Genomic DNA, 72089 nt, shown 5'->3' with positions numbered 1-72089 from the left:
AGACAGAGCACTGGAAAGATTAGTCAAGTGATATATATCAAATAACTGCAAACGCTTGTACCATTCTCCTTATTTGCATTTAACTCCATAAATGTTGTTTAAATCTGTCACATACAAGGTATTAATCTTAATGTAGCATTAGTCAATGAAAATTACTTTATCATAAAGCATTAGTCAGAGCAGAAAAAAAGTACTTGATGTTATGGAGGAACAAAAAAGAGTAGCTATGCAAATATGACATTTAAATGTGCATAAATCATTGGCAGGTCCTCATTTGTATGCAAAAATGATAAAACAGCATTTTACAGTGAAACATGTATTTTATAAACAAAATCCTTTTTCTTACTTATAAACTTCTTAGGAGCAAGTAGAACAATAATCATATTATTACAATGCTTATTAAATTAAATAAACGTGCAGATTAATCTTGGTTGGAATAACTTCCTCCCAGCATTAATGTTTCACTTTGAAGATTCATTCTAATTTGGTATTGGAACCTCGATTGAAGATTCCACTTCATCTGGAGAATATTCATCCATACTGGTTTCTAAGCTGTTTATGTAACCCTAGGTGCATGACTCCTGGCTGCTATTTACACAGCCTATGTACACACTTCCTGTAAAGATAGATCTAATTTTTATACTTCCTTTCTTGCACAATTAATTTAATTTAGAATATATATATAAATATATTATATCCTGCCCTGTTAATTGCCTACTAGAGTCTGTAAGAGCCTTGTGTGTGATTTAAGGTCAACTAAGGGAACAGGAGATTAGACAAACTTCAAAAACAAATATACTGTTTGAGATACTATTGAAAATGAAACAGATTTACTGTATAAGTCACAGCCAGAGGAGTTGTGGTTAGAGCTGCAGAAACAGAAATAAGGCATTATTAGAGGGCAATGGATGCATGGAATAGCATTCCAGCTCAAGTGGTAGAGGCTAACACAGTAAAGGAGTTTAAGCATGCGTGGGATAGGCATAAGGCTATCCTAACTGTAAGATAAGGCCAGGGACTAATAAAAGTATTTAGAAAATTTGGCAGACTAGATGGGCCGCATGGTTCTTATCTGCCGTCACATTCTATGTTTCTATGTTTCTATATTTGTTTCACTATCTCACTATCAAAAATATTACACTATGAGTTCTCGTCTTTTTTTTTCTTTTTGTTGTTACATAAAATTCTAAGGGCTTACCTGCCTGTTTTACCTGTCTTTTATTCAACCGGAGAAGAGAGACACCGGACTTGGTTGTTGAGCTGTCAAATTGGACTATATCAGTAATCACTCAAGAGCTGAATTCGTCTTTTATTTCCACATTGCAATTTATTTGATTATTGATTGTATTTTCCCTATTACTTCTTAGTTCAGATATAAACATATGATCCATTAATTTGAATTTTAATTGATTATGTACATATTTTTATTCAAGAATATAGCAATATACACTGTATATCAAACTGTAATTAATGACTTCTATGATATTAAATCCAAATGACCAAATTTAGGCCAAAATAGCTAAGTTGTGACCATAGTGCAACTGGGTACTTTTTCCAAATCTGCTATTGTTGCCGACATTATTCAGATATTAGTTTACTCCATTTCAGTGAAAAAAAAATTCCGGAGTTGTTTTTGATAAAAAACAATAAATAAAATAGGTGTAGTATTTATTTACATCATGATGCAAATGATTAATTTTGGATCTGGACTGTCGTTTTGGTTGTGATCAGTCTGATTTGCAAATAGTTTAGATTATCTTTGTAATAGTGTGATTCAACCTAAAATTAGCCACCAATCATCTTTTTCCCATCAATTATCTTATTTATTTTTTTTTGTCAAAAGGAAACAAATTTCCAAGTCAATAGTCCATTAACTCCTACAAATATGTTTCTAGCTGGGTGTCCTCTGTACGTATGTATTCTGACTTTATTTCAGCTAGTTTGAATGTTTTTCATGAGCTTAAAGCGGCATTGTCATGCCGAACTTACCTTTCTTTAATCGATTCCTCTTCTCTCCCTCTGTCAGGATCTGTTCTTCATATCTTCCTGTCTGCTCTAGTTTTCTTTAAAACATAAGACAAAGTAGGGACTATTTGTCTTATGGAGGTTTCCTACGCCTGACCAGTGAAGGAGCAAAGTGTGCTTCATTTCCGGCGGTCAGAGAAATTTTCCCACAATTCTAAGCTTTCCTACCTGTTTCTGTGATGCTTCCTCTCACTTTTCCCGAACGTCCTGTCACTTAGACAGAACACCGGCGAAACTGCCGAATTGTGTCCTAACAGAATGAGAATAGTTTGTTCATTCATGTTAGGACGCAATTCGGGACTTTGTTCGGATCGGAATTTCATTAGAATGAATAAAACGCTGATCCTATTCGTGCCGCGCTTGCATTTTTTTAGCCACTTAGTAGATAACTCCCTAATTACCACGGTATTAGGGAACTATCTACCAAAAGGTTGAAAGACATAAATTGGTCTTTCAGACAAATTTATTAATACTAAGTAAAGATTACTTAGTATTAGTAAATGCTGCCCCTACTTGCTATATTGCGAGTAGGGACATGTCTATTAAACAGTGAGCAGCATGTGACAATAGGTCCCCTCCTTCTTGTTATTTATGGCCCCCACCCACCACTCAGGGGTGGGGGCCGGGCAGAGGACAATAAGTCTCCTATTATTATTATTTAGGGCCCCCTCCCGCCGCTCAGGGGTGGGGGCCTGGGGGAGGACAATAGGTTCCCCCCCTCATTATCCTTTAGGGCCCCCACCTGCTGCTCAGGGGTGGGGTCAGGGGTGGAGGACAATAGATCCTCCCCTCTTTATCCTTTAGGGCCCCCACCCACCGCTCAGATACTAGGGTTTTTTTTTTCTTTTTAACAGTGAGCAGCCACAGGCATAGTGAGTAGGGACATTTGGGAGATTTCAATCTCCCTTATGCTATTATGGGGGTCCCCATAGAGTGAGTGAAATATGGGGGGCTTATTTTTGCATTTTACAGGGAGGGAGCAGTGCGCCGGTAGCTCCCTCCTTGTAATAAACTGACCGAACAAACGAACACTGATATTCAGTGTTTGTTTGTTTGTCTGACATATCTATTCATTTATTCGTCTTTCTGATGAATGAATGAATAAATAGATGAAATTCCTGTTCGCATGCCCAAGTGTTTAACTGGGCAAATGCGATAATTTCACAGCACTATCTAGTGTGGGCAGATGACGTGTCCCACAGGGACATCCTCTACCCACACAAAGATGGCGGCGCCCAGGACCTAGGTCCAGGCAGAAAATAAAGATTAAAAAACAGGTAATATGGGGACTTAGGGGCATTTGGGGGTGACTAGGGGGTCAATTAGATGTAGTGGAGTCGGGAGGGGGGTTTAAAAAAAAAACAGTGCCGCTTAAAATAGTATCCCATGCAAATCATATTGTAGATAGAAAATAGTAGAAACGCAAGTCAAAGGCAAGAGACTATGTATTAAGTAACACATAGTTTGTCTCTGATTTGAATAAGGTTGCTCAGAAACCCATGATTCATATTTGCACAGCCACTGGGATATGTATGTCAAAATAGTGAAGGTCCCCTCTTACTACATTATTTGAGATAGAAATGTGTTATATTATTAACATGGAAAAAAAAATGACATTATACTTTGTCTCCTTTCCTAAAACAAGCATCCTTTTACTAGAGAAACGCCAAACCCGCTACCGCGCAGCTAAAATGTTATTTCATCGTCCATGCTTCCCTTCTTTCTACTATTTTGTTTACCTCTTTTCTTTCTCTCTTTTCTCTCTGGTTTTCTTTTCTATATGGATATATTAGAACATATGATACAATATTACATTGTAATATTTTACGAAATAATACAGTAAAAGTCTTCTTATTTCACTTAAGATACAGGCCATTCTTATTTAGTTTTTAGTTTACTGGGCCTTACTACAATGACTTCTTTGGGAACATTCAATGGAAAATATGCTATTATCTGTTCTCTGTTCTTCAGTGTTATTGTTATTCAGATTTTAATATTATACTGTTAATAACTGCCTGCCAGGTGTGTTTTTGTATCCATATGGCCCCCATTGTTACTCTTTTTGCTCTAATAATACAGGTAAAGGGAAACTCCCAACACCTAAAATACTCCAGTTTGCTAAACTGCTTTATTTGTGTCCTCTTTTTTTCATTTAAGAAAAAGAACACATTTCAATAGATATTGTCACTTTTATAAATTAACCTTTTTATACACCCTGGCTGTCAATCAAATAACTGGTCCTGTTACTTCCTGGTTTGGTTAGCTCAATGAAGCTAAACTCAAGAGGCAGGCATTTGCTCAGAGCATCTGCCTTGCTTCTTCTCATTTCACTGCCCTAATCACTTTGATTGCTTCTATGGCTCAGCTTACTCTCTCGCTTACCATTGTTCGGTTCTACCACACATAACGTTTACTAGCTTGTTAGACACAGGCATCTTATCCATCAATCCACCATCCCCACGGACAAGTTGTTATTGCTCTTATGTGTCTTGACCCCTTCCTCATAGATTCTAAGCTCAATTGAGCAGGACCTTCTTCAATTCTTGTCTCTGTTACACCCCATATGTAAATTACTTGTCAAATTTCCCCATTTGACAATTGTAAAGCACAGTGAGATATGTCGGCCTATATAAATGCTAATAAAAAAAAAAGGATTGAGCTGATTCGAGAAGTCTGTGATTGGGCAGCAACGGAAAGTCTGGGCAGGGTTAGAAGAGGAGGGCTTGTAAAAGCTTCAGACAAAGGATATGTAAAAAGTAAAAAGCTGACAATTCAACTTCCAGAACCTCCTGCTATGCTATAAAGCACTGCTGTGCAAAGAGATATGGATGAAACCCAGCACTGCCATTGAAAGATAAGGGGCACAAATGATTAACTGTGCTACTTCCTAGCAGAGTGTCAGGATCGGGACAGGGATCCAACACGCAGAGTACAAACAGTAGCCAGATACGTATACCGGACCTTAGAATGGCCGGACTAACGTAAGTAGTACAGTATAGAATGGTCAAAGACAAGCCGTGGTCGAGGGTAACAGAAGACAGGTAAGCGAGAGACAAGCCGAATCAAGGGTAACAGAGATAAGCAGAGTAAGGTAAACAAGCCGGGTCAAAACCAAAAGGGATAATAGAATACACAAGCACTGAGTGACTAGAACAAGCTAGAACCACGACAGGGCAATGAGCTAATGAAAGAAGCTCTGTTAAATACCCTGTTCAGAGCAGTAACCATGCCTCCGAGTCGTCCTGATTGGTCCTGCAGCAATTGAGTGACAGGTCGTTCCGGAGGAGTGTCCTGATGACAACTTCCTGCCTAGATGCTGTAAAAGGCAGTCACTCCCTCGCGGCCGGCCTTGCATGACCGGATAGACCTTGGGGAAGGGAGCCATCAGGCCATCTGGATGGAGGAACAGCTAAGTCTCTACCTCTTTCGGAGGTAGAGACCACAGGTACCCTGACAGTACCCCCCCTCTCAGATATGCCCACCGGGCGGAATACACCAGGGCGAGAAGGGAATCGAGAGTGAAACGCCCTGCGGAGACGGGGAGCATGCACCTCCTCCTGAGGTACCCAACTTCTCTCCTCAGGACCATAACCCTTCCAATCGACCAGATATTGCAGTTTCCCCCGGGAGATTCGAGAATCAACGATGGAATTGACCTCATACTCCTCCTGACCCTCCACCTAAACTGAGCGGGGAGGGGCGATCGTGGAGGAGAACCTGTTACATATTAATGTTTTAAGCAAGGAAACATGAAATGAATTAGGAATGCGTAAGGCATTAGGCAACGCTAAACGATACGCAACTGGGTTAATTTGAGACAGTACCCTGTAAGGTCCAATATATCGAGGAGCAAACTTCATGGACGGCACTTTTAACCGAATGTTTCTAGTACTTAACCATACTCTATCGCCTGGAACAAACACCGGTGCTGCCCTTCTACGTTTGTCAGCGTGTTTTTTAACCAGCGTAGAATTGTGCAGAAGGATTTGTTGAGTTTGATCCCACAACTTTCTTAAATTGGCAACATGAACATCCACCGACGGTATCCCTTGAGAAGAAGACTCCGAAGGAAGGATGGAAGGATGAAAGCCATAATTCAAGAAAAAAGGGCTAGAATGCGTAGAATCACAAATGAGATTGTTATGTGCAAACTCCGCCCAAGGAATCAAACCGACCCAATCGTCCTGGTGTTCTGAAACGAAACAACGTAAATATTGTTCAACTTTTTGGTTAGTGCGTTCAGCAGCTCCATTGGACTGAGGATGATAGGCAGAGGAGAAATTCAATTTGATGCCTAGTTGGGAGCAGAATGATCTCCAAAAATGGGAAACAAATTGGGAGCCTCTGTCAGAGACAATTTGGGAAGGTATCCCATGCAAACGGAAAATCTCCCTGGCGAATATCTCCGCTAATTCGGGCGAAGATGGGAGTTTAGGTAAGGGAATGAAGTGAGCCATTTTAGTAAATCTGTCTACCACAGTGAGGATGACAGTCTGCTTTTTAGAGATAGGCAAATCAACAATGAAGTCCATTGCCAGGCAGGACCAAGGCTTCTCAGGAACCTCTAAAGGGTGCAGAAATCCGCATGGAAGCGAATGGGGTAGCTTGGTCTTGGTACAAACTTCACATGCCCCGATGAATTCTTTAATATCCTTGCGTAAGTCAGGCCACCAAAAATCTTTAGAGACCAGCGCATAAGTCTTGCGGATGCCAGGATGCCCAGCCACCTTGCTGTTATGGAGACAGCGTAGCACCTCCAGTTGGAGAGCGGCGGGAACGAAGTGTCGATCCCCAGGAGTCTGTTTGGGTGCCAAATGCTGAAACTTCATGATCTCAGAAAGCAATGGAGAGTGAATCCTGAGATTCGTGTTCGCGATGATATTCCCCTTAGGAACTATGGAGGACAGAAGTGGTTCAGTTATAGTGGATGGTTCATATTGACGAGACAAAGCATCGGCTTTAGAGTTCTTAGAACCAGGTCTAAACGTAAGTACATAATTAAAGTGAGTGAGGAACAAGGCCCAGCGAGCCTGCCTGGCGGACAAGCGCTTAGCCTCCCCAATATAAGACAAGTTCTTATGATCCGTCAGAATAGTAACAGGGTGTAGTGTCCCTTCCAGTAAATGTCTCCACTCCTTTAAAGCCTTAATGACCGCTAACAGTTCCCTCTCCCCGATGTCATATCTGCTCTCAGGCCCAGAAATTTTTTTAGAGAAGAAACCACAAGGGTGTAACGGTTTATCCACCCCTAACCTTTGAGACAGAACAGCCCCAACACCTGTCTCAGAAGCATCGACCTCGAGCAAGAAAGGCAGAGTCGTATCAGGATGAACTAGAATGGGAGCTGAGGCAAAAAATTCCTTGAGAGTCTTAAAAGCACCAAGAGCTTCCTCAGACCAGAACTTAGTATCAGCCCCTTGTTTGGTCATATTGGTAATAGGCGCAATGATAGAGGAGTAACCATTAATGAAGCGCCTATAGTAGTTGGAAAAACCAATAAACCTTTGGATAGCCTTGAGTCCTTTGGGCAAAGGCCAGTCTAAAATAGATTGGAGTTTACCAGGATCCATTTTAAAACCTTCCCCAGAAATCACGTACCCAAGAAAGTCTACCTGAGACTGATCAAAACTGCACTTCTCCAATTTGCAGTATAGACCATGTTGCAGAAGTTTGTGTAACACCTTTCTGACCTGTCTATGGTGAGTCTCAATCTCCTTAGAGTGTATTAGTATGTCGTCCAGGTAAACAATAACACAATCATGCTGAAACTCCCTAAGTACCTCATTAATCAAATCTTGAAATACTGCAGGAGCATTGCATAGTCCAAATGGCATAACAGTGTATTCGTAATGGCCATACCGGGTATTGAATGCCGTCATCCACTCGTGACCTTGCTGGATTCTCACCAAATTGTAAGCCCCTCTGAGATCTAACTTGGTGAAGATTTTGGAGCCCTTAAGACGATCAAATAACTCGGTAATCAGTGGGATAGGATAGGCATTTCTGACAGTTATTTTATTCAAGCCTCGGTAATCGATACAAGGTCTCAGCGTGCCATCCTTCTTTTTAATGAAAAAGAACCCCGCCCCGGCCGGAGAAGAAGACCTCCTGATGAATCCCTTTTCTAAGTTCTCCTGAATATACTCCTCTAGAACCGAGTTTTCCTGAACAGACAAAGGATATACATGGCCCCTCGGAGGCATAGGTAGAAGCTTAATTTTACAGTCAAATGACCTGTGTGGCGGCAAAGAATCGGCATTCTTCTTGTCAAACACTGCCCTTAAGTCTAGGTAAAGGTCTGGTATTTGTCTTTCTGTGGACTGAGTAGGATTCTCCTGTATGTTAATATTAGCTAATGGAGAAACCTTGCACAAACATCGATCCTGACAGCCCTGGCCCCACGAGAGTATCTCCCCTAACTCCCAATCGATAATAGGGTTATGTTCTCTCAACCATGGGTACCCCAGAACTATGGGAACGGAAGGAGACGAAATGAGCAGAAGAGATAAATTCTCCACGTGTATGATACCAACATTTAAATCAATGGGTATGGTCTCACGAAAGATAACAGGGTCTAGTAGTGGTCTACCATCTATGGCCTCAACGGCCAAGGGTGTCTCCCTTAGCTGGGATGGGAAATTGTTTTTACTAGCAAAGGCTTACTTACTACTTCCCTCCCGCAAGTTAAGGAAACTGGTAGCAGAAGCCTGTGATCTTTATAATTAGGAGTAGAGGACAAAATAGAAACACCCAAGGCCTGTCCTCTAGAGAGACTTAGGTGCGAGCGTTTCCCGGGCGGTTAGAACAGTTCGAGAGTAAATGACCCCTAGCTCCACAATACATACACAAACCCTCTCTTCTCCTGTACTGTCTTTCCTCCTCAGAGAGGCGGGTATACCCTATCTGCATAGGTTCAGGAAGCAAAGATACCGTGGAGTCAGGACTTGGAAAAGCGGGGGCTAACCTAAAAGAAGGTCTCCGGTTCCTCTCTCGAGTGTTCTGTCTTTCTCTTAAACGTTCATCTATACGAGAGATGAACAAAATTAAATCCTCTAAATTCTCAGGGAGTTCTCTGGTAGCAACCTCATCAAGAATTACTTCAGATAAGCCATTCAAAAATACATCCATATACGCCTGCTCATTCCACTTGACCTCTGACGCCAGAGACCTGAACTCTAGTGCATAATCCACCAGTGTTCGGTTCTCCTGTTTCAGACGCAACAGTAATCTGGCTGCATTAACCTTTCTACCTGGAGGGTCAAATGTTCTTCTAAAAGCAGCTACAAAGGCGTTATAGTTATAAACTAATGGGTTATCGTTCTCCCATAATGGGTTGGCCCATCTCAGAGCCTTCTCAATAAGTAGGGTGATAATAAATCCTACCTTTGCCCTATCTGTAGGATAAGAGCGAGGTTGCAATTCAAAGTGGATACTAATTTGGTTTAAGAAACCACGACACTTCTCAGGAGCCCCACCATAGCGTACTGGGGGGGTAATGCGAGAAGAAGCACCCACTGTGGCTACCTCTAGATCTGAACCGACAGGAGAAACAGGGGTATTACGTATCTCCTCTGGTGGGTTATTGGCACGAGATAATAGAGCCTGTAGCGCAAGCGCCATCTGATCCATTCTGTGATCCATGGCTTCAAACCTAGGATCAGGAGAAGCCAGCTGACTGTTTGTACTTGCAGGATCCATTGGCCCTGTCGTAATGTCAGGATCGGGACAGGGATCCAACACGCAGAGTACAAACAGTAGCCAGATACGTGTACCGGACCTTAGAATGGCCGGACTAACGTAAGTAGTACAGTATAGAATGGTCAAAGACAAGCCGTGGTCGAGGGTAACAGAAGACAGGTAAGCGAGAGACAAGCCGAATCAAGGGTAACAGAGATAAGCAGAGTAAGGTAAACAAGCCGGGTCAAAACAAAAAGGGATAATAGAATACACAAGCACTGAGTGACTAGAACAAGCTAGAACCACGACAGGGCAATGAGCTAATGAAAGAAGCTCTGTTAAATACCCTGTTCAGAGCAGTAACCACGCCTCCGAGGCGTCCTGATTGGTCCTGCAGCAATTGAGTGACAGGTCGTTCCGGAGGAGTGTCCTGATGACAACTTCCTGCCTAGATGCTGTAAAAGGCAGTCACTCCCTCGCGGCCGGCCTTGCATGACCGGATAGACCTTGGGGAAGGGAGCCATCAGGCCGTCTGGATGGAGGAACAGCTAAGTCTCTACCTCTTTCGGAGGTAGAGACCACAGGTACCCTGACACAGAGGTGGGGATATATGGCACCTGTAGTGAAAATGTCTGTTGGCATGTCTTGGAATGTGACAATTTTTTGTGTATGAATTAATTCCCACATTTCCCTCTGCACCCCACTCATCCCTTATGCATCTATGTGTAAAAGAAGAAAAACCACAACAAGAGGACATAGTCTTAGAATTGCAAAGTTTTAAACATAATATCAGGAAATATTACTTTACTGAGAGGGTAGTGGATGCATGGTATTACCTTCCAGCTGAAGTGGTAGAGGTTAACACAGTAAAGGAGTTTAAGCATGCGTGGGATAGGCATAAGGCTATCCTAACTATAAGATAAGGCCGGGGACTAATCAAAGTATTTAGAAAATTGGACAGACTAGATGGACCGAATGGTTCTTATCTGCCATCACATTCTATGTTTCTATGTTTCTATCTCTTCCGAAACCCCCTCAAACTCATGTGTTTGTTCCCTTGTGAATCTCTTTTGACCCCCCTCCCCCTTGTGTGTCTTTTCTGTGTGTCTCTCCTTATGCCCTCATCTTGACATCGCATATCTCCTCGGATGTCTCTCACCCCATCTGTGCCTTACTACCCACCCTATATCATCCATGCCTTCTTAACATGTTAACATTCTGGCTTGTAGCCTTACCAAGAAAGGCCCTGCAGAGTCTGATCGTCTGTCTGGTTTGTCAATGGAGATAAGGATGAGCAGTGTTCCCCTACTCAACACTATGCTCCTTGCACTGTGAGGTCCATGACAGACTTGGATTTAATTTAAACAGTAATCTTTCCAGTAGTCACAAGGCTTCTCATTCAGTTAAGATAAATGTCAAACATACTAATAGTTTGATTTTAAACTGTATATTTGTATTTTTGTTTGTCTGCTGTTCTCTTAATGTGTATATTGTTAAAATAAAGAACGCCACTAAAGGTTTTTTTTTTTTTTTACTTGCATCACTTATTACAAACACAGCTTGGGACTCTCTTTCAAGCAGATATTAACAGCCAAAAATAAAGTTACAATTTAGAAGAGCTATGACACACATCATAAGTGTCTTACAAGAACTATGTATCCACATACTATTTACTCATGAAAGCGACCTGCGAGTCGCCCAGACACGTACGTCATGACATGCCTTACAATGTATAAGCTTCTGTGAATGACCAGAGGGACCTGCGAGTCCACGTTTCTCTCTTCCATGTTGCAAGTCCAACAAAAATGAAAAGTTTAATAAAAAGATATTTACAAAAAAAAAAAAAAAAAGAACTATGTATCAATTTTAGATGAAGGTCCCGTCATGGATATGTTAACTCCTCCTAAATACCAGATCGGAAACATCTCTCCAAGTACCTGCTCATCAAAATTAAGGTTTAGGAATATCTACTTGAAAGCTTCATGCCAAATATATATTTATTCATGTGATCAATAATTTCAAAAGCTTTATGTATAATTTGAAAACCTGTAACCACGAAATGTACAGTACAATGGCTATTTTCTAAGGCCCATAATTTACATTTTCGACTAACATTACTGAAAATATTGGCAATACAAAAGAAGGTACATTATAATAATGTACTTTACTGGAGGACTACATACCCTGCAATAAATGACAAAAACATACTTTATTTAAATAGCTAAACCTTCTTTTCTGCAAAATGTGATTAGACATAATTTATACTGTTCAGTAGCCAAAGTAATCTATAGGTTTCTTTGAATTGCTTTTGTCTACTAAAACTCAATTTGCTCTTGAGCATGAAACATACATTTACAGTAATATTTCATAAATCTCTGCCACAGAAGATTAAATTAATCTTTAATTTACAAATGCTGCAATCAGCCTCTAATGCTTACACTGCAGTGTTCGGAGAGTTTAGCTAGACAATGCAAGACTTACAATGGTTGCTTTAACAAGAATTTTATCTTTCTAAACAGAAGTATTCTATGGAAAAAAAAAATATTCAATGACCTACATGCCACCAAGACCATACTACACTAAGTAACAATACATTGTAGAAAATAATATGATGTTAGCTCTAACTGGAAGTAATTATGTTTTTAAAATAACAGCAATAATTGAACTCGGAAGAATGGTCTTGGTGTGAAAATGTGTTTAGTTCATATGATTATTGCAAAAACTTTTAAATTAACATAATTAGATTGCAGAATACAGTGCACTTGTGAAGTTGATTAAAAGTAAAGTATGCAGAGTGGATTTTATTGTAACATGGTATTTTACGATTAAATATTATATAATAGTCATAGCATCACAACTTTCGAATGCAAGGTACACCAGATAAAAATGTTTGTAATGACCTATCCAGTAAAATAGGGATTTGCTGTTAAGCTGTTAAGATAAACTCAGATGGTTAAGGGAACACTTCAAGTACCATAACCATTCCAGCACTATGTAGTGATTATGCTACCTTGAGTGGCCTACTGCCCCATCTCTTTATTATAAGGAGCCAAGACAATTTAGGATGATTTGATTTCTTACCTGGGGTCCGCCAAGCACTGTTCCCAGCCTCCACTACAGATCAATGAGAGCCAGAATCTCTCTTTACTGAGCTAAGTTTGGCAGAGCAGGGCTTAGCCCATTTGCTGAGATCAATCAGCTGTCACTCTAAGTCAAAGAGCTAGCACTGCCCTGCAAGACTTAATTCAGGAGGGCTATTGGAAACTCCTGAGAAGTAGATTCAAGCTCTTACAGAGCTGTAGTAGATAAAAAGTCTGGTTTGACTCCTTACAATATTTGAGTGTCAAGGCACTCTAGACACAATGCTGTAGTGGTTGTGGTGTTTATGGTGTTCCATTAATTTACTAGTTATATAACGTTCAATTTAGGGGGCTGAGTGTTTTCCAATGGGAACAGATCAGCCTTTTATACTTCTGTGGTTGATAAACTGATTAAAATGGAGTTTGATGATAACATCTACACTCAAGGAGAAAAAAAATACAAATTTGTTTTAGGCAGCATGAATAGTGGTAGAGACTCTACAGAATATGACTTAAAAACTAATTAATAGATTTGGGCAGAGAGAGAATTTATACAACATATTGTATAACTTTAACATCCATCAGAAACAAAATCAACATTATATAAAAAGTATTGGATACAAATAACTAGTATGTAGTCAGTCTAACTGCAACACGATCAGCTCAGTGTTGGAATTCAATCTGAACGTTAAGTTAATAAATAATAATAATGGACTGTAGAAATCTTTAGAACAATGTTCCATTTAGGATGATTATCTTCAATAATCCAGGTTTCATTCTATATGTATAAAAGCAGGTATGCACTGTGGATGTTTCTGTAATTCTGGATCCTAGACTTCTGACTCATCAATATCAATAAAGCAATAGTAACATGGAGGAATATGACCAACCGAACAGCTAAAAGCAACACAACAATCATAACAATCTGAACTTATCTGAGAATAGCCAATGGGATAATTTACCCACCTAACAATTCTCAGCTATAGTCACTGCTTGGCTATTTTATGCTCAGCTTAGGCGTTTAGATTTTTATTCACAACAATTCTGACTTTAGTGAATTAAGACTAGACATGAAATAAATAGTTCCGGCCAAAACCACTTTATTCGAAAATAAAACATTTCAGGACAGCCGAATTTCCAGTAACAAATAAAGAATCTGAAAAATGAATCAGACAAACCAAAAGGGTACAAAAATGGGCCAATCAGTGTACTGCAAAATACATACAAAATTTATATATGATGCATATATTTGGTTCACAGTTCAAAAGTAAAAAGTAACCAATAGAGAGAAAAAGGAGGAGGAGGAGCTTAAAACAATCAATATTTATAGATTTATATATTTATTAAATGTATAAAATATAAATATAGTTGTTTGTTTGTTTTTTTACTTCTCCTTTTCCTCCTCTATTCTGCGATTTTGAAACTGTTAGTTCCTGCTGCACTTGGAGTAAATTGTGGTGCTCAATGATGGAACCCACCAGAAACAGAGGGAAAGGTAAGTGCTTTATAACATTCTTTAAAAGGTAGATGCAGTAGAAGGGTCAAAAAAGTACCAGATGAGTAGATGCTTTATGTATTTTGAGCTTTGCCACCCTTAAACTATGCTTGAGCTGTAACTGAGAACCATTTAAAAACATAACTTCCACATATTCACAATGCTATATTAAAAAATAGGTTTACCGATACAAACAGATCTGATTAAATAGTATTGATAAAAAATATATAGTTCAAAGTTATTAAATGGACACTACATCATGTAGTTAACCCATTATTAAATATTCTTTGTAAAGATAATACATTAAATAACAGGCAAATTTTAATAAAAAAAATATTAAAATAAAATTCTCATATTTTTAGTGCTCACATTTGCTGTAAAATCCAGGCTATGGATATCTGCCAGGAACTCTACTTAAGCCGGAAGTGAATCATCTAATCATGATGCTTCCTTTATATGGCAGTGCTGAGCTTACAGCACCGATGTGAATTATACTTGAGTTAATTAATGTATGTATTTGTATGTGTTGCTCTTACTGTGTTATTCATTGTGAACTGAGGAAGCCTCATTGACTTATTTTTATATTTTTTTACTCTGTATGAATTTTTTTGTTTAAATAACTCTTTGGAGCTTATGATCTGTGTCGGACCCTTTATATCCAGGAGGCTTTTTGAGGTTGTGCCACCTACTTACAACCTCTCGACACTTTCCGGCTGAGCCACTTCACCGGCTCAGAATCATGTCAGATCAACTCTTTGTCTCACTAGATTTATTCCATATACACACTGCACTATTGTGTTTGGCTTTCTTTTTTGCAATGTTTCAGATTGGAATTTCCTGGAGGAAAGCTAACTATCATTGATGAATCCTTGGAGTCGCTGGGTGACCTTACTTGTGAGTGTAAATGCATGATACTCTCATATTTTACGCATTGAACTTAGCAATATTACACTATGTTGTTTTTCTTTCTTATTTTTTTATGAACTACCAGTTTCAGTTTAGAAACTAATTTTAATACGAGCGCTGCCACCTATTTTAGGTATATTTTATATTATTCTTGGTGTTTTTTTGGTAGAGGAAAACATATTTTTGGTGTCTAGCGATTGTACATTATTTTATGTATTTGTACACACTTTGTATTTTCTTTTTGCACTGATATTTATGTTCTTTCTATATAAAATTAGAAACCTTACCCTCATTCCAACACTAATGCTAACTGTAACTGCACCCAAACACACTGACTCTGTCCTACATTTGTAAATTAATATTAAATGATACATCTTTGATCTCGGGATCTATACAAGCTGTTGCTTTTTGAGTGTTGATGAATGAGAGTGATTTTTTTTTATTATAGTTTGCGTTTGGTTTTTAGGACATTTTGCACCATTACCTTTATTTTTTATTTTATCTTTAACTTGTAGTAATGTTTTGTATATAGAATATTCTCACTAACTGCTTTGAAAGTGTTGAAAATGAATGATAATTGAGCATTCATTAACATATGAAGGGTTAAAGAAACCTGTAGATCAGTTCCAGAACATTGCAAAGCTGCTCATGAGATAATGGCTGCAGCAGAGAAAAATGTATCTTAAATGTATTTTATTATAACAATAATGCTCTACAAAACATGTATTTATAATTACACAGCAGTCAATGAATAATTTTTTGGTCTACTTCACCCTCTTGTAGCTATTTGTGAATGCAAGATTAGCTGTAATACATGGAGACAAAGAGGTTTGATGAAGCACAAAAACATATCCGGGAAATAAAATGTTGCATAATTTGTTTTCTAATCCATGTGAAGTAGAGGCTTTATAAGACAAGATTGCAGGATGTTTCATTATAATATATTAGCAGTTGTACTGATGTTTTTGAAAATGTGTGGTGGGTGTTAGTATGAACACATTATATCGGTGAAGGTTGATGATTAAGTTATTGAGCTACATTCCACTAAACTGGCCATGTTAGGTTTCTGTAGAGGTCAATGATAGATATCTCAATTTAAAATGTTATGTAGGGGAAGATATCAGCTATGCACTTTCAGATATGTTAAATAGTCATGTGACAGCTTGCCATCAATCCAGAGCCAGGATTTAGGCTCTAACATGAGTTAAATAACTTTGAACAAGAAAAGACAAGAGAAACATGTGGAAATCTCAATGTGCAATGAATTCAATGTCCAAAACAGCTAAAAAATAAATAAATCCAATAAATGTTAATTTTAATGTGATGTTGAATTGGTGACCATCCTTTATTATTTTGTATTTGAGTTGGATGACTGGTTTAGACATTTGCATGTTTATTTATTGCTATTGATCTAATGTTATTTCTGTTTGTAATGTACATGGCTTTGTGAATGCTGGATATTAAGGAGAACCTATTATCTCGAAAAATAACAATCGGAATTTCTGAACTATGTGTTCCCTTATAGTTATATAAGTACTGCTGATCCGCCCTTTCCTTGGTAAAAATTTACATTTAAAAAAGATTATTCAACTCATTCCCAGCTGAGCCTTTAGCTCCACCTTCGGTAATGTCAGCATCCAAGTTGACATCACCAGCGATCTGCTCCAATACATTACTTGCAACTAACATATGCAGCCAAATGCTGTGCTCCACTAATCAAATTTGATTCCTGGATCTAGTTTCACTCTGTTCTAGAGGATGAAGCACCTCTAGTGGCTGGCAGGAATGAAGGTAGGCTCATCCTTACATGGAAGCCCCTCTCAAGTATTTCAACTAAACAATACTGATAAGCATGCACCACTATAGTTTACTGATGTAGCCTGGGTCAGCAGTCCCAACCATAGCTGGTGAGATAGCTCACTTGGTAAGTTCCCTGACTACAGAGTATGTTTAAAAATGTCATGTCACATGTCCAAATCGTGGTAGGGTCAACTCAGTTGATTAAATGAGTACCGTCAATTGGGTAATAATAATATCAATTGTTATTATTCAGTTGATTCTATGAATATGCTTTGAGTCTCACTGGGAGAAAGGCAGTATATAAATACCAGTTGTTATTATTTTCAGAGCTTCATTGGTAATAACAGAATAGTTTATGGTGACAGACCCTGACCCCCTTCATGACATGGATGAGAAGTAAAAGGGAAAAAAATGGGTTTATATGCGTATTTTATAAGACATTACAGTAGGTCTCTGGTTGGACTATGACAACTTTAGAGATGAATAGAATTAAAAAATTAAATGGTAATTTGTGCATTAACCCCTTATGGGTTATGCTTATGGGGTTAATTTGAGTATTGCGTATTTCCAGAACCTTTTTTAAGCTGAAAAAAGATTCGATAGTTACATGCGCAATTAGAGTATTTTCCGCAGCTATAAATAAATACAACTAAACAATGCTCTGAAATCAAGTATATACTTGTCCACCTGTCACAAGGCCACTTAGAACATGTTTCACTCACTCGTGTCATGCTGTCAAAATTATAATGCTGTTTTCAGTTTGAGTGACACCATAAATTAAATTCCACTGTCTGATTGTGAAGCAAGGTCTGAAAAAGATGTACTGCTTGCGGAATAAATGAATACATTACTCTCCCTGATCACTTAAACAGGTTATAATTATAGATTTGCAAAAAAAAAAGAAAGAAAGTGCTATGCAACAAATTTTTTCAAAGATGCTGTGAAATGTGTACTTTGAAAATACATCTTAACTACACAGTTAGACAACATTTTAGCTGATTTAAGTTCTGCTAGAAAAATAGTATTATAGCAGACATACAGCTCTAGGTTTCGAGAATATTTTGACGTTTTATTAGTAGGCTGAAAGATTTTTTTTTTTAATGTACAATGTAAGGGTACTTATTATCATGTGTGGTTGGAGTGTGAGAGAATAGCTAAATTAAATAGCTATTGTAAAAAGTTGTAAAAAAAATGTAACCTAACAGTTTTAAGAGCTAACTGTGACCTTGATTTAATTTTTGAATAAGCTTCTCAAATGATTGAATATTTTTTGTTAAGGTTTTTAAAAAAAAAAATGGCAAAATATTAAAATATCTAAATATATCTGTCATGAATGGCCTATTTGCCCTATTTCCCTTTTTTCCATTTGAGAACTCACTGTGCCATTTTGCTACCTTCGCTAGCGATGTAAAGTGCACAAGCAAAAAACTGGAGTAGGGGTGCCCAAAAGGTAGATGCCCAGATGTTTTAAAACCACAGCTTCCATCATGTTTTGTCTTTCTAAAGGCATTCTAAAATGACTCAAGGCATGGGTCCTAGCACTCAGGGAAGAAGTTCGTCAGGTGAGCTAGCGGAAGTTCCCGCAGGCGATACAAGGTCTGAACTGCTACACCTTCGTTAACAGAGATTGCCAGGACAGTATTGCTTCCAACTTAATTGCCAGTGAGGAGAGATGCTGCGTTCATTAGCTGAAAAAGTATAGACTAAGTCAAAGAATCCCATAGGCAACACAAGGCCTGAACTGGTGCACCTTCAGGGCCAGAGATAGGAGGGCCCACAATATAATTTATGAAAAAATATATCATATAAAAAAAAACAAAATGTAAAATATTTTTCAAAATATTAAATCATTTTCAAAGTTTATCAAAAAATATTAAATCATTTGAAAAACTTGTAAAAAAAAAAAATCAAATTGAAGCCTGTGTTAGTAAAGTAAAACTGTATTCGCTTTGTCTCTTTAATAATTTTAGTTGTGCAGTTTCTTTCCACTTTTTCCTCAACATACTGATTGATTGAAAATGACCGAAGAATGTCCGGAGAACTGTTGAGAGAAACTTGACATGTCAAGAAATGTTGACAGTAGTAATATTTCTTATTCTTATTCTAAAGTATCACATGTCATTTGATTCATGTTTAATTAATTTTCAAGATGTATTCTTAACCCCTTCAATACCAATGCCAAGTATAAATGTTTTATTTTCATGCATTTTGCAGTGTGAAATCTAGTCCATAAACTCACCTTCATTTATGCTTTAGTAATGATTAAGAGCCTGTAGAGGAACATATTTCTCTTCTTGAAGCTACTAGTGACTGATGTAATAAATGCAAAGTTGCTAAAAATGTAAGCTCCTCCCTTCTTTCTAACAGTACAGGATGTTTCACTGGGTGATACTATTATCACAGTTTGAGGGGAGGACTGAATGGTCTTTAGCATTTCACTGTCAGCATTACATTGATCAGCCACAACATTAAAACCACTGACACGTGAAGCGAATAACATTGCTTATGTTGTTACAATGGATATGTCAAGGGGTGAGATATATTAGGATTCAAGTGAGTGCTTGAATGTTATGTGTTGGAAGCACGAAAAATGGGCAAGTGAAAAGATCAGAGGGATTTTTCCAATGGATTTCTCCAAAATGGTACATCTTCTGGGGTCTTCCCGGTATGCACTGGTTAGTACCTACCAAAAGTGGTGCAAGGAAGGACAACCCGTGAACCAATGTTAGGGCTCTTGTAAATGTTCTTCTGGCAAGCTTTGGGTCCTCGCAATCATGTGGGGGTTACTTTGACACATACCACCTACTTAGAGATTGTTGCAGTCCAACTCATTCATGGCGTTCCCTGATGCCAGTGGTCTCTTTCAGCAGGATAATGCACCCTCCCATACTGCAAAAACTGTTTAGGAATGGTTTGAGGAATATGGCAAGGAGTTCAATGTATTGCTTTGACCTCCCAATTCGCTAGATCTCAATCCGATTAAGCATCTGTGGGATGTACTGGAACAACAAAGCCAATCCATAGAGGTCCCACCTCCTAACTTGCAGGACCTAAAGCATCAGCTGCTATTGTATTTATGCCAGATACCACAGGACATATGCAGAGGTCTTGTGGAATTTTTAGAAAGCTCCACTGATAGTATTACCTGCAATGTCCTTACAAAGACCCATAAGCAAGGGTTTTGACCATTTTAATATACATATTTTTGTCATTATATGTGAGTAGCATTTTTGCTTTCATACTAACATTTCAGACTCTGTGTGAACTATTGGTTAAAATAAATATTATGGGGGGCGTGGCTAGCCAAGGAGCAAGATGGACGTGTGAATCCTTGCTCCAGCGCACCGGCACGAAATCTCAAGCAATCCCGACAAAATATAACTCATCAGACATATTGGAGCGATCATGTCTCAACAGAGAGGAAAGAAGTAATCGGCAAAGCAAGATAAACTTGCCTTCTTCAACCAGAAACAAAGCTCTGCGAGTTTGGCGGTACAGGCCGCAAGCCCGGATGGGAGTTTGGAATCAGATGGCGGAGCGACTACGCATTACCCGCAACCATCAGAGGACCGCACTCAGATCACTAAGGCAGACCTCACACTAGCTCTAGAGGCGCTTTCTACTAAACTTATCTCTTCGTGGCAACATATGCTGTACTCCAAGAAAAAAGGATGTCCAGGAGCTGGGAAGACGAACGTCTTACATGGAAGATAAGTGTGACGAATTCACTACAGCACATAATGACCTAGCTACCAATGTGGAGAACATGGCGGCAAAAATTGAAGTATTAGAGGGAAAATTAGTGGACATCGAGGACAGATCCCGCCGAAACAACTTAAGATTACGAGGTGTCCCAGAGACCGTTACCAATGCAGACTTACCTGCTTACGTGCGCAGCCTCTTAAATGCCTAGGCCCCTGAAATACCGGCAGACATGACTTACAAAGGCCGTTGGGCCTACAGGCGAGACTATCATGGGAAAACGGGAGAGTACGTATAATTTAGTTTGAGCTGAACCCCTGCAAGGAGATTCAGGTAGCAATGGACCCTAGAGGGGGACGTACAGGGCATTGTGTGCAAGATGGTAAAGGAAGACCGGGGGGGTGGGGCAGCTGGGGAGTGGGGAGAAATCTGTTTAAAAATTTTTTGGGGTTTAAGTTTATGTTAATGGTGCAGCTCTAAATGACAATATGTTCGTGAAACAACAAAATTGAGTAAGGCATTAGCCGCCTTAAGACACTTGACAGAGAGCTAATCAAACTATGCCTAGTTTAGAATAATGTAGCCAGGTAATAAAGAGGATGTCATATATGATACCGACAGCCATCATGGTTCAAGTAAACAGACTAATCGGGATCCCAGATAAGGCCCGGACCAAAGCACCGAGATAGGGGATTACCCTCCTGATTTAAGCTATAGACGCAGTAAAGCAAGGTCTGTAGGCTATCTATATAAAGCGAATAGTGCCTTAAGCCACGTAAATGGAAGAAACTACTTCCAGTACACCCCAAGATGTGGATATTTCACATCCAGTCTCTCAGAGACAGATTGTATATAGTTTTATATCCCTTACCCAGTTCTCGTTAACACTCCCCAAATCGGCCATCTCATTTCCGAAACAAAACAATTCATTATTCACATCCACGAGTAGTAACTCTTGTAGAGTAAAATATGGAACTTGCCAATACCATACAAAGCACTACCTAGGGACATATACGAGCACACACTTATATAACCCTGTGATAGTATGAAAATATACTCCATTAACGCGCGGGGGCTGAATACCCCGCATAAACGGAGACTTCTGATAGAAGAAGCAAAAAAACTGAGCTCAGATATTATATGTGTGCAAGAGACACATTTCGTTCACTACCGAGTACCTAGTTTTGCTATTAGAGAATACCCTACACAGTACCACTCCACATACACGTCTAAATCAAGGGGGGTTTCAATTCTTGTACATGCTTCTATATCATTTGAACTATTGCACATTAAAAAATATGTACAAGGTAGATACCTCATTCTACAATGCAAGCTTAATAATGAAATATATAATCTGGTAGGAATATATAGCCCTAATGAGAACCAAAAGGCGTATCTATACAGAGTTTTGTCCAAGATCCCAACAGAATACCAGACACCCACAATAGTTTGCGGGGATTTGAATCATACACTGCAGACTAACTTAGACACGACCTTAACAGAAACTTCACCCAGGTATGGGCTCCTGGGAAGACAGGCAGCAGTTCTTATGAAAATCCTTTCTGAATATAATCTATATGATGCCTGGCGATTACATCATCCGAACGACCGGGAATTTTCGTTTTATTCCTCAGTGCACAAAACATATACTAGAATTGATTATATATTCATAACTGGGGATTTAATCATGAAATCCCAAAATAGCGAAATAGGCAATATTGTATGGTCGGACCATGCCCCGGTCATGCTTACTCTAACTGATACATTTACAACAAGGGGACACACACCCTGGCGACTAAATGACAGTCTGCTGTCACACCCAGGAGTTTATGCCAGACTTAAAAAAGAGGCAACTTCCTTCTTTGCTATAAATGACACGCCTGATATCTCAGCGGCCACATTGTGGCAAATGCATAAAGCAGTAATTAGGGGTTCTCTGATCAGCCAGGCTTCATATATAAATAAACAAGCGCGACAGAAGTATATCTCTCTACTAAAATCTCTTAGAGATGAAACAAACGCGCAGATTCAGGACCCAAACCCTGCAACACAACAAAAAATAGATGCCCTGAGAGGACAATTAAATGACACACACGTAAAGACTACAGCGTCCATAGCACATAAACTGCAGAAGACAACATATACACAAGGCAATAGAGCGGGGAAGATGCTAGCCAAGATGTTAAGGCAAAAAAGACAAAACACCAAAATCCCATATCTTTTAAACTCAAAGGGCCATAAAATTTATAACCCGCAAATCATCAATGACATGCTGGCAGACTACTATGCCGAGTTATATAATCTACGAGATGATAAACATACACATCAACCACGGCAATCTGAAATTGATGGCTTTCTAGAGAGAGCTAAACTGCCACGGCTTACAAAAATGGACAAAACTATGTTAACTGAACCAGTTACACAACAAGAAATTATAGCCACAATTAAAACACTACCCAAAGGGAAGTCTCCTGGCCCGGATGGGTTTACAAACTCATATTACAAAACATTCTCTGATCTCCTAGCCCCACATTTAGAAAAACGATATCACCATATACGAATTACAGGTGTGGTACCACAGGAAATGCTATTAGCTCACATTACAACTCTACCAAAGCCAGGAAAACCACCCAATAAATGTCAAAATCTGCGCCCTATATCATTACTCAACACAGATCTGAAAATCCTTGCTAAAATCTATGCTAACAGACTGGGGGACCTCATGCCTAGGCTCATAGCAGATGACCAAGTGGGGTTCGTCCGTAGTAGACAAGGGTCTGATGGAACTAGGAAGTTGCTTAACATTTTTCACATGATACAGGAAACAGGGACACCCAGTGTGGCCATGTCATTAGATGCTGAGAAAGCGTTTGACAGGCTGCACTGGGATTACCTGAAAACAACACTTAGGCAATTTGCGTTTCCTGAGGAATTTATTACTATAATTTTGGCGCTCTATGGTAACCCTACAGCAAAAATCTCAAATGGGGGATTTATATCAAAAGCGCTGCGTATTACAAAGGCTCCAGACAGGGCTGTCCCTTATCTCCCCTGTTATATATATTAGTGCTAGAACCACTGGCCCAACACATCCGGAAATCAACCAAAGTGCATGGGATAGATATAGGTGAGAAAACATATAAAATTACACTTTTTGCTGATGATGTAATGCTTACCCTCTCCAAGCCGGAGGCATCCCTTCCAGCGCTTCAATGTATATTGACAGAGTTTAGCAAATGCTCATACTACAAACTCAACACCGCTAAGACACAAATCATGAGCATGAATATACTCAAACCACAACTTAAACTTCTACAAACCAAACACCCCTATGACTGGAGACACAATCATCTAACTTTTCTGGGTATAGACTTTACACCTCAACTACACCAACTATATAAAGCAAATTATGTTAAACTACTTAGATCAATCCAACAACAATTACAAAACTGGGAAAAGAAGTATGTTTCATGGATGGGGCGAATAGCGGCGGTCAAGATGTTGGTATTGCCTAGATTGCAATACCTCTTTCGCACGCTTCAGATAAAATTACCAAAAAATTTTTTTACAGAAGCGCAAAGATGTATGGCTCATTTTGTATGGAGGGGGAAACGTTCTAAAGTAGCAGCGGAGGTTATGTATAAGCCTTTTAGGGAAGGTGGAATGGGGATGCCAAATGTAACACGATACTATAGAGCGGCCATGTTATGCACGCTGATAAATTCATACCACTATGTCAATCCGCCCTCATGGTACCATATAGAAGCCGCCCAGGCAGCAGGACTGACAATTCCCACGTTGGCTTGGATTCCTATTACGAATAGACCTAAAACTACCACTATCAGCCCAATGACGGTAGCGACACTTAAGGTGTGGGATGAGCTCAGGGGGAGAGACCACATAACCTTGGGCACACTCCCAGCTATACCACTTCAAGCGTTCAGGATCCTTATCCCTGGGTTTGACCACAATCTATGGAACAGGCACGGGGTAAGGTATCTATCGCAGATCTTAATAGAAGGTCGTCTGGCTGATTTTACGTTTCTCACCCAGCAATTTAACCTACCAGAGAAAGCTAATTATTCATACTTACAACTAAAATCATGGATAGGGAGGCATTTAGGTCTCAATAAGGCCCAGGAACAAAACGACATAATGATAGACATGGGAAAATTGTGCACAACCTCCAAACCCCCTAACAAGTTGCTATCACATTTGTATCGATGGATCACGAAAAATGTCCATGTACCAGAACCAAATTTTAAAAAGGCATGGGAAAGGGACCTAAATAAGACGATCTCTGATGATCTATGGTCAAAAATGTATATAGCGCACAAAAACCTCACACTAAATACAGCACATATTGAAGTCACCAGGAAAGTGCTTTATAGGATGTATCTAGTACCCGCTAAACTGCATAAAATAGATGTAAATAGGTCAAAGCATGTTGGAGATGTCAGTCAGAACAGGGGACTATGATCCACATGTGGTGGTCCTGCCCGAAGCTCCAACCCTTTTGGGAGGAGGCTTCCACCAACCTTAAAACACTCACAGGTGAATCATTACCATTTTCACCGGAAACATATTTACTGCTGGTACTGCCGCAAGATCTCCACAAGGTAGACCGTTACTTAATGTATCACGTCATCGTTGCGGCATTGGCCGCAATAGGGAGGTCATGGCTAAAGGCATACCCGCTGGACTTCCAACAATGCCTAAGGGACATAGATGTGACTAAAAAATATGAAGTTGAAACGAGAAAGTTCACCTCCAGAAATACAATGTGGAGCAGGGCATGGGGAAAATGGGACCAATGGAGACAGATTACAGACAAACCAAAAGATTGACTAGCTGATAACTGAACAAAATACTATTGGTGGAAAACAGGCCGATTACCTGCCCCCCCCCAGTTTAAAAATCCCCCAAGTTGCACTTAGTTATTCCTTTCGACATTATAAAGAGGGACGACACAAAGATATGGTAGCCTCCTACATGGACCGCATACAGGTGACTCTTTATAAACTACAATTCAAGAAGCTGACTAAGGGTTTGAAAACAAGAAGAAGACATGACAAAGATGGTCCAAAGGTACATGTTCCATCTTGAGCAGGTGGAAACATAACACAAGATAACAATTATACGCAAAGACGAATGGTCCCTTATTTCATTTCATTAAATATGTCCATAAGCTAAGATACACTTCTAAAGAACAAGAGAGCAAGAACAGAGCATTCAGAAAAGGTATACGCATGGGTTGTTATTACATAAATACAACATGAATGTATATGTTGGTCCTCCTGCGTGGGGAATATTTCTTTATGATGCATGTGAATCGCATATGTTACCCTACCCTCTTTCTTTCTGTACCCTCTTATGATGATTGAAAAATAATAAACAAATTTAAACAAAAACAAAAAAATAATATTATGCTAATATGTTTCAATCAAAAACTGCTCGGCGATGAAGGGGATGATAATTGTATAATCAACGTGTTTGATAAACCAACAAAAGTGTGCACGGCACTTGTACAAGTTCTTTTTGCAAATTTGTGCATGCACTATTACACAAAAGTGTATATAGATACTCACTCAGTCAAACCAAATACATGTAATTGAATTATTTCTGTACAGACACCTTTACATTCATGGTGCACCTAAAATTAAAAAAGAGATATAGTACAGAAAACTCTTAAACTCATAAATACGCACTTTGACAAAAATGCACTCCCGTGGACATCCATCAAAACTCCCAGTTCTGGGTTAGCAAGGGTTATGAGAGAGATAAACATCCTATTTATGCCCAGTTCCTCCGTCGATGTCCACACATATGGAAAGAGAAAGGCAGGGAAAACATTATATAGCGCAATACAGCTACAACACTTTAAAATACATGCAGATGAAAAACTCTTACTTTTTTAAAATGTGTGAGCTGGTGCCTAAGGTCTTATTATGATATCAATCCACTACGACTCCACCAAATAATAAAAAAAAAAAATGTACATAATGTGAAGTACCTAAATTTTTAATGCCTTTTGCATTTTGAAATTGTATTATCAATTTACTCATTGATGTCTGTATTATTTTTCATCTTTGTAAGCACCCTGGATAAGTACACAATATAAGAAATGTTACATTAAAAATGACAAGGTAATTTTTTTTTACTTTTTGGTTTTTTTTAAACCACCTTTTATTGTAGTCATTAGAATATAAAGTCGTGAAATTCTTTCCAGCAACATCCACTTTTTAAACTTTCTCATGTCGACTTCAAACTCACATTAAATAGAATTATCTATTTTAAAGCTCTTTTTGCTGTACCATTAAACTGCCAGATTTTTTTTTTTTTAAAAATGCTTCTTGACAATCAATTCATGTAAGAACACTAAATAAAGATGTAGCTTTTGAACTACCTTATCCAGAAGTGCCTGTGAAATCAGAACTAAAAGTCGTCTAAAAGTACATATATTTGAGAAAATGTCAGAGTGAACCATAATAAATCTTAAAATTGCTTCTTGCTTTTAAAAAATACAAATGAGTGTATTGGCAAAACATCATATGTCACCCTTTTATATCATATTTTTTGTGTCGAGAGATATAAAAACAAACGTTACAGCATTTATGAATGCTATTAGTAATATTAATATCAAATAATAAATACTACATATCTTCACAACAGCCAACAATTGGCCATAGGATTAATTTTGTTGTAAAAATGAACCTTATTTATTATTTCTTTATTATTAGACATTCATGCAAGTTAAATTTTCTGGAAAATGTTTGCCTGTAATTTCAAGGAAAAAAAAGGGTAATATTATGCGTTCTATACATGGTGCAACATTTAAACTATCTTTAAATACAGGCCTGTACAACCTGTGGCCCCCCAGATGTTTTTTAATCACAACGCCTTAAAACAGACAGCCAGCGCCCATGATTAATTTAATGAAACAGATAGCCATGGAATTGGGGCTGATAGCCAGGGGATCATGGCAGTTGTAGTTCAAAACATCTGGGGTGGGGCGGAGCCAAGCAGCTGAGCTGAGCGGTTGCAGCACCCTTGAGCTCTGTGTAGCCGGAATAGAAAAAAACTGCTTCAGGGCCCAGAAATTCTGAAATAGGTACCCTGACCAGCACCCTAAACAGTCTGGGAACGTGATGGGTCGCACGACCAAGAAAATGAAACCTGACAAGCCGCGTTTGCACTCCAATATCGGAGAACTCTTCCGGCAAGCACATGGCGCGACGGGATCCAATATGGGCGCGTATTCTGAGGCACGTTCAGAATACTCTGACGACTTCTACACTGAGGAGGAGGGGAGGGAGATGCTGGTGCCACACACACACACACCAACCAGTCCCCTCTAAGCCAGAATCAGAGCCAGTGACTACTGCAGTACTAAAAGCACTCCTGGCTGACCTCCAGGCTAACTTGCAGGCTGACTTAGCAGCAATCTACACAGACATCCATGGCCTGACAGGCTGGATAGGGGCTCTGGAAATAACCACAGGAGCCAACTCCACACAACTGGCATCATTGCAGCAAGCCATGGCGGAACTGCAACAACAGGCAAAGCTTAACACTGAACGATTTGCAGCTATGGAGGACTACAGGTGCTGGAAGAACATTAAGGTCAGAGGCATTAGGGAGGATATCCCCGTAGCTTAACTGCCACATGTCCTCAGGCGTTTGATGGCAGATGTCCTACCCATAAAGCAAGAGAAAGGGATAGGACTAGACGGGTACTTCCGGGTGCCCAAATCACCCAGGGCCCCAGCAGATGCACCCAGAGACATTGTGATCTGGTTCCAGAATATAAAAGACAGGTCTGCAGTGCTGGAGGCTATAAAAAACAAACCACCCCGCGTCTTTGAATCCATGCCTCTGTCCTTTTATGCTGACCTATTGGGAGGTACACTATCATGGAGAAGATCGATGGCACCCTTTACATCCCTGCTTAGAAAGTACAACATCCCATATCACTGGCTGCAGGCACGCACGCTCCTAATCTCCCCAGGAGAACGACATGTGATACGGGACATTGCCAAAGCAAAGGCTCTACTGGCCACCATACATCTCCCACAGGACTCACTAGACCCTGTGGGGCGCAATGCGGAAGCCAGAGGACCTCACAGGCTGAACCCAGCAACGACGATGCTTATCCTTAAGCGGTCCGGTCCGACCCTGCACGCTGATGCTGCGACCTGACGTCCTTGATCCAAACTTATACCTCAAACAACCTTCACAAGTTTATACATACCTTACTGTTTGCTTGTTTTCTTATGTTCACTTTCCTGCACGCTTGCAGCTAACCACTAACACAATGGTTTTATAACACATTTCACACATGAGACCATCACTCTCATCTCGACTAGACACAAAACCTCAAATATACCCCCCACCTCAAGAATTGTACCAGAGCTAGACACAAACGACAGGTATCTGCTGCACTTGCCTAACATTACACCGACAAGCAACAGACACCAGATGTTCACACAGACGATGCCTTTATCACAGGCGACATAGAGCTCAAGTGACTATAGCAACGCAAACACATAGGAGACAAGTCTGGATGTTCTTAGCACTATACCACAAAGGTAATCACTCTTATAAAAAGACAATCAAAACAAAAAACAACCTTTAGCCCATGTCCTGACAGGCCAACCGCTGCCCTACCTCTCACCTGCTCTCTCGCTCTACATATAGTGTGTTCAATGTATACGCATGTGTTGTTGTACCAATGTGATTATGAGCTAACGACAAAAATAAAGAACTTAAAACAAAAACAAACATCAGGTTGTGCAGGCCTGTTTTAATGGAAAGCATATCGTACAGGTGCTCAATTGAAATGAGATAAGAAGAATTAGGAATCCAAAGCAACACCACTTTGTCATGTTCTTTAACCCCTTAAGGACACATGACATGTGTGATATGTCATGATTCCCTTTTATTCCAGATGTTTGGTCCTTAAGGGGTTAAAGGACCACTATAGTGCCAGGAAAACATACTCGTTTTCCTGGCTCTATAGGGTCCTTGGGTCCCCCTCACCCTCTGGGTCCCCCTCCTGCCGGGCTCTAGGGGAAGGGGTTAAATTCCTAACTTTTTCCATTGCCTGGCTCCGTTGGCGCTGGGGAATCTCCTCCTTCTTCTGCCGTCATCGGCGGAATGCACATGCGCGGCAAGACTATGTCCTCTTGTTGTGGTAGTTTTTCTTCTTTAAAATATACTCTCTTCCTTTACTGTATTGATTCCCTTTATTTATTAAATGTTTCTATCACATCCCACCGTCTCGTCTTTCCTCCAAGCTATACAAACTTGATCAAAGGTACTCTAAAATTACCAGTACAAAATTCAGTTCTCCAAAACTATTTACATAAAACACCCAGATCACTGGGCCAGATATTGATGGTATTCTGAATAGCTTACAAGGTCCATTCACTGCAATGAATTCCACGAACCATTGTGAGTCCTAACATCTTCTAAATTATATTACACTATAATAAAATACAACAACCAGTGATAAGCAATGTTTTCAAACAGTGAGCATTTAGCCTTGTAGCGGAGCTGCAATATTAAATCCCAATATCTCCGCTGGTAAAATAAGGTATTCCAAGGAAAGAGCTGAAAATGAAGGCAATATCCCAAATCCCCCCAGTAACCAGAATAAACACAGTTCTGGGAGTCAACTGACGATTTTATTCACAAGCTCCAGTATTTATGTGGTTCCCCATGCTAGGGGTTTCCTTACTGACTTTACAGGGGTTGTACAGTAGGGGACTACATGGGGGACTTAACATACAGAACATTTCTCCCACCATGCACTGCTGTATGAGAGGGATACTCCCTCTAGAATATCCTGTTAAGTAGACTATCCCTCCATACAGCAGAACCGGCTTTTCACATAAAAATCCATAACTTACATATTATTCGTGCCATTGTACCGAATGACCGTTCGGCAGATATCTGGAATCTGAGTGCATACTTCGTGAAAGTACCGCTCAGATCCCAGCACAATCAGCCGAACGCTTCACGAAATACACTTCAATATACATTCCTCATAAAAGTCACGAATACACAAGTGGGGAAAAAGTACCGAAAGACCGGCGCTCCCGAACGGCCTGGAAGTCCAGCGGCGTTCGTGCCGTTGAGTAGCCGATTTTAGTTCCAGGCACTCGGCGGCCAAACACAGCTGGGCAAAAAGGGAATCCAAGATGGCTGCCGCCTCGTGGTCGGTAGCCGAACGACGGCCACCCTGTGAATCAATTAACAGCCGATGGATACATTGTTGCAATCGGTTAATGGGAGCCACACGACCCCCTTTGTGTGGGCTCCCATTCAGTACTTTGTTCGCTTCACGTACAGTGTTGAAAATCCCTGTTCGTGAAACTACCATATGAATGATAGCGGCTTTTGTGCCACTAGCATACAAATTCCCTCTTTCACATTTTAAGCAAACACATCAAACATCATATATAAACCAGTCTTTCTAGGACAACCCTCAAATATAAACAAAATAGTGTGAAGTGGCTAGATTTGCCACAAGCCTTTAAAGGGATACTGTAGTGCCAGGAATAAAAAGCTGTATTCCCGGCACTACCAATATCTCTGCCTCCCCCCTCCCTTGCCGCCCCCCCACCTACCCAGTAAATAAAGGGTTAAAACTTACTTACCTTATCCCAGCGCTGATGTCCTTCTGCACTGGTTCGAGGCTCCGCCCCCTCCTTCATCCTACGACGAGTGAGGTCTAATGCGCATGCTTTCATATTGGGAAAATCTGACACTGGAGGTCCTCATGCAGAGCGTGAGGATGTCCAGCATCAGATAACGGACCAAAAGTCTGTTACAGTTCCGGAAGCCCTCTAGTGGCTGTCTGATAGACAGCCACTGAGGGTAGACTTAGCGCTGCAATGTAAACATTGCAGTTCTCTAGAACATTGCAGTTCTCTAGAACATTAAGTGCAAAAGGGACACAGCACCCAGACCACTTCAATTAGCTAAAGTGGTCTGGGTGCCTACCGTGTCCCTTTAAGTGTGAGTTATATGCAGGTTCATTCCAAATGGCATATGGACCAGGCAAGGTTAATCAGGATCAGCATAATTATGTTGTAGAAAATCCATCTAAAAGTCTCACAGCATTTTAATCGCAGGCTGCTTGTTTCTGTAATAAGATTAGTATTTTTATAATACAATGAATATTCAAAAATGAAGGTAAAGTTGAATACTAATTGAAGACATGTACAGTGCAAGCCAGCAATCACTGTCTGAATCAATGCTACTAGTTGCTTCAAATTAACCTAGGGCAACATTTATTTCTCTGTAGTAGCAATAAACAGTATAAATGATCAGATGATTCATTCATCAAACTCCTACATAATTAATTATTCAGGGTTCAGGGAGAAGCGTTATTCTTAACTAAAGCATGGGCAGAAATTATACATTTACAGAAAATTACTGTTCAAAGTATTCTATAAGAAATGACTTTTGTTGCAAATGAAATAATTGCATATATAATTCTTTTAAAACAATATACAAAGAATATAGTAAACATATACAAACTAAGAGAATTTGAAGTGTTACATTATACAATAATCAATATTATATGGTGATACATTCTTATGCAAAATGTTTACACAATGCAAATTATATGTTTGTATTTTTAACATGTACTAACATGAAAAGCACATGTAGTTCAGTATATTTAGCAGATATTTAATTTTAATATATTGCCAATTCATGTTTCTGGAAACGTAGAACTAATGGTGCTTTTCATTGCACAGCTGTCTTAAGTGTAGGCATCAATAAAACGCACACAGTAGATTGAAGACAATTGATGAAATTTATGATTAAAAAACAAATCAGCAAGACAGCAATAAACTCAATAAAATACAACATTATTATACAGAGCAAATCACTATACTTAGCTAAAACGAGTACCTTTTACTAGCCAGAGAGTCATAAAAATACAATATATATTATCTGTTACTGCATTGTACAGATAAACCCATTATATCTGCTCCACCCGTTGTTTAAACTAACACTTTTTAACATTCTGTGTTCACTGATTCTTCAATGAGACATACATATAAATGGTACAGATATAGAATTCTACAGTATACAGCAACGTAAAACATACGTTTAGAGTAAAACACTAATAGGGTTATTTACTAAAGAGAGAATTGCGGGAAATTCTAAGTGAATTCAATTTTAATTTCAACATTAAAGCCTTATCAGCCAAATTAGCCAAATTCCCCAAGTTAACTCTGTTTTCAGTTTGCTTTTTAATATTTTAAATTCACTTTAAATTTGCGTTCACTATAGAGCTCAGTAACGTAATAACAATGATATCATGTTAGGACCAAACATGTAGAAGGTGAAGGTAATCACAACATAAAGGTATGAATGGGCTTGTAATCTACATAGGCACCCCTACAAAAAAGGATTCAATTTAGCAAAATAAACAAAACATGGAATATGGAGATACGGCTCAGAATGAAAGTCATGAAAAAAGTACATACTGTTTCAGCTTAAAACGCTGTACGTACAGAGAATTATGGAATCAATGACCTTTCTTAGGAGCCTTTCATTAGGTAGTAAGTGTGACCACCCAAAAACAGACAGATTGGTCAAAAAGGAAAACACAGAGATGTCTTGTATTGGAAGAATTTTATGAGCTAAGAAAGGCTCAACAAAAAAATTAAACAATAAGAAAAAAGTATTTACATTCAGGTACAATTTTCCCTCTCATTCCCAGTTTCAAAGTGGACAATGTTGTTCACATCCCAAATAAGAATTGGGTTTGTCGCAGCAGACGAAACTGTCAGGCCCAGTGCCTGTATGAGAGCCAGACCTTCTGATGGTATTGATGCCTTGAAGTGCTGCCCTACTTAAGAGGCAGTGACAGCCCTGGGATAGGACCAATGATAATTCAGTCCAGCATTTTGTAGGATTTTGGTTATCGGTTGCACCGATTCCATCTATAATTGCATGGCTCTGCATAAATTTTGGAAGAAAGTGAGAGTATACAACTCAAATTTTATAGGTGTTTTCCCCTTCAAGGCAGTTAGAAATCTTTGCTTGTTGACATATGTCTGGCAGGATAATTTGAGGTCTCAAGTAGCAGCAGGTCGAGCTTGGGGAAACTTGGATGTAGATACACTCCATCAAAGGAGAATTGTTTGGCAAATTTTGTAGGTAGCATAAAGGCAACCAAGTGCTTGATAAAGTGTGGGAGTTCCTCAGGGAGAAATATATCCACCTCTCTGCGTATCTTGATATTTTTACACTTTTCTTGGCCATCAAGTTGATCCAGTTGGAGAGTGAGGTGAGAATATGAGGAGCTGAGGTATTATACAATTTGGATCGCAATGCCTTGTTTAAGGCCAACTATGTCTACCTCTGAAGTTTGAATACTGATAGTTGTTGTTTGTACCTCTGTCTTCACTGCATTTATATCTGTAGTAAAAGTCTTCTGCATGTGGAGGAATAAATTGTAAATGTCCCTCTTTCGCTGATGTCAGAGACCCCAGATCTGGGATTCTCTCCTCAAAGAGAAGTGAGTGTAGCCTCAGGCCGCAATTGTGCCACTTATTTGTTGTGTGCCACTGTGGTAAGCATTTACCCATAATCCTGGCTATCCCTTGCGGCCGGTGGACTTTCCTTTTGTGTTTTGCGACCCATTTCTGCACTGGTGGAGTCACAGAGAGGGCTTCTGGTTAGGAAGTCCAGTGGGAGGTTTAATCTAATGTTTCCCATCAGCCGTGGGCATCCCACTCTAAAGGCCCCAGATTCTCAATGCCGGGTCTTGCTATCCTCCTGAGTGCAGATCTGATGTTATGGCATCTATAGGGTGAGTATCTCCCTTGATAAAGGAGAATAATTGTATTGGGCACTCGGAGCAGCACTAAATGGCATCTGCTTCAGTTGCCTTATGTTTATGACTCATATAAATCATTGATTAAATAGTGCCCAAAAACAAATATATCAATCAATACTTTGTATTTCTAGTCCATACATTAATACGAAACCAAAATAATTGAAAGTGAAAAATGTTACCTCTTCAGTAATAAATAAGTAATACCAAGCATAAAATGTATAATAGCAAATATGAAATATACATTACCTGAATAATTGGATTTAAAATGTATATTGCAGTATAAATTACAGCAACATAAGAAAGGGGCTCATATGTGAAATAGTTAACATTGTACAATTAACAAACCCATAACAAAATCAATATTAACACTTTGAAATCTAAAAGAAATGACTAATTATTTGTGTAAAATTTATATATTTTTTATTTTCACAGAGCAACTAGAAAATAGCTTGGAATAGTATTACATCTCTTCTACAAGTGACATACGTACGTACATACCTCAATGGAAACACATCATACGTTTCAAAGTTATATTCCATTTGTTTGTAGGAATCTGTACTCAAGCTCTGTTTCTGGATTGCTAGGTTGTTGACTTTCAAGTTTCATTCAGCCTTGTGTTTTACTTATTTGACAAGCAGCCTATCAATTACAAGTAAAATCTCCTGGGCATTGTACACATTCTTGCAAATTTCACCTCTATGTCTGTAAAAGCTGCGTTCAATAAGGCAATACTGATGATTCATGATAGAGACTCACTAAAATTCCAGAATTTTTGTATCTTGCTCCTTGGTAACTAGTTGCCATATTTCCTATGGCTAAAGAATCTTCCAGACCACCAATTTCAAATACTAAAAAAGTATTCCAGTTTTATTTTGTGTTCATTTTAAGATTATTTTTCCTTTTGTTTTGCCCCTTCCACGCAACTGCTTGTTCCTGTCCGCAGATGGTCCTGGCTTTTCTCCTCTGGACTAAGCACAGTGGCTTATGCCGGGATCCTTGATGACTTTTATTCTGTGAGTGCAATACAATAAATTGTCATTTAATTTATTACAGCACTGCACTATGTTTTTGTTTCTCCTTTTCCCCCACATATGTATACCTGGATGTAAAGGGAAGAGATTAAGAAATTAGAGTTCTACATTTAAACCCTTTCCTCTCCTAACTTCCTTTAGTCTGTAAGTGCAATATACCCCAAAGCCTTAATTTTGGTGTCAAGGCTTATTACACTATTGTGGACCTTTTTATATTTTTTGCAGATTATGTTTTATATGTTGTCAATTAAGAAGTACTAGAGGAATCTTCTTATAGCCTGCATAGTTTATCGGTAATATTTTTTCCTTTTTACCACTGGTGTATTTAATACTAGGTATTGTGCTTGTTCTTTCACTAAAATAAAAGTGTATTAAGTATTAAAAAACAAAACAAACAAAAAAACTGGAATGTTTTTAGTTAAGACTCTTAAGTCCATGTTTTTACAGAGACAGACCCTAAGGTGATGAATGATTGCTCCAAGTGACCTTATTTTAGGAGAACAGTATGACAATAATAATTGGACATGTGCATTCGTTTTTTGGACGAATATGATTTCTTCAGAAATGTTGTACTTTTTCATATTCGTTTACTAAAACGTAAACGAAAGTCCTACATACGAAATATAAACGAAACAAAGGGGCAAATGCCGAATGCATTACCTTTTTGTTTCAGTTCTTTCGTTTAATAGACTGCGTGCTGCAGAGGAATTAACCCCCAAAGCACTTATGAGAAACAAAAAACACTGGTTCTCCCTGCAGCCTGACACTTAACCCATGCAGGGCTGCAAGGAGTCTCTTACAAGCATGGGTTAAGTGACTTAACCTGTGCTTGACGAAAATAACACTGCGCATGCACACAAAAAATAATCAAGAAGGGAGTCGTTCCCTCCTTGTAATAAATAATATTAATTCCTAACCTCACCCCCACGCATTAAAACATATGGGGGTCACTATGACCCCCAAATTAATAAAAGGGAGGTTAAAAGGCATGCCGCCAGTAGGGGCATGTCACCTAAACAGCGAGCAGCCATTGGTAATAACAGGGGGATCTATTGTCCCCCCCGACCCTCACCCATGAGCGGCAGGTGGGGGCCCTAAGTAAGAAAGGGCCATTCTGAATTTCAGCCATAAACCATTTGTTTTTCAGACGAAATTCAGTGCAAAATAATCAGTTTTCGTCCATTAGGACGAAAATACCACTGCGCATGCGCCAAAAGAAAAACGGCAAGAAGGAAGCAGGCAGCACTACCAGCTCCCTCCTTGTAATAAATAATATTAATTCATACCCCCCCGCATTAAAACCTATGGTGGTCACTATGACCCCCCATATTAAAAAAAGGGAGGCTAAATCCTCCCGCATGTCCCTACTCGTGGCATGTCCCCTGAGCAGCGAGCAGCATTAGTTCCCCCCCATTTATTTAATTATTTAAGGTCCCCACACGCTGGTCATGGGATGAGTCAGACATTAGGTCCCCCCATTATTTATTTCACTAAGGTCCACCGACGGTCATGGGTGGCGGCTTGACAGGTCACTAGGTCCCCCCATTTATAGTAATAGTCCCCACCCGCGGGTCACGAGTAGAGGTGTGGGGGGGCACTATGTCCCCCCATTTTAGTTTTTTTGTTCCCCACCATGGGGAAACAGGGGGTCCTGTGCCATTGCACTAGCAACTGTTCAGCAATAGCTGCCCAGTCACTAGTAGTTTTAAATGACAGCGAGCAGCCACTGGCTGCTCGCTGTTTAGGCAACATGCCACGAGTAGGGACATGCGGGAGGATTTAGCCTCCCTTCTATTAATATGGGGGTCATAGAGATACATTGTTAAACACAAATTTGCACTAAAAGTCAAACCATGAGACTTTTCCCACAGAGATCCCAAATTTGATGCTACTACTGCAAGGTATTCTTGGTGAGCATATGCAAATAAGTTTAACTAAGAAACACTTTTTAGACTTATTATTCAATTTTTAACATATATTCCTTGATGTTTATGAAAAAGACAAGTGTGGAACCAGAGGTCCCTATGTGGAAGAGTTATAAGTGAGAGGGAGTCCATACCTTTAATAATCCTAAGGGTATAAGCAGTAAAAATAGACAGGAGAAAAATAGGGAGAACAGGGTAAAGGGAATGGAATTGTCAAAGCACATACAGACCCAAACAACTACTTAACAGAAAAATAGCCCAAGCCTAATAATGAAAAGCTTAGGTCAAGTGCATCAAGGCTGTAAGGTTGTCAAAATAGGTAGATTGAGGAATAAGTAAAGGGGGAGGATAGCCTCCTAAGCAGGGGATAAAAGATCCCAAAAGCCCAGTCCCAAAATAAGCCCACTCACTAGGAGAGGATGCTTTAACTATATACCTCGGCACTGTGATGAATCACAAGTGCCTACCTATTACCCTTCTTCCTTCCTGACTAAGTAGTTAAAAAAACAAATTAACTTAAATAAAATAATCCATAAAGTGCTACCTAAGTGAACAAAATGAAAAGAAAATAATTAAATGAAGACTCGACGCACGTTTCAGCGTTCTAACACGCCGTCGTCAGGAGTAATGAACTTTGGTATGACTTTGTGTTCATTTATATATATGCATTGTAGCAATCAACTTGAAATAATTATCCGTTGTGTATCCATCGCGTGTACTCACCCCGCCGTCTTGTCAGCCCATTGATTGGTCGAAAAATGCCAACCATATTTTGATTGGCGTCCTATCCGGACCATGTGACCGAGGGGCGTGACGGTTAATGGGGTGGTACCCACGTGGGGAAGACAGCCGCATGGAGGGGGAGTGGCAGAATCGCGTCATCTAGTGACGCAACTGTCATTCATGTTAGGACCTCCCCTATGCCATATGGCGAGATTGGAACTCAATCTTCCATCATCCTCTAACGGGGAAGCTTGCCGCATAGAAGGGGAGTCATAATCGCGTCACCTAGAGACTAGACCTTGAGACCTCCCACATTTCATGTGCCGAGACTGATTTTCAATCTCACATCATCCTCTATACCAATATGAGGGTGTCATCAAGGGAGATTTTTAGGGGTTCGCCCTTGTTTATGAAATATTACACGGACAATAACAGTGTGGCAAGTGTTGAACTGCACACAGAGATAAACGAGAAAAGAATAAGAGAGCCCTGGTGTAAGGAATATTATAGAACCTGCTGTAAATATGGACACAGCTTTATTAGTTTCTCCACCTTACAATATAATAGGTAACAACCTTATGATTATTTGAAAAGGTGGATACTAGAAACTGTCTGATTCATCGGTTCTCTGTATTATCTTCCACACCAGGGTTCTCATAATTGAAGTGACCAAAAAAAAACCATCCAAAAAGTAATATATACATTTAAATTAACAATAACTATATACAAATGTTCATCCTACTTACTATATACACAGACTTAGTAGGGTTTTTCCTAACTATATATCACATCTACGGCAAAGAGTGATCATAAGAATGCGGTGAATGAAAAGCCCTCATTAAGTCCCGCGGGCGAGAGAGTCTTGAGTCTGTAAATCCAGTAGGACTCTCAATTTCATATCCCAATCTCCTTTCCTTTGAGTCTGTGGAATATGCTCAATTCCCATAAATCTCAACCTTTTAGAGGAATTTGAATGGTATATTTTTAAATGGCGGGATATTGGAGTTTCTAAGGGTCTCCTAACTGAATTGACATGTTCCCTAATCCTTAGTTTGAAGGGTTTAAATGTTTTCCCCACATATTTTATACCGCACGAGCAGATGAGTAAATAAATCACACCCTCTGTTCTGCAGTTAAAAAATGATCGGACCGGGAAAATATCAGTGTTGTTGCTATCAGTGAATTCTTTGGAATTTCTTTCCATGAATTCACATGCGCTGCAATGCCCGCATTTGTACGAACCCTTTGGTAAGTAGTTATTAAGGCCCCTTTTCCGGGGTGCCAAGTGGCTCTGTACCAGGGTATCTCGGAAATTACTTCCTCTCCTTGCCATCACAGAAGGGAAGGAAGTAATTACATGTTTCAAATGCGGGTCAGACTTGAGTATCGGCCAATAACGCTTGAGTGTTCCCATTCCAAAGTTCATTACTCCTGATGACGGCGTGTTAGAACGCTGAAACGTGCGTCGAGTCTTCATTTAATTAATTTCTTTTCATTTTGTTCACTTAGGTAGCACTTTATGGATTATTTTATTTAAGTTAATTCGTTTTTTTGCTACTTAGTCAGGAAGGGAGAAGAGTAATAGGTAGGCACTTGTGATTCATCACAGTGCTGAGGTATATAGTTATAGCATCCTCTCCTAGTGAGTGGGCTTATTTTGGGACTGGGCTTTTGGGATCTTTTATCCCCTGCTTAGGAGGCTATCCTCCCCCTTTACTTATTCCTCAATCTACCTATTTTGACAACCTTACAGTCTTGATGTACTTGACCTAAGCTTTTCATTATTAGGCTTGGGCTATTTTTCTGTTAAGTATTTGTTTGGGTCTGTATGTGCTTTGACACATCCATTTCCTTTACCCTGTTCTCCCTATTTTCTCCTGTCTATTGTTACTGCTTATACCCTTAGGATTATTAAAGGTAGGGACTCCCTCTCACTTATAACTCTTCCACATAGGGACCTCTGGTTCCACACTTGTCTTTTTGTTTATATTTTGTGGGTTATTCCCCAGTAGGGAAGAGTTATCAGGGCTTTCTCTAACATTGTCCTATGGGCCTAATCAGTAACCCTTGGGTCAATGTTTTCTTTATTTACTTTCCTTGAAGTTTATGTTTGCTGTAAACAACAGATTTATATCACAAGAGATGCAAAGCCTGTGAACCACTCATGGAAAGCTGTTTCATTGTTAATGCAACTCATCAGCATGTTGTTGGTTATTGGCTTGTTATTAATGCTTGGCGTTACTTGCAGAAAACAAACCAAGAAAGTTATGGTGGGAAAAAAGTAAATGGAAACCCCTTCCACCTGAAGTCAGTGGATAGGCAATACATTGTTAAACACAGATCTGCACACACCAATCAAGCCATAAGGTTTGCTTTTCCCACAAAAAGCTCAAATTTGCAGTGATATTAGTACTGCAAGGGATTCTAGGTGGGCATATGCAAATTCGTTTTTTTATAGTTTAAACATGGATTTCTTGAAGTTTATGTTTGCTGTAAAATAATATTATATATTATGCATATAGGTAAATAAAGTTATGCATATAGGTAAATAAAACAATTAAGTAAACAAGCCAAATATATGGAGTAGGGCTGGTAAAACTAACTTTATCATACAGGCCAAGATATAAAGGTAATGTAAAAAACAAAAGCATTTGGTGCTGTCTCTCCCAATCCAGGGCAATTTACCTTCCCTGCTCACACTAAGCATACCAGAAACTGCATGAAGCTCATACCAGTACCCTGTCATTTAACCTCATCTACCAACATTTAGTGTGCACTCTGGAACACCCGCGCTCTCTGCAGAAAATTGAAATCTACAACTATACACAATATCTTTGTTTCAAAATTTCTCACCCTACTAGCATTCATTAAAACCTGTCTGTCCCCCCTGATCGCACTACTCCTGCTTATTTATGTCACAGTGGCCTACAATTCTTCAACATTCCAAGACTTAACAACTGTAAAGCAGGTGGTGTATGTATCATTCTCTTCCCCTAATGTACTTTTCAACCCATCTTCCCCGCCCCTGCTTTATCTCTTTCTTCATTTGAAGTTCACACTGTCAGCCTATTCAAACTTACTTCTTTAAGAATTGCCATCATTTATCACCCCCACCCCCAAGTCACCCTACCCTATTCATTGAACACTTCTCTTGGAGGCTACCTCACTTACTCTCCACTAGCACTCCTCTTCTCTTATCCTTGGGACCTTTAATATCCCAATGAGCAAACCTAACAGCTCTAATGCCTAAAAAGTAATTGATCAGCTTACAGACACAGCTTCCCGTGGAACTGTAAGAAAACTTGTCTCTAATAATGATCCTGCATTACTTTGGCCACAGTTCTGGGACTCTGCACCTGCAAAGATACACACCTTTGCACTGACTTGGTGCTTCTACCTCTTGAAGTAGGCACCACATCAATTTCACATCCTCAGGCACCTTTACCAGTGTTTCTGACACTGATGTGGATGCTGTAGCTCCACCCCTTTTACGATGTCATTGTCATCAACCACTCACGTTTTAGGAGCATGGCTATCGGATAATACCCCAGACCTACAAATACTGAGTTTGCACCTGTTCAGTGCCCTCTCGTGGTCCAGACCTGTTGACATTACCCTGTGTACATTGATCACATGTTCTATTCCAGGAGCACGCAACTAGATGTTGTGGACTACATCTCCCCTGATGCTTTGCCAGCATTATGGCTGTAAGAGCACTATGGAAGATGTAGTCCACAACAGCTGGAGTCCCGAAGGTTGCCTACCCCCGTCCTATTCCTATATGGTGTACTAGACCCTGGCTATGTTTGACTTAGCTCCTTACTTCAAGTTCTAGTGACCCTGTACCAGTATTTATTCATTATTTTTTACCATTGTTGTTTATTTTCATTATTCTCCTCCTGGTCTGAATAAACTCATAGCGTTAGTTCTGTTACTTCAAAGATCCTACTTTGCATTAAAAGGACACTATAGGCACCCAGACCACTTAATTTCATTGACTGTCCCCTAGCCACCAATAATCTTCTTTTCCCATCAATCATGTATTTTTTTTGGCACCATGGGTGGAATTCAAAATCATGAATTAAAAAGAATATACTCTGCAATTGAGCATTTCGCTTGGTTTGTAATATGGGTATGTTTTGACTCGGAGCTTGGTAATTTGTCCGCTCACCTTATCAGCCCAGATTTTGTCAAATTGCACTTCAGACTGAAACACAGTAAGCCCAGTAAGTACAGGAGTAAGACAGCATGCAGACAGTGTGCATGGCCTTTAGTAGCCCAGCAGTACAATGCTTTGTGTTTTGGCTAATTGCTTAAGAGCTTAGAGTGGCCTATTGGAATTGTTTTATGGGATCTCTCTGTGAAAGAAATGCAACTGATATGTGCTTGCCCGGACCAATCATTGCCAGTCCTCCTATGAGCATATATCTACAAATTCCTACTTTCTAGATACCTGTTAGTTGTTACATGGTTCAATATTGTCTGCCTTGCTCTCTATTTACTAATTTTCTATGACTTATACATAATCTGTTAGAATGTAGAGAGCTCATTTGCTCTCGCGTTTACAGTCCGCTTTGTTTTTGCTGCACTTGTGGTCTACCTTCTTTTGCATTTACCGTTTCTCTCTAGAACCGTATCATTTCTGGATGCATTACTGGAAAAAGAATGCTTGTGTATTTCTAATTACATGATTTAAAAGCACCATATCCACTGCTACGGGGATCTACTACCTGAAAGGTACCAGTTGGGACAAATTATTTAAATACATGCCGTAATACAAGACGACCTTTCCCTGTAAAAAAAAAATAATAATAATAACATGAGCTTTAAGCGCTTTAATTTAATTTAGTTAAATTTTTTAAAGATGCTCTAAAGAATATCACCTCCTTTTGCAGAACCCCCTATATCTTGTCTGAACTCATCAAACGTATTTTCTTTATTAGCAAAGACCATGTGATTGTATTTTAGCACACATTTACATAACATCTTCTGCAACATCAGTACCAACATTTCATGATTATTTTTATGTACAACAAGGTTTTCCCGGTAATGGGATTCCTATATGGGCCAACTTCAGTTTTATACATCTCAAAACTAGAGATGTCTAGATAAAGTTTTCTTTTTTGTTCTGTTTTGCTTAGCTGGTTATGCCCCACTAGTATATGATTTCTGGAGTTACCTCTCATCTCTCTACTGAATTCACTGAGGTTACAATAACTGGATTCATTGACTAAACTAGGGGAAGATACCTGATCATTAATCCTTCAAATATCATGTTGCCGCAGTCAAGTTCGTCTCAAAAAAGAAATATAGCAATATATATCAAGCCATCTTCATCTTCTCTCCTTGTTTTATTGATGTACCCACTAGAATATATAATTTAATATTACATAATATAATCTCTTAGAGACCATTGGTGATCCCAAGAATTGATGACTGTATCCACATTCTTTTGGAAGTGCTGTGCAAAATGTTCTTCATATTAGAGCACTCATTAATATTTTGAAATTGTTTTCTAATTTTTCTAATTTTGTTCTATTTTAATATAATTTCCTCTACCTCACTGCGAAGCACAAAATCTATCCTAAATGCAAGCCAGCCTAAATCTTTCAAGGGCAGTTATAAATATTTATCAAGTATAGATTTGCTCTGGTTCTTTTTACAATAAGTACATATATTTTTAAAGAAAGCTGTAAAACACTCTTGCAAAGCTTGAGAAAACTTGGCAAGCAATGACAAAAGCAAAAATGAAAAATCACAGAGCTTTATACCGATATTACAATTCCCTAGTATAATCTTAAAGAAAGTCAAGGTGGTAAATCGTATCTGTACAAGTCTAGCAGTGCAATTGTTCAAATTCTGTTTTGTCATACAATGCACTTTTTTTTTAATTTCTTCAAATAAAAATAAAATTGATATGTTAATTATAGTAGTTTAACAATAGTTCTTTTTTATCATCTCTGCAAAACAATGCAAAATAAAATTTAAACAATACAAACTAACTAATACAAACTAGTTCTATCACTGTTTTTTATCCTGCAGAGAAACATTTTTTTGTTATATCTAATAACCTTTGCCTTGATGAACCCAAAAGACAATATTGATGATGCCAACTGAACCTCAGGCAACATTGTAGCAAAGTGCTAATGCAATTAAATAAAACATATGTCTAAAGTCAGAAGCTGTACTCTCAAGATATGCTTAGGGAGCTTAGTCTAGTAAAAACTAGGCCGAAGTTTAATCTAACACAGTGCACATATTTGGAGATGACAGATCTATAAGCTTGACATCTATGATATGAATAATATTTTGAGACTCCTAAAGTATTTTTTGGGATTTTATTGGGAACCTTTTCAAAATAAATATAATTAGTAGGGTTTAAAATGGTTTTATGAAGAACAGGCTATGTCAAAGTCACAGACCTTGCACATGTTGCTGTACAAAAATGTATTTTTTTCCTGGATTTAAGTGTTTAAAGCTGTTGTTACTTTATTATCTAACTGGAGATTTTTTTGTATCAGAGTACTTCAAGGTAAAAGGTTTTGTAATCAATCAACTTTACTGTAATTATTTGCCATATTGCAGATTGCATTTAAAGCCGTTTTTAAATGGTGCAACCTTTTAGAACAGAACACTTTGATAAACCTTGTCCAATAAGTCATTATTTTATTTGGTTGCAAGGAAATACATACAGTATGGGACAGAGCACGCAATAGGCAGATTATATTTATTATATATAAATGCAAAGCTGTATATTTATAGTAATATTCTTTTTTTTATTGAGAAAGAGTGGTAAGTAAATTAAAAATTATTATTTTATACAATAGAAGTTTCTGATTTCAGCTTTACTTAAGAAATATTAAATGAGTTCTAAAACATAAAATCTAGTAAATCAAAAAATAATAAATAATAGTGATAAAAAGCAATAAATAAAAAATCGATGCCAGTCTACATCTTCCCCTCGTTTTTTATGTTTAAAAAAAACATTAACCAGGGGCGTGTCTTACCTAGTTCAAAGACAACCACACGTCCTAAAGTCTATAAAGACCAGTTTCACAGCACAAAAGGTGACAAGAGCCAGACACACTTTGTGCCCAATTACCTCAACACCCTTCACATGTCTTTCTCAAACTCTGTGCTACATTCTGAGGTTTCCAGAGCCCATATATGGCAGAACCACATGGAGCAAGATGGCGCCTGCTCAAGCATTCCTTCTCCATCATCGGACATTCCATCTGAATTGGAGCTCTGTCTGCAAGGGCTCAAGGAGGCTCCGTCAAGTTCCACAAGCTATATTAAGCCTATGCAGCACTTTTGGCTAAGGTTACTGATAGTGATGTACCGAACTGTCCGCCGGCGAACAGTTCCCGGCGAAATTAGCGTGTTCGCGTTCGCCACGGCGGGCGGACACATGCGCAGTTCGATCCGCCCCCTATTCGTCATCATTGGGCAAACTTTGACCCTGTGCCTCTCGGTCAGCAGACACATTCCAGCCAATCAGCAGCACTCCCTCCCTTCCACACCCTCCAACCTCCCTCCCAGCATCCATTTTCGATTCATTCGGAAGATGCATGCTTAGTGAGAGGAGGGAAAGTCTAGCTGCTGCTGATTAGATAGGGAAATTGATAGCTAGGCTAGGGTATTCAGTGTCCACTACAATCCTGAAGGACTCATCTGATCTCTGCTGTAAGGACAGCACCCCAAAAAGCCCTTTTTAGGGCTATAACATCAGGCTGCTTTTTTTTTTTTTTCCTGTGTAATGTAATTGCAGGTGCCTGCCTGCCAGCTTCTGTGTGAGGTTTACATTGGATACTGTGCCTACTTGCCCAGTGCCACCACTCATATCTGTTTTAACAATTGGTTAAGCTTTACATTTAAAATAAATATTTTTTTTTCACTGTAATAGAAGAGCAGTTAGTTGTCTGCAAGCGTCTGGGTGTCAGGCCTACTTCAGCGTGTGCTCTGCAGACCTGTGCCAGCGTGCTTTGACAGTTGCCACTCATATCTTGTGTCTCTATAGCGTGCTTTTACAACCAAAATTTTGTTTCCACTGTAATAGAAGAGCAGTTGCCTGCCTGCCAGCTTCTGTGTGAGGTTCACATTGGATACTGTGCCTACTTGCCCAGTGCCACCACTCATATCTGTTTTAACAATTGGTTAAGCTTTACATTTAAAATAAATAAAAAAATGTCACTGTAATAGAAGAGCAGTTGCCTGCCTGCCAGCTTCTGTGTCAGGTTGGATGCCTTGCCCATTTGCACAGTCAGTGCCACCACTCATATCTGTTTTAACAATTGGTTAAGCTTTAGATTTTAAATAAATAATTTTTTTCACTGTAATAGAAGAGCAGTTGCCTGCCTGCCAGCTTCTGTGTGAGGTTCACATTGGATACTGTGCCCACTAGCCCAGTGCCACCACTCATATCTGTTTTAACAATTGGTTAAGCTTTAGATTTAAAATAAATATTTTTTTTTCACTGTAATAGAAGAGCAGTTGCCTGCCTGCCAGCTTCTGTGTCAGGTTGGATGCCTTGCCCATTTGCACAGTCAGTGCCACCACTCATATCTGTTTTAACAATAGCTTAAGCTTTAGATTTTAAAGAAATCATTTTTTTTTCACTGTAATAGAAGATCAGTTAGTTGTCTGCAAGCATCTGGGTGTCAGGCCTACTTCAGCGTGTGCTCTGCAGACCTGTGCCAGCGTGCTTTGACAGTTGCCAATCATATCTGGTGTCTCTTTAGCGTGCTTTTACAAAGAAAAAAGGTTTCCAGTTTAAGCTAATAGCAGACAGTCAGTGTCCTTCAAGCGGCTCTGTCAGGCCTACTTCAGCGTGTGCCCTGCACAACCCTGCCAGCGTACTTTGACAGTTGCCACTCATATCTGGTGTCTCTATAGCGTGCTTTTACAACCAAAATTTTGTTTCCACTGTAATAGAAGAGCAGTTGCCTGCCTGCCAGCTTCTGTGTCAGGTTGGATGCCTTGCCCATTTGCACAGTCAGTGCCACCACTCATATCTGTTTTAACAATAGCTTAAGCTTTAGATTTTAAAGAAATCATTTTTTTTTCACTGTAATAGAAGATCAGTTAGTTGTCTGCAAGCATCTGGGTGTCAGGCCTACTTCAGCGTGTGCTCTGCAGACCTGTGCCAGCGTGCTTTGACAGTTGCCAATCATATCTGGTGTCTCTTTAGCGTGCTTTTACAAAGAAAAAAGGTTTCCAGTGTAAGCTAATAGCAGACAGTCAGTGTCCTTCAAGCGGCTCTGTCAGGCCTACTTCAGCGTGTGCCCTGCACAACCCTGCCAGCGTACTTTGACAGTTGCCACTCATATCTGGTGTCTCTATAGCGTGCTTTTACAACCAAAATTCTGTTTCCACTGTAATAGAAGAGCAGTTGCCTGCCTGCCAGCTTCTGTGTCAGGTTGGATGCCTTGCCCATTTGCACAGTCAGTGCCACCACTCATATCTGTTTTAACAATAGCTTAAGCTTTAGATTTTAAAGAAATAATTTTTTTTTCACTGTAATAGAAGATCAGTTAGTTGTCTGCAAGCATCTGGGTGTCAGGCCTACTTCAGCGTGTGCTCTGCAGACCTGTGCCAGCGTGCTTTGACAGTTGCCAATCATATCTGGTGTCTCTTTAGCGTGCTTTTACAAAGAAAAAAGGTTTCCAGTGTAAGCTAATAGCAGACAGTCAGTGTCCTTCAAGCGGCTCTGTCAGGCCTACTTCAGCGTGTGCCCTGCACAACCCTGCCAGCGTACTTTGACAGTTGCCACTCATATCTGGTGTCTCTATAGCGTGCTTTTACAACCAAAATTTTGTTTCCACTGTAATAGAAGAGCAGTTGCCTGCCTGCCAGCTTCTGTGTCAGGTTGGATGCCTTGCCCATTTGCACAGTCAGTGCCACCACTCATATCTGTTTTAACAATAGCTTAAGCTTTAGATTTTAAAGAAATCATTTTTTTTCACTGTAATAGAAGATCAGTTAGTTGTCTGCAAGCATCTGGGTGTCAGGCCTACTTCAGCGTGTGCTCTGCAGACCTGTGCCAGCGTGCTTTGACAGTTGCCAATCATATCTGGTGTCTCTTTAGCGTGCTTTTACAAAGAAAAAAGGTTTCCAGTGTAAGCTAATAGCAGACAGTCAGTGTCCTTCAAGCGGCTCTGTCAGGCCTACTTCAGCGTGTGCCCTGCACAACCCTGCCAGCGTACTTTGACAGTTGCCACTCATATCTGGTGTCTCTATAGCGTGCTTTTACAACCAAAATTTTGTTTCCACTGTAATAGAAGAGCAGTTGCCTGCCTGCCAGCTTCTGTGTCAGGTTGGATGCCTTGCCCATTTGCACAGTCAGTGCCACCACTCATATCTGTTTTAACAATAGCTTAAGCTTTAGATTTTAAAGAAATAATTTTTTTTCACTGTAATAGAAGATCAGTTAGTTGTCTGCAAGCATCTGGGTGTCAGGCCTACTTCAGCGTGTGCTCTGCAGACCTGTGCCAGCGTGCTTTGACAGTTGCCAATCATATCTGGTGTCTCTTTAGCGTGCTTTTACAAAGAAAAAAGGTTTCCAGTGTAAGCTAATAGCAGACAGTCAGTGTCCTTCAAGCGGCTCTGTCAGGCCTACTTCAGCGTGTGCCCTGCACAACCCTGCCAGCGTACTTTGACAGTTGCCACTCATATCTGGTGTCTCTATAGCATGCTTTTACAACCAAAATTTTGTTTCCACTGTAATAGAAGAGCAGTTGCCTGCCTGCCAGCTTCTGTGTGAGGTTCACATTGGATACTGTGCCTACTTGCCCAGTGCCACCACTCATATCTGTTTTAACAATTGGTTAAGCTTTACATTTAAAATAAATATATTTTTTTCACTGTAATAGAAGAGCAGTTAGTTGTCTGCAAGCGTCTGGGTGTCAGGCCTACTTCAGCGTGTGCTCTGCAGACCTGTGCCAGCGTGCTTTGACAGTTGCCACTCATATCTTGTGTCTCTATAGCGTGCTTTTACAACCACAATTTTGTTTCCACTGTAATAGAAGAGCAGTTGCCTGCCTGCCAGCTTCTGTGTGAGGTTCACATTGGATACTGTGCCTACTTGCCCAGTGCCACCACTCATATCTGTTTTAACAATTGGTTAAGCTTTACATTTAAAATAAAAATATTTCTTTCACTGTAATAGAAGAGCAGTTAGTTGTCTGCAAGCGTCTGGGTGTCAGGCCTACTTCAGCGTGTGCTCTGCAGACCTGTGCCAGCGTGCTTTGACAGTTGCCACTCATATCTTGTGTCTCTATAGCGTGCTTTTACAACCAAAATTTTGTTTCCACTGTAATAGAAGAGCAGTTGCCTGCCTGCCAGCTTCTGTGTCAGGTTGGATGCCTTGCCCATTTGCACAGTCAGTGCCACCACTCATATCTGTTTTAACAATAGCTTAAGCTTTAGATTTTAAAGAAATCATTTTTTTTTCACTGTAATAGAAGATCAGTTAGTTGTCTGCAAGCATCTGGGTGTCAGGCCTACTTCAGCGTGTGCTCTGCAGACCTGTGCCAGCGTGCTTTGACAGTTGCCAATCATATCTGGTGTCTCTTTAGCGTGCTTTTACAAAGAAAAAAGGTTTCCAGTGTAAGCTAATAGCAGACAGTCAGTGTCCTTCAAGCGGCTCTGTCAGGCCTACTTCAGCGTGTGCCCTGCACAACCCTGCCAGCGTACTTTGACAGTTGCCACTCATATCTGGTGTCTCTATAGCGTGCTTTTACAACCAAAATTCTGTTTCCACTGTAATAGAAGAGCAGTTGCCTGCCTGCCAGCTTCTGTGTCAGGTTGGATGCCTTGCCCATTTGCACAGTCAGTGCCACCACTCATATCTGTTTTAACAATAGCTTAAGCTTTAGATTTTAAAGAAATAATTTTTTTTCACTGTAATAGAAGATCAGTTAGTTGTCTGCAAGCATCTGGGTGTCAGGCCTACTTCAGCGTGTGCTCTGCAGACCTGTGCCAGCGTGCTTTGACAGTTGCCAATCATATCTGGTGTCTCTTTAGCGTGCTTTTACAAAGAAAAAAGGTTTCCAGTGTAAGCTAATAGCAGACAGTCAGTGTCCTTCAAGCGGCTCTGTCAGGCCTACTTCAGCGTGTGCCCTGCACAACCCTGCCAGCGTACTTTGACAGTTGCCACTCATATCTGGTGTCTCTATAGCGTGCTTTTACAACCAAAATTTTGTTTCCACTGTAATAGAAGAGCAGTTGCCTGCCTGCCAGCTTCTGTGTCAGGTTGGATGCCTTGCCCATTTGCACAGTCAGTGCCACCACTCATATCTGTTTTAACAATAGCTTAAGCTTTAGATTTTAAAGAAATCATTTTTTTTCACTGTAATAGAAGATCAGTTAGTTGTCTGCAAGCATCTGGGTGTCAGGCCTACTTCAGCGTGTGCTCTGCAGACCTGTGCCAGCGTGCTTTGACAGTTGCCAATCATATCTGGTGTCTCTTTAGCGTGCTTTTACAAAGAAAAAAGGTTTCCAGTTTAAGCTAATAGCAGACAGTCAGTGTCCTTCAAGCGGCTCTGTCAGGCCTACTTCAGCGTGTGCCCTGCACAACCCTGCCAGCGTACTTTGACAGTTGCCACTCATATCTGGTGTCTCTATAGCGTGCTTTTACAACCAAAATTTTGTTTCCACTGTAATAGAAGAGCAGTTGCCTGCCTGCCAGCTTCTGTGTCAGGTTGGATGCCTTGCCCATTTGCACAGTCAGTGCCACCACTCATATCTGTTTTAACAATAGCTTAAGCTTTAGATTTTAAAGAAATAATTTTTTTTCACTGTAATAGAAGATCAGTTAGTTGTCTGCAAGCATCTGGGTGTCAGGCCTACTTCAGCGTGTGCTCTGCAGACCTGTGCCAGCGTGCTTTGACAGTTGCCAATCATATCTGGTGTCTCTTTAGCGTGCTTTTACAAAGAAAAAAGGTTTCCAGTGTAAGCTAATAGCAGACAGTCAGTGTCCTTCAAGCGGCTCTGTCAGGCCTACTTCAGCGTGTGCCCTGCACAACCCTGCCAGCGTACTTTGACAGTTGCCACTCATATCTGGTGTCTCTATAGCATGCTTTTACAACCAAAATTTTGTTTCCACTGTAATAGAAGAGCAGTTGCCTGCCTGCCAGCTTCTGTGTGAGGTTCACATTGGATACTGTGCCTACTTGCCCAGTGCCACCACTCATATCTGTTTTAACAATTGGTTAAGCTTTACATTTAAAATAAATATATTTTTTTCACTGTAATAGAAGAGCAGTTAGTTGTCTGCAAGCGTCTGGGTGTCAGGCCTACTTCAGCGTGTGCTCTGCAGACCTGTGCCAGCGTGCTTTGACAGTTGCCACTCATATCTTGTGTCTCTATAGCGTGCTTTTACAACCACAATTTTGTTTCCACTGTAATAGAAGAGCAGTTGCCTGCCTGCCAGCTTCTGTGTGAGGTTCACATTGGATACTGTGCCTACTTGCCCAGTGCCACCACTCATATCTGTTTTAACAATTGGTTAAGCTTTACATTTAAAATAAAAATATTTCTTTCACTGTAATAGAAGAGCAGTTAGTTGTCTGCAAGCGTCTGGGTGTCAGGCCTACTTCAGCGTGTGCTCTGCAGACCTGTGCCAGCGTGCTTTGACAGTTGCCACTCATATCTTGTGTCTCTATAGCGTGCTTTTACAACCAAAATTTTGTTTCCACTGTAATAGAAGAGCAGTTGCCTGCCTGCCAGCTTCTGTGTCAGGTTGGATGCCTTGCCCATTTGCACAGTCAGTGCCACCACTCATATCTGTTTTAACAATAGCTTAAGCTTTAGATTTTAAAGAAATCATTTTTTTTCACTGTAATAGAAGATCAGTTAGTTGTCTGCAAGCATCTGGGTGTCAGGCCTACTTCAGCGTGTGCTCTGCAGACCTGTGCCAGCGTGCTTTGACAGTTGCCAATCATATCTGGTGTCTCTTTAGCGTGCTTTTACAAAGAAAAAAGGTTTCCAGTTTAAGCTAATAGCAGACAGTCAGTGTCCTTCAAGCGGCTCTGTCAGGCCTACTTCAGCGTGTGCCCTGCACAACCCTGCCAGCGTACTTTGACAGTTGCCACTCATATCTGGTGTCTCTATAGCGTGCTTTTACAACCAAAATTTTGTTTCCACTGTAATAGAAGAGCAGTTGCCTGCCTGCCAGCTTCTGTGTCAGGTTGGATGCCTTGCCCATTTGCACAGTCAGTGCCACCACTCATATCTGTTTTAACAATAGCTTAAGCTTTAGATTTTAAAGAAATAATTTTTTTTCACTGTAATAGAAGATCAGTTAGTTGTCTGCAAGCATCTGGGTGTCAGGCCTACTTCAGCGTGTGCTCTGCAGACCTGTGCCAGCGTGCTTTGACAGTTGCCAATCATATCTGGTGTCTCTTTAGCGTGCTTTTACAAAGAAAAAAGGTTTCCAGTGTAAGCTAATAGCAGACAGTCAGTGTCCTTCAAGCGGCTCTGTCAGGCCTACTTCAGCGTGTGCCCTGCACAACCCTGCCAGCGTACTTTGACAGTTGCCACTCATATCTGGTGTCTCTATAGCATGCTTTTACAACCAAAATTTTGTTTCCACTGTAATAGAAGAGCAGTTGCCTGCCTGCCAGCTTCTGTGTGAGGTTCACATTGGATACTGTGCCTACTTGCCCAGTGCCACCACTCATATCTGTTTTAACAATTGGTTAAGCTTTACATTTAAAATAAATATTTTTTTTTCACTGTAATAGAAGAGCAGTTAGTTGTCTGCAAGCGTCTGGGTGTCAGGCCTACTTCAGCGTGTGCTCTGCAGACCTGTGCCAGCGTGCTTTGACAGTTGCCACTCATATCTTGTGTCTCTATAGCGTGCTTTTACAACCACAATTTTGTTTCCACTGTAATAGAAGAGCAGTTGCCTGCCTGCCAGCTTCTGTGTGAGGTTCACATTGGATACTGTGCCTACTTGCCCAGTGCCACCACTCATATCTGTTTTAACAATTGGTTAAGCTTTACATTTAAAATAAAAATATTTCTTTCACTGTAATAGAAGAGCAGTTAGTTGTCTGCAAGCGTCTGGGTGTCAGGCCTACTTCAGCGTGTGCTCTGCAGACCTGTGCCAGCGTGCTTTGACAGTTGCCACTCATATCTTGTGTCTCTATAGCGTGCTTTTACAACCAAAATTTTGTTTCCACTGTAATAGAAGAGCAGTTGCCTGCCTGCCAGCTTCTGTGTGAGGTTCACATTGGATACTGTGCCTACTTGCCCAGTGCCACCACTCATATCTGTTTTAACAATTGGTTAAGCTTTACATTTAAAATAAATAATTTGTTTTCACTGTAATAGAAGAGAAGTTGCCTGCCTGCCAGCTTCTGTGTCAGGTTGGATGCCTTGCCCATTTGCACAGTCAGTGCCACCACTCATATCTGTTTTAACAATAGCTTAAGCTTTAGATTTTAAAGAAATCATTTTTTTTTCACTGTAATAGAAGATCAGTTAGTTGTCTGCAAGCATCTGGGTGTCAGGCCTACTTCAGCGTGTGCTCTGTAGACCAGTTCCAGCGTGCTTTGACAGTTGCCAATCATATTTGGTGTCTCTATAGCGTGCTTTTAAAACCAAAATTTGTTTTTCACTGTTATAGATTGAATAGCAGTTACTTGTATTCAAGCGGCTCTGTCAGTCCTTCCTTCAGCGTGTGCTCTGCAGAACTGTTCCAGTGCACATTGCCAATCATATCTGGTCTCACAGTAGCTTGCACGCATAGTACCACTAATCCCCAAAAAAATGACAGGCAGAGGCAGGCCACCCCGCAGGGGCCGTCGTGGTCGTGGTGCTGTGATTCCCTTTTGCCCTAGAATAATGCCCAGTTTTCAGAAGCCACGTACCCTGAACTTGAAAAGTTCTGAGGACTTAGTTGACTGGCTAACACAGGACACCCAATCTTGTACAGCCTCCGCTCGGAACCTTGACGCACCATCCTCCTCCAGCTTAGCTTCAGGCACCTCTCAAGATACCACTCACCCGCCTGCCGCCACCACCAAAACTAGCACCACAGCCGCTTTACTTGGTATGTCAGAGGAGTTATTCACACACCCGTTTGAAGAAATGAGTGATGCGCAACCATTATTGCTAAAGGATGTAGATAACAGGGATATGTCTCAGGCAGGCAGCATTAAACACATGGAGGTACGGTGTGATGATAATGATGTTGTACCCGCTGCTGCTTCCTTTTCTGAGTTGTCAGATACAAGCGAAGCGGTTGATGATGACGATGCGTCCATGGATGTCACGTGGGTGCCCGCTCGGCAAGAAGAAGAACAGGGCGAAAGTTCAGATGGGGAGACAGAGAGGAGGAGGAGACGAGTTGGAAGCAGGGGGGGGTCGTCGCAAGGAGCTAGTGGCACAGTCAGACAGCATGCATCGGCACCCGGGGTCAGCCCGACAGCACGCCAATCAACGCATGCTGTGTCCACCACCAGAATGCCGTCATTGCAGAGCTCAGCAGTGTGGCATTTTTTTTGTGTGTCTGCCTCTGACAACAGCGATGCCATTTGCAACCTGTGCCAAAGGAAACTGAGTCGTGGGAGGTCCAACACCCACCTAGGTACAACTGCTTTGCGTAGGCACATGATCTCACATCACAAACGCCTATGGGATCAACACATGAGTACAAGCAGCACGCCTACTCTAAGCCGCCATCCTCCTCCTGGTCCAGCATCTTCAGCCACGTCAACCACTGCTGTCCTTCTTGCCCCCTCTCAACCATCCGCCACTCCGTCTCCCGCCTTGAGCAGTTCCCGCTCATCTGCCCACAGTCATGTGTCTGTCAAGGACATGTTTGAGCGTAAGAAGCCAATGTCACCAAGTCACCCCCTTGCCCAGCCTCTGACAGCTGGCTTGTCCGAACTATTAGCCTGCCAGCTTTTACCATACAATCTGGTTGAGTCTGAGGCGTTCAAAAAATTTGTAGCTATTGGGACACCGCAGTGGAAGGTACCCGGCCGGAATTTCTTTTCACAAAAGGCAATCCCCAACTTGTACTCGATTGTGCAAAAGGAAGTCATGGCATGTCTGGCACACAGTGTTGGGGCAAGGGTCCATCTGACCACTGATACCTGGTCTGCAAAGCATGGTCAGGGCAGGTATATCACCTACACTGCACATTGGGTAAACCTGCTGACGGCTGACAAGCAAGGAATGCGTGGCATTGCAGAGGAGTTGGTGACACCGCCACGAATTGCAGGCAGTCCTGCTGCCACCTCCTCTACTCCTCCTACTCCATCCTCTTCCATAACCTCCTCGGCTGAGTCCTCTTGTGCCGCTGCTTCTTGCTCCACATCAACGGCACCCCCCCAGCTCCCCAGGTACTATTCCACATCCCGGATACGGCAGTGTCACGCCGTCTTGGGTTTGACTTGCTTGAAAGCAGAGAGTCACACCGGACAAGCACTCCTGTCCGCCCTGAACGCACAGGTGGAAAAGTGGCTGACTCCGCAGCAACTGGATATCGGCAAAGTGGTGTGTGACAACGGAAAAAATTTGATAGCGGCATTGAAGTTGGGCAAGTTGACACATGTGCCGTGCATGGCACATGTGTGTAATCTGATCGTACAACGCTTTGTGCATAAGTACACAGGCTTACAGGACATCCTGAAGCAGGCCAGGAAGGTGTGTGGCCATTTCAGGCGTTCCTACACGGCCATGGCTCACTTTGCCGATATCCAGCGGCGAAACAACATGCCAGTGAGGCGCTTGATTTGCGACAGCCCTACACGTTGGAATTCAACACTCCTAATGTTCGACCTTCTGCTCCAACAAGAAAAAGCTGTTAATGAATATTTGTATGACCGGGGTGCTAGGACAGCCTCTGGGGAGCTGGGATTTTTTTTGCCACGTTACTGGACGCTCATGCGCAATGCCTGTAGGCTCATGTGTCCTTTTGAGGAGGTGACAAACCTAGTCAGTCGCAGTTGTGTGTGTGCGTGTGTATGGCTGTCTGCCTGTGTGTGTGTGTGTGACAGGGTGAAGATTTCTTGCACATGGGTCTGAAAGGGTGAAGATTTCTTGCACAGGGCGCCCAAAGGCCTAAGGCTGGCCCTGCGCATGGATCAGTGGCTCTGCACCAGACTTCCCTCCAATTGATCAAAGTTAAAGGATTTCAAGTGGACTGATTACAATTACAGGGCCTCTAAAGAGTCCTGTATTGTTATTTGTCGTCACTACCTTCCCGCGTCGGGAGTGGGTCATTTGCGCCCCTGCTGCCTTCCTTGCATGTTGTAGCTGTTTGTCAGGGATTTGTCAATCCATATCTGCCAAGTGACCCTATGTAGGGGTAACAGTCCCTATTCTGCTCTGTGTCAGTGTGTATCATGGTCTCTGTGGACAGGGAACAGTCTCTATTCTGCTCTGTGTCAGTGTGTATCAGGGGTTTTGAGGACAGGTGTCAATCCATATCTGCCAAGTGACCCTATGTAGGGGTAACAGTCCCTATTCTGCTCTGTGTCAGTGTGTATCATGGTCTCTGTGGACGGTGAACAGTCTCTATTCTGCTCTGTGTCAGTGTGTATCATGGTCTCTGTGGACGGTGAACAGTCTCTATTCTGCTCTGTGTCAGTTTGTATCAGGGGTTTTGAGGACAGGTGTCAATCCATATCTGCCAAGTGACCCTATGTAGGAGGAACAGTCCCTATTCTGCTCTGTGTCAGTGTGTATCAGGGGCATTGAGGACAGGTGTAAATCCATACCTGCCAAGTGACCCTATGTAGGGGGGACAGTCTCTATTCTGCTCTGTGTCAGTGTGTATCATGGTCTCTGTTGACGGTGAACAGTCTCTATTCTGCTCTGTGTCAGTGTGTATCATGGTCTCTGTGGACAGGGAACAGTCTCTATTCTGCTCTGTGTCAGTGTGTATCATGGTCTCTGTGGACGGTGAACAGTCTCTATTCTGCTCTGTGTCAGTGTGTATCATGGTCTCTGTGGACAGGGAACAGTCTCTATTCTGCTCTGTGTCAGTGTGTATCAGGGGTTTTGAGGACAGGTGTCAATCCATATCTGCCAAGTGACCCTATGTAGGGGTAACAGTCCCTATTCTGCTCTGTGTCAGTGTGTATCATGGTCTCTGTGGACGGTGAACAGTCTCTATTCTGCTCTGTGTCAGTGTGTATCATGGTCTCTGTGGACGGTGAACAGTCTCTATTCTGCTCTGTGTCAGTGTGTATCATGGTCTCTGTGGACAGGGAACAGTCTCTATTCTGCTCTGTGTCAGTGTGTATCAGGGGTTTTGAGGACAGGTGTCAGTCCATATCTGCCAAGTGACCCTATGTAGGGTAACAGTCCCTATTCTGCTCTGTGTCAGTGTGTATCATGGTCTCTGTGGACGGTGAACAGTCTCTATTCTGCTCTGTGTCAGTGTGTATCATGGTCTCTGTGGACAGGGAACAGTCTCTATTCTGCTCTGTGTCAGTGTGTATCAGGGGTTTTGAGGACAGGTGTCAATCCATATCTGCCAAGTGACCCTATGTAGGAGGAACAGTCCCTATTCTGCTCTGTGTCAGTGTGTATCATGGTCTCTGTGGACAGGGAACAGTCTCTATTCTGCTCTGTGTCAGTGTGTATCATGGTCTCTGTGGACGGTGAACAGTCTCTATTCTGCTCTGTGTCAGTGTGTATCATGGTCTCTGTGGACAGGGAACAGTCTCTATTCTGCTCTGTGTCAGTGTGTATCAGGGGTTTTGAGGACAGGTGTCAATCCATATCTGCCAAGTGACCCTATGTAGGGGTAACAGTCCCTATTCTGCTCTGTGTCAGTGTGTATCATGGTCTCTGTGGACGGTGAACAGTCTCTATTCTGCTCTGTGTCAGTGTGTATCATGGTCTCTGTGGACGGTAAACAGTCTCTATTCTGCTCTGTCAGTGTGTATCATGGTCTCTGTGGACAGGGAACAGTCTCTATTCTGCTCTGTGTCAGTGTGTATCAGGGGTTTTGAGGACAGGTGTCAATCCATATCTGCCAAGTGGCCCTATGTAGGGGTATCAGTCCCTATTCTGCTCTGTGTCAGTGTGTATCATGGTCTCTGTGGACAGGGAACAGTCTCTATTCTGCTCTGTGTCAGTGTGTATCAGGGGTTTTGAGGACAGGTGTCAATCCATATCTGCCAAGTGACCCTATGTAGGGGGAACAGTCCCTATTCTGCTCTGTGTCAGTGTGTATCATGGTCTCTGTGGACAGGGAACAGTCTCTATTCTGCTCTGTGTCAGTGTGTATCAGGGGTTTTGAGGACAGGTGTCAATCCATATCTGCCAAGTGACCCTATGTAGGGGAACAGTCCCTATTCTGCTCTGTGTCAGTGTGTATCAGGGGTTTTGAGGACAGGTGTCAATCCATATCTGCCAAGTGACCCTATGTAGGGGGAACAGTCTCTATTCTGCTCTGTGTCAGTGTGTATCAGGGCTGGGCTTTGAGGTGTCAATGTTAGGTGATTTCTGCCCTTTATGGATTAAAAGCAGACTCTGCATCAACTGTGCAATTTTCCATGGGAGTTTTGCCATGGATCCCCCTCTGGCATGCCACAGTCCAGGTGTTAGTCCCCTTGAAACAACTTTTCCATCACTATTGTGGCCAGAAAGAGTCCCTGTTGTTTTTAAAATTCGCCTGCCCATTGAAGTCAATGGCGGTTCGCGAGGTTCGCCGGTTCGCGAACATTTGCGGAAGTTCCCGTTCGCCGTTCGTGAACCGAAAATTCCGGGTTCGCGACAACACTAGTTACTGACATGGAGGACTGCTCCAGAAGGAACAACATAAGAATTTGGTGCATATCAGAAACAGTCACTATGGAGGTACTACCAGGCTAACTACGCCATTATACCAGCCACCAACAACCAGTATCTGCTACTACACAGGACCCACAGAATTCCAGTGCCCCCAAATATGCTTTCTAATATTGCCAGGGATACCACTGTCTAGCTACCATGTCAAGGGGGCTATCATGTAAGCGACCTGGATGATTCCTGCTGTACCTGAACCATACACATCCCAATTGCTCTATGCAGACTTCTCGGCAGCAACAATGGCACAGAGGAGAGAGTTCTCCGCTATCACCAAGGCATTCGGCTAACACAGGGTGGCCTATTGCTTGAGCTTTCCCACAAAGATGTGGCATGGAGAAACAGAGTCCTGAAGGTGATTCCCTCACCAGAGGTGGGAGAAAAGTTACTGCGGGGATGGAAACTAGCATCATCTCTACCAGCCTCTCCATGTCTATCACCAATGGAGGGTGGCTTTGGGAGGATTTAAAAGGATATTGTAGAACTGTAAAAATTCTATGTAAACAGTTAATAATAGGGTATTGAGTATTATCAATGTGTATTTGAGACAAAGATCTGGGGTATTTTCACAATACACAAAATTGTAAATATATTGCCTATGAAGTCACTTGAACATCATTATCATGCTATCATGGCTAGGGCATCCCCACAACTACTTTTATTAGGAAGTCTGTGTTATGTATAAATATTTTATTTAAATGATCCCATGAGGGGGAGCCTAAGACATATATTAGAAACACAGCAGTGCTCTCTTCTAAATATTGGTTTTAGGAAGTCTCCTGCTAATTCTGCTCTTTTTTTGTTATTTTTTAAAATGCTATTGTACTTACATAAATGCAGCAAAAAATAACAAGCAAAAATAATTATTTAACCTAGCGTCTCTAGTAAATGAATAGATACACTACATGCCTATAATTATAAGGAAATGTGTTCATGAACAGCGCAGACAAGATGACATATTGCATTCAAATTTTCATTGAAATGGAACAGCAACTGATGAACAGGGAACTTTCGCATTGTAGAGATAAATATTGTAGCTTTCAGAATCATCAATCTGCACATCCTGCTTTGTGGAAGCCAGAGGTAGGCCACCTAAATTAGAAACATTCTGTTGCTGTGGCTGCCTGCAGCTGTCACTTTCTTTGGAGCTGTTGGAAACAGTAGACTGACTACATCTGTATTTATCTTTGCATTTCTTGTCCTCGTAGGACCTAATAGTAGAAATTTAGAGAAATGCTGCCTACTGGGGCAAGATATTTTCTTATGAATTCAACACATTATTTATTCATACAATAAATAATTACCTTTGGAAACAGATCTTTAAAGCCTAAACGTACGCTTTTGTAAATATAGGCATCGCAAATACATTTTAAAACAGAAAACAAAGCGCTAACCACTTCTTTTTAAGCAAATTACAATTTCCTGATGCTAAACATAGATTAACTAAAAAAACAAAATGTGCATCTTATCTGAGGAAACAATTTCCTTCCAGATGGTGAGTGCCCATAAGTCATGAAACATGGAGCAATGTCCCTCGCCACTGAAGGAGAGAGAAATACCCATAGTGCAATGCTTAACCATGCTTCTCACTCTCTAGACTCTCCTCTAGAATCCTTAGTTATATGTACAGCTAAGCAGAGAAAGAGGAAAAGCAGAAAGAAACAACAAAACACATAGGACGGAGTTGTATGGTTTCTCACCATCTGGAAGGATGTTAATTTTTATAGTAGGACACATTTTGTCTTCCTTGGAAGGTTGAGAGCCCATGAGTCATAAAACATGTGATTTTATACCCAGACAGAGCAGGACTTGAGTAGATATTGATGGTAACAAAATGGTAATAACTGCCTGTAGTGTCTACTTACCAAAAGTGACATCAACTTCAAAACAATAACATTTGTGAAATGTATACAAGAACAACCAAGTGGCTAGCTGAAAGATTTGGTCCATTGCAGCCTTATAGTGAAAGGCTCATGAGGTAGCAAATGCCCAAGTGGAATGAGATGTGACCTTGTCTATGAGAAGCATGTTAGTCAGTGTATTAGCCTTCCATACCATGGACTTGGACCAGCTGGTAACATAATCTACTGGTTATTCTCAGTTGAAGGAAAATAATAGAACAGCAACCACCTAGTTAATATTAGTAGCAGTCAGATCCTTATGAAACATCAATAAAGGAGGCTCTTAAGAGAAAGTGGAAAGGAAATTGACAGAAGAAACTATCTTCAATAAAAAAGAATACAAAATACAAATCCAGTGAATACATATGTGCAAAAGGAGATCTGGGTATAACCACTAAGGGTGTGCCCAAGGTGAATTGTTACCCAAGGCGGTTAGAACTGTGTGTGGCTTATAGCCACAAGGTCACTTATTGGACCTGTATCCCTCTGTAGAGCTAAAACATGTAATAGAACAAAAAAAAAGATAAATGAGAACCAAAGTAAATCAAACTGTGAACATAAACATCACACAACATTGCCTGAGTCAAGATTTTCCCTACATTACGATATGTTCAAGTCCCTGGATCAGAGGCATGATCCCCTCCCAATAAGTAAGGGACAATATTGAAGGGATCCCAGTTAGGAGTGCTGTTGGGACCTAAGGGTACCATAGGCATCTGAGTGAGTCCGAATGTCCCAAGAAGGGATGGGGCCTCTTGGGGATAGGAGACCTTAAGGACAGTTGCATTAGGTGTAACAGATGAGAATATTAGTGCTACCCAACGGTAGGGTATTCCAGCATCCTGGAGTTGACTTGTAACAGTGCAACGGGATCTCCACCATTGGAGTGTAGCTCTGGTGAGGCCTTGGAAGATAGTGATATGTGCCAATTCGAAGGTGTATGGTGTCTTGCATTCCAAGGCCATCATAATGTGTTTCTTATCTTGAGAAGATGAGCATCTGGCTATGACATGTCGAGAAACTGATGTGGAGATTTGTTAATGTGGTATACACCATCAAAGGCTATCTTTTTGTGTTGTGTTAGAGATAAGAGGGAGCAAACCAGGTGGCGGGGGATATGTGGCAGTTCTTCAGCTGATATAGCATCAGGGATACCTCTTAGCTTGATATCACAGCAGCCGCTTTGTTGTGAGAGTTGTGTTGGTTGTGAAGGGAGTCTCTCAGCAAAGACTTGAATGCCTGTATATTTTGAATGTTCTCTTCAGAGGCTCTAACCCTGTCTGTAACTGCCTGGATATTTGTTTTAATTACTGCAATGTCTGTAGCAAATAGTTTTTGGATATCTTGAAATAAGTTGACAATGTCTTGTTTGTTAGCCAGGGCCGTGCTTTCAGTAGCCCCTGGGATTGTCAAGGTGGTCCCTGATACTAGGGGTGCAAGTTCTGGGTCCTATATGCCTCAGGGGATATGTGGTTGGATACCTGTCTTTGCAGCATGGTGCTTATGTCCCTGGCTTCTGCAGGAGCTCCCACAACAGGATTTTAGAATCTGCGTCCCATCTGCATCAGATCTGGAATGGGCACTGTCAAGCCTTCCACCCAGGTGAGCACTCCAATGTTTGTGTGAATTCCCAGGGAGTTTCCAGTGTCAGTGTAGTATTGGCACAAGCAGGCCCCTAACTTGCGGCATGGGTTCTTCGAGCTGGAGCTGTACAAGAAGGACATTGATCTGCAGGGTATGATGTCCTGTAACAAATAGGTGAATCAGGGCAACATTGTGCGATGGGTTAGATGTTCACCCAATCATCCATGGTGATCACAGAGCTAGACAGTATGGCGTCTACTCGGTTCCACCGACAAACCCCACCTTACCCCAGCACCAGATATTTTGTCATTGTATAATTGTGAAAATGAGGCAATAAAAAATGTTACTTCTTTTGGATTCACATTTAATAATTTATGGTACTGAGTTGTAGGAAGTGTTTTTTTAGGATAAGGGGCAAATATAACTATTTGGGGTTAATGTTATGGGAAATAGTTTAGGTTTAAGGATTAACATAGATTGATTAGATGTTAAGTGTTAGGATTCAGGTTAGTGATTAGAGTGCTTGGGAGTTAGGGTTATGGTAATCATAACATCTGCATAATTTAAAACTCTAATTAAGGTTCACATGTCCTGTATTAACTTTGTCATTTAGATGGCCTAGAATTAATACACTGAAAATAGGCACCAGAGCATTCTAGACCCGTATGGATAATATATCATACCATGAAAATTCCTTCCGGTATGTTCAAACCATTAATAATTTATAAAGGTATTTGCAGTAGAATTGATGTAAAACAGCCATTTAGAATACATTGTAATCTTTTTTTTTTTTTTTTTTTTAAGAAAAGAAGAAAAATCTGGGTTCTGAGATTTCAAATATCTTCGCAATCGTGATTCAGCTTCCAGCGGCAGACTGGATCTATGACTTTGATAGGTCATTATATTTAGTGACTTCATTTAAATTTTCTGTCTCAGCATTATGCAAAGTCTTATTCTGTGCTACGACTTGTACGTTACACATGTTATATTAAATTGATTTACTGGACTTTAGAAGTGCTGGCTTACTTAATAGCATCTATTGAAATTGCAATAAAATGAAAACACTTGATCATGCGTTACTTCTATTTTTAATGTCTGTTTCCTAGAAAGGTTTAATATTTTTCAGAAAGGCGTGCCAAAATTCAAATGCAAAAATAATTCTAGTAGGAACAGATGATTGTACATAAGGATATTTGATTTTATATTACAAATCATGTGAATACAAATTAAACCCTTTACTGTGTCTTCTTCTAGTGCGCAAAGCATTCTACACGGTTCCCTGTCAATTTTAAATCATAATTTTCTGTACTAATTTTATGAGGTTCTTAAACAAAAAATATGTAATTATGTGTTTTGCACTGCTAATATTGTTTTGCAGCTGGTTTTGGTTAATGGCTCACATATAAAAAAAATACATTACCTACAATCAAAAAAAAAAAAAATTCAATGAATGGTACTTAATGTACTTTTCCTAAATTTCCTAAAACAAAATAATTTTACAATATCAAAAAATATATTTCTTTCTCATTGTCAAATATATAAATTGTGCTTGATAAACCTTTAATGCAAAGAAATATACAACCAAAAATTAAATAGAAATATTATTTTCCAAAAATGACTAGTGTGAGAGGAAATGTGGTTTGGTAGTTGATGGCATATATATTAGGCCTGATTTACTGAACAGCAGCCTGAGGTTTGAGAGTTAAATGTCCCAGGGAGAGATGTTAGGTTTGCAAGATGCATTACTGGTACTCTGCAAACCATGGTATGGGTCCCCGGGGCAGAACACTTGGAGAGCAGGGTGGGCCAGTGCTCCAATAGCACCAGCTGCTATGTAAGAGTCGAACCAGAACTTTTATTTTGCTTAGTAGTATCACCTATGTCTAATTGCACCTCACCTGTATCTGATCAATTAGCTAGCTGGCTTTAAAAAGAAGGGATCAGCATGCTGCAGAGTGAGGAGGAAAAGACAGAGGAATGGTGTCTTGAAGTTATACTTTTTGTAAATTGGCAAGTGGGAAAGCCACCCAATTCCAGGTAGAGATTTGCTGTGTATAGTAAGTGCTCAAGCAAGAGCAATGAATTTTGTTTTGTTTATTTTTCACTTTTGAAACACCTGTATATATATTTCACCAAATAAATCTGAAAACAGAGCTGGATGTGTCCTGGACTTTCATTACCCTAGAAGGCTGTGGTTACAAGATCTGTGACAAAATCCTACCTGGAAGAGAGGTGGTGTGTTACACTAGGTACATAACCAATCGACCTGCACCATGCAAGAGTAAGCGACCTGCACCATCCAAGATGACACAACATGCATCCTTCTCCACTGCTTCATCTGAGGCTGAGAGCTTCCAGGAGCAGGGTGACCTGGCCACCCTGCAGGTACAGCAACCCTTGGGGCTAGAAGATAATGCTCCCTCCACCAAGGCTGATATTAAAGCCCTATTAAAGCAATGTATCAAGCTGAAATGAATGTGATGAGGGTGGAATGTGCAACACTAACAGGCCACATACTAGCCATGGATGAAGATTTGGGGATACACGAGTAGCACAGTCCACAGATGCTGCACTTGGCACCTTACAGAAGACATGCAGAGAATTAAGCGTGCAGATGGCAAGCCTGGAGGACAGAGCCAAGGCCCACAACGTATGGATTAGAAGAGTTCCTGAGATGATTTACCCTGAAGAGTTACACCACTATATCCGGCAACTAATGTCAACATTACTGTCCCATAGACAGGCCAAGTAGGCCATTACCAACTGCTGTTTTTGTTTACCTAAGGCCATGCAAACACCCTTGGAGCCCGTCAGGGACATATTCTCACTATTTTAGAGAATCTGATAAATCCACATTGTTAGAGGCCATCAGGACGTCTCCCTCACTGAGGTTTTAGTGTTCACAGCTGTCCTTTTATAGGGATCTCTCCAGGTCTACCATTATCTGAAGGCAGTTGCTACGTGCCACTACAAAGTTACTTCAGGGACACAAGCCTTGGGTGGTTGGCACAATCTCATCATTTGTCCTGAGACAAGCATTAGCTGGCGGATCCTCAAGCTTAAACCAGTCTGAACATTTGTTTCATGTTTTACTAGATACTGCATGTGGCATGTTTTATTTCCATTTTTTTCCACTCTCTACCCACTCTGGCTCCATTAGCTGTACTATATAACACCTGATCTATTGTTCTGTCCCTTATTATCTCCTTTTTCTCTTGTATATTTAATTGTCCAATCTGGGATAGCCCATGGCACACAGGGCACAGCGTGGGTTCTCACACTGTTGCGGTGAATAAGAAGTTCTCTACACATTGAGGCCATTATATTGTTTGTTTTTTTTTTAAACTAATAAAAAGAAAAATAAGTTCACATGTATTGCTTTGATATGCTGATGGATGTGTGTCTAATGTTCTTTTTTTTTTACTGTTATTTGCCACTTGTTACACTCTGCACCTGTACAGAATACGTGATGTCTTTGTCTTGCTTACTATGGGACCGGAGCAAAAATAAAGAATTAAAAAAAAAAAAAATATATATATATATATATATATATATATATATATTTGTGTTAAGGGCTCCTGATAGTACAGAAGATACAAACACTGTTAGGTGTGGGATGGTATTACAAGAGCAAGTCGGTTGTGGTGTGCCGGAACCGACGATGAGGTAGACCTGTAAATAAAGAGGGCCCACCAAGAAGAAATGTAAGAAAAAGGAGTTGATAAAGAGGAGTGGGTGGGAGGGTGATGCAGCGCTGACCTCGGACGGTATGGAGCCAGGTAAGGGGTGTCCCTTAAGTAGGTAGAAGGTGAGTCATACGCCCCTCCCACAATTACAGGCCAAAAGGCCTTAATACCTGTGTTAAGGGCTCCTGATAGTACAGAAGATACAAACACTGTTAGGTGTGGGATGGTATTACAAGAGCAAGTCGGTTGTGGTGTGCCGGAACCGACGATGAGGCAGACCTGTAAATAAAGAGGGCAAAAGTAGAAAATCAAAATTTATTACGAAACGAGCAATATACATACTTTAACCAGACATATCTTGAAAGGCATTTCTAACTTCTTGTACTGGGTTAGGTATGTATCTAGAGTATGCAGAGGACTTCCAGCGCCCTAGTGACTTGATAACATGTACTGGAATGTTTGCACTGGACGCTGTAGTGGCTGCTCCTATGCGGAAGGAGTGGCCCGAATAGTTAGTTGCTTTTAGGCCTAGTTGCGTAAGTAATGACCTGATGTGGGTCATGAAGGTGGTGGTAGTGAGTACCGAACCTTGTAGACAAAAGTGGTTGAGATGGTGATGCTTGTAAAACCTGGGTATGTGTCCAGTAATGTGACGGGGCACCACTCGTTGTGGGTAGGATAGTATCTAACCTCTACCGGAGGTGCGTGTTGATTGGTTTTGGAGTGATGCAGAGGCAAGATATAGTAATCCATGTGTTTTGTTAAGTGTGAGTGAAGCAGAATGTGAGTGGACTGGGTTGTGTTGATGGCGGTAAATCCTCTTGGTCTTAAAACCCATAAAAAGCCATATAGATGGCGGTTTTAATAACAAGGTTTGTGTTGTTGGCAAAGGGTTTTAAATCTAGTAGTTTGGATAGATCTTTGAAAATATTGACGTCTATGGGTAGCCTTTGCGCAGTACGTGGGGGTTCGGATCTCTGAATACCCCTAAGGATATATTTGATCTGGTAGGAGGACATGAAACTTGTGTTGTTTGGTTGTAATGTTAACATGTGATGTTGTATGCCTGTTAGATATAGCTTGATTGTGTTGTATGATAATTTGAGTTTGAGGTGGCAAAAAGGAAGCAAAACCCAACAAGAATGTCATAATGAAAGGTTGTGCGATATTGTATGATGACAGAAATCTTTTGAATAGAAGGAAAGCCCTGTCATAGGTCTTCCGGGTATTGGCGGATAGCGCTAATTGTGACAATGTCCTGCTATGTTGCATTATAGCGTCTAGTCCATGACTAGTTGGTGGAAAGGTGGAGTGGTCGTGGCTGTGCGTGCAGCTGACGGAAGTATTTGTCGAAAAGCCTGTAAATTGAAACAAGACAAATGGTCAGCAGCCGTGTTGCATACACCTGGGACATGCACACAAAACAAGAAGAAATTGTGACACGCGGCCAGCCAGGTGAGTTTCCTCAAGAACCTCATAATGGTCAGTGATTTGGATCAACCTTTGTTTATGATGTGGTACGTTGCTTGGTTGTCTGAGTAGCAACGTACTGACGAACCTGCCCATAGATGCCCCCATGTCACGGCAGCTGCCACAATGGGATATATCTCAAATAGAGCTGAAGTAGTTGAAAAACTCTCCAGGTCCTGAACCTCTGGAGGCCAACTACCCCAAAGCCATTCATTCCCGTAAATTACTGCGAAACCTGTGGTAGACCCGCGTCTGACCAGATGGTAGGTGAAGAGTCAGACAATTCAGGGGGGAACATGCTTTTCCCATTCCAGGTGGTTAAAAGTTTCTCCACATAAGTAGGTCTGCCGTGGCCAGGGTATCCAGGGGTAACCTGTGTGCATCATGCTAAACAGTGGGAACATGTTTAGGAGTCATGAGATGAAAGCCCGACCTTGGGGTATAATGCGCATGGCAAAATTTAGTGACCCAAGTAGAGATTGTAATTCTTGCGGTTGCAAGTACCGAGGTGTAAGTAAAGGTTGATGTTGGTAAGAATGTTCTCTATCTTGGTGTGTGGCAGGCTGGCTTGCTGGCTGTGGCTGAGTCTAGTATGATTCCTAGGAAAGTGATAACTGTATCTGGTCCTTCGGTTTTGGTGGGGGAAACTGGGACGCCCACCTGTTTAAAAAGACTGATGGTTTCTATGAGGCTACTGGGTGGAGAAATATTCTCTTCGATCAGTAAGAAATCATCCAGTAGTGTATAACTGTAGGGCATCTGGCTACATTTAACAATAACCAGCATAGTGTTTCGGCGAATACGTCGAAAATGGACGGACTACTTTTGAACCAAACGTTAAACGTGAGAAAAAGTAGTAGTGCCCGGCCCACTTAATGCCATGCAGGTGCCATAGTGTAGGGTGGATAGGCAATAATTTGAAAGCATGTGTTATGTCAGTCTTGCTGAGCCGTGCTCCGACACCTGCCTGCATGATAGCCGTAATGGCGTGATCTATGGTGGAGTAGTGAAGAGAAAATTCCTCAGAGGGGATAAGGGAGTTCAGACTCGGTGTGGCAGAGGTGTGAGGTGCAGACAGATCGATGATAAGTCTTTGTTTGTGGGAAGATTTCCCTGTGACAATACCAGTGGGAGGAGGGGACTGAAAGGGTCCTAATAAGAAGCCCTCTGCCACTTCTTTGGCAATAAGTGTGCTAACCGCTGTAGGGTTTTGTTGGGCAGATTGCAAATTAGGGCATTCAATGATTTCTGTAGGCATGTGTATTAGACCAGTATGGAATCCTTGTGATAGACCAGTGATGATGAAGTCTACCAGATGTCTAGATGGATGTTGTGACAGTAATGCCGTGAGTACAGAAATGTTTATATCCGTTAAGTATTGCTTAGGGTACATTTTATTCGGACACATAGTTTTCGCCTGTGCTCTAAAGCATGTTTGAACATATATGCAATAACCTACATCCACTGTAATTACATGCACAGACATTGAAATTATTACATATTTGGGATTTCCCCAAAAACTTGATAGGACGACCCAGTTTATCTTTGGGCGTTTCCTCTGCTGAACCAGCGGAACCAGTGCCCTGTAAGATAGTAGGTTCGTTTGCAGTGGTAGGACAAAAATTGGCAGTATGGCCATGGAGGAGCAGTATGCACAGGCCGGTGTTCTCAGACCTGCAAAGTGTCTGCAGAAAATGACTGTATCAATCTTGCTCCAGTTGGACCTTGTCCCGTACTGTGAGAATGCGCCAGACACTTTGGAAAATCCTAGGGGATGTACTGGCAGGCTAATTATGCCGGGTAAGGCAAAACCATTAATCTTGTTCTTTGGTGACAGGTGAGGCCCTGCTAGTTGCCAAGTGGCTATGAGAGGCTCTGTCTATGAGTTGGCGCGAGGGGTTATTGAGGCCACCCATCGTAGTGGCAGGAATCGTAGGCCTCTCGGTGATAGTAAAAGAAAACAGGGGGAGGGAGTGACAGGTGAGGCCCTCTCTATAAATATTGCGAGGCGGCTAACTCACGTGTGGCCCGATGGCGTTTGCCTCCGAAACGTTGAGGCGGGGTGTTGGCCTCGCGGACCACTAAACGATAGGCAGAAATGCCAAGAAGGGAGATACCTATTTGGGCCTATACCCCTAACTTGCCAGTATACTATGGCCTAGAAGAATGAAACGTATGTGAACTACAACGTGAGCAGGCTTACGTACCTGGTAGTATGTATAAAGTTTTGAGAATCGACAGGTATGAAAACCTGGATAAACCTAAAAAGGGATAGAGTGAGAATGGATCCCGTGAGACCTGTGTAATCTGTATAGGCTGGGATTAGGGCTTCTAGCAGTATGTGTGGGAGGTGTAAAAGTCTATGAGTAGGATAGTGACATGACTGCCCATGCTTGGTGACAAGCGTTACGCTGAGTCCGATACCTGGCAGCAGGGGATTGGCCGTGTAATGTGTATATATGGAAGGTGATCAGATGATATGCATGTCACTAAACTGAACTGGGAATGTAAGGGACTTTTTAATGTGAAAATGACAATATGCAGAATCATAAATGTTGCTGTAAAGTGACGTATGAATGTATGAACCAGAACGTGTGATTCAAAACCGAAAGTCTTGTGAGATGTATATGCCGTGTTCTTGAATACTCGTGTTACGTCGTCTGAGTGTGTCAAGAAAAGGCCTGAGTTTGTAAATGCCATGTGAAATTATGTGAAATGACAATCTATGCAGAAAATGTTGTGACGTATGAGTGGTTGAACCAATGCGTGTGATTCAACCCGAAACCCTCTGTGGAAGGTAGGACCGTGTTCTTATATACTCGTGGTATTTCGTATGAGTATGATAAGAAATGGCCTGAATAGTTAGTGCCATGTAATCGTAATGTACATGGTTGTAATAACATCATATCTCCATTATACTCTTAGAAAAAAGGACCGTGTCCTTGAGCTCGTGGTATGTTGTACCAGCATGACAGAAAAGGGAGCCGTAATGTAGGCTAACCATAACTGATGTATAACAGGATGTTATACTAATATATCCCAATTTAATAATATATCTTGAGCCCTAACTTAAGTATAATTTATAACACATGAATAGGGAGGATATGCTTTAAACATCATATGTATATAAAATACAGTCTGTGTGTGTGTGTATGTATAAAATAGATGAAGTATCAAGATGAAAATATATATACAGAGGTACTTAATAAAAGACTATAATTAAGCTTATTTACCAGGATAATTGCCAAGTACAGAAAATGTTATAAGGATAAATAGAAACATGGTAACATACTGTGAATACTGAATAAGGATGCATACGATTGCTACATACACGGTACATAGGTTTCCGGAAACCAGAGGGTTAATTCGCCTGTGACTTGGCCGTAAAGCGTGCGGCCGTAAAGTAAGGCCGTGAAAAATCGCGACGCCGTGGGAAGTGATCCGGGCGACGGACTTACGTTTTTGAAGTCCTGAGGACTCAATCAACCATGAAGACCGGGTTTTTGTGCGTGGCTGGCCGGGAGGAAAGATCTGAAAGGAGTTCCTGGACACAGCTAACACCAACGAAACGCTGAGTTTTCCCGAAAGCAAGATGGCGCCGTCCGTGAACCGGAAGTGGATTCAGGATGCAGCGCTGACCTCGGACGGTATGGAGCCAGGTAAGTGGTGTCCCTTAAGTAGGTAGAAGGTGAGTCATACGCCCCTCCCACAATTACAGGCCAAAAGGCCTTAATAGATATAAAATATAACTACATTTTAGATATTTGGCTAAATTTATAAAATTATTTCTTCAAAATGTTAAAATATAAAAATAAAATTGTTTTGCATTGCAAAAATAGATCTGGGCTGCTGATTCTATAAGTGGCTTAACAGGAGACGCGGATTAGGATTCACACCGCGAAAAAGAGCACACGACCACCAGCTGATTATGGGGCTTCGCTCCAAAAAAGCATTAAGCAGATCCCAGGCTCTGTCTTCAAGATATTGGAGCTTTGCTGAAACAGAGTCAGCGACCTGCACCATCCAAGATGACATATATATATATATATATATATATATATGTATATATATATATATATATATATATATATATATATATTACATGTATATATGTAATGTGCGGTCCGAAGGTACGTTTGGGGGACCTAAGTCTGATTCCAATGCTGTTATATGCGGAAGTGATATTTGCGTTCTGTGGGTCGCTATTGTTGTGTACATGTCTGAAATTTGTCCCTTTCTGGAGGGGTACTCAATGCAGCCCAGTTCAAATTGTGTCAAGGGGGCAGTGCCTGCTTGTTGAATAATGGACACAGAGGCAAAGCTTCGAAGTTGAACATGTGTTTTTTTAACAACAAGTTTTACAGAGTTAGTAAATAGAATGATAATGTATACATTGAAACAAACAA

Source organism: Pelobates fuscus, chromosome 4, assembly GCF_036172605.1.
Source record: "Pelobates fuscus isolate aPelFus1 chromosome 4, aPelFus1.pri, whole genome shotgun sequence".
In the NCBI taxonomy this organism is placed as follows: Eukaryota; Metazoa; Chordata; class Amphibia; order Anura; family Pelobatidae; genus Pelobates; species Pelobates fuscus.
This window is presented reverse-complemented; position numbering follows the sequence as displayed.